Source organism: Juglans microcarpa x Juglans regia, chromosome 2D (genome assembly GCF_004785595.1).
Source record: "Juglans microcarpa x Juglans regia isolate MS1-56 chromosome 2D, Jm3101_v1.0, whole genome shotgun sequence".
Classification (NCBI taxonomy): Eukaryota; Viridiplantae; Streptophyta; class Magnoliopsida; order Fagales; family Juglandaceae; genus Juglans; species Juglans microcarpa x Juglans regia.
The window spans coordinates 27,942,178-28,014,266 of record NC_054596.1 but is presented as its reverse complement, the minus strand read 5'-3'; the positions used below and the strand labels follow the sequence as shown (position 1 = coordinate 28,014,266).

Below are 72,089 nucleotides of genomic sequence, written 5' to 3'. Positions count from 1 at the left end.
CAGTGAGGACTCAGCTTTTCATTTATTTTCTTCACACACAACACATTTTCAACTCAAGAAGCGATGGGAATCTCTAAAGGGTTCGAATATGGTGAAACACAAGTTTTCAACACTTTTTCATATGAAGCAAACTAGGGTTTCCTAGAAATGTTTGGAGTCAAAAATGGAGGGCAACAATCCTCTATGTAATCAGCCACTCTTGAGTATTTTCACAATATTTCTATGATTGGGATAAGAACACAAGGAAAACGAAGGGTTTTTTTTACTCCAAACCCTTGAAGCCGAATGGTCTAGCCCTAGTGGTAACCCTCACACACTTAAGAACATAGATTAGGGTTTTTGGAACCCTCGTTCTAACTAGTTATGTTTTGATTTCCAGCTTACTATTCGTTTTGTTACGCTAATATTTGTAAGTATACACTTAAACTAGTTTGGCTAACATACGTATATGTTTGTGTAAATCTCTCATCTTCATTCTCATATTTGAATGTTATTCTATGTCTTTGTTTGGTTGAATCTATTGTGACTTGTATAATGTCATGAGAAGATGCCATATGTTTCATATCCATGATGAAAATGACATGAATCACCTGCTTATGTTTCAATCTTGCTTCTTATTGTGTTGACATGTCATTCATCTTAAAGTTTCGGCTATTGTGAGATTGTATGTTTTCTAATTCCTATAATGTTACCATGATTTCATGTTAAATCCATCCATTCCATGATTATTGTTTAGTATGCTCCGTTTTTGTGTTTGTTGTGTTTTGCAGGCTAAATAAGGTAGAATCGCGGATATGGAATGTCCGGCGACTATAGATGAGCACGCACCTCTCCATGGCGTTGCCCAGTCTCCGATCTTCAAGCTTACCGATGGCGGTGCCCAACGGAGCAGCGAGTTGCCTGCACACACAGCCCAAAGTTTACAGTTGCATTCGGTGAGTGGCTTTCTTGCGCCGCCAGGAGACCTCTCCAAAGCCACGCTTGAATCATATGATATGATATGATACAATATGTTCTAGATCACGTGATTAACAAGATATGAAATGATGACAAAAGTATGTTTTTCTGAAAAGTCAAAGAATTCTGTTACATGTCTTTTGAAAAAGGTCAAGTGCATAAGTCAAGTTTTTGGTCACATCATATGTCAAGTACATGTTCACGCATGCATTCTACAGTTTGCCACATATATGCTTATGTTAATCATTGTATGTTCTGTGCTTACTTGTTAAGATTTCTCGAAATCTCATTGTGGTAGTTTCCACTACCATTCCCTAACCGGAATGGTAGAAGTTGTGACAGGTGCCTAGACTCCATAGAACTATGAACCTAGACAGTTCCATGATAGAGGACGAGTATACTATGCAAACTTGTCACGACTATACTGCAGATGTATTAAATTACACGACCCCGCTTCTCAGGAAAATTTTAGCTAGCATTAGTGAGACTAAGGTTGATGCTACAATCACCAGCCCATCCAAAAATTTAAAACTTTGGTGGAACAAGGACCAGTTGCCAACCTTTCTTGAGTGAGCCTCGAAGGCCTCAGTTGACGCAAAATCAATAGCAAAGGACTTAGGATTGCTATCACTCGAGCCTCACCAATCACACTGGGTCTTTTGGTGTCTTACTCTTGATGGATTCGTAATGATGAAGAGAATAGGAATGAGAGATGTTTTTGTTAAAAAGTTACGACTTGAAGAGTTTTAACTTTTGTGGAACAATATTTTGGTTGATCCCGTGTTTTGGAAAAAAGAACAAATTCATCCTTTTGGGTACTTTATGAAATGGAATCTTTTGATGATGGCAATGTTTTGGGTTATCATAGTTTACGGTACCATGTGCTAAGGCAATTTCATTAGGTGTTGCCTAGTTTCACACGAACCATTTATATTCCGTTGCATTATTTATTGCATACTGTTAGTATATCTAAGAGCACTGCATATTATCTGTCAAGTACGAGAGGTATGTAGCCATGTGTTACATGTCTCGATATTTTAGTCACCGTGCAATCCCAAGTGAGGGCTGGGGGTGACACAAAGGATGGTATCAGAGCAATTACGTCTCTCGGTAAACCTATACATTGTCCTTGGAATACATGGAACCACTCAACTAGGTTTGAGATTTGCAGTGATAGGCTTGGATCTTATAACTATAGGCTTGAATCTTGGAGGAAGAAGAAATAGAAGGAAGATACGTGTGTAGGATCGTGAATGCAAGTGAAGAAAGATAGCCCTTCTCTACAAAGAGGACTGGCCCAAGCTGGTTTTTGTATGTTTTAGGAGAAGGAATTATGGTACAAAACAGACATGAGGATACTTATCCGAGCCGTAGAGATCAAGAGGATAGAAATCCTCCACAGGAAGAAGGACAGGCTATAGCAGAAGCTACTCACCAGATGACTGAGGTAGTGCGCAACCAGATAGCTCAAGGGCAAGATTTGAGGCAAGAGCCACCCAAAGGAGGAAATCAAGGGTGTCCATATGAGAAGTTTTTGATTTATAGATATCCTATCATTATGGGAACAAAAGGGCCTTTGAAAGCTAACAAGTAGTTAGTAGACTTGGAAAGAACCTTTGACATCAATGGATGCATGGAGGAACAGAAGGTCTTGTATGTCGGGCATATGCTCCAGGAAGAAGCCGGTATATGGTGGGACACTAAGTGACAATTGCTAATTCAAGAGTTAGGAGATCTGATTGCACTCTCGTGGGATCGATTTAAGACCAAATTTGATAATCGTTTCCTTCCAGAGACTACTAAGCAGCAGAAAGCCCTAGATTTTGTGAACTTAACCTAGGGCAGCATGATGCCTGATTAGTATGCTGCTCGTTTTATGGAATTAGGGAGATTCGTGCCTCATTTAATCAGTACGGAAAAGATGCAAGCAAGAAATTTCAGGATGGTTTACAACCCCATCTTAGGAATCAAGTAGCTTGTCTGCAAATAGAAAACTTCCAAAAATTGGTTAATGTGGCTTCGATAGCAGAAGCGGAACAACAGGGACTGATCACTTAGGCTCAAGCAGATTGAAAAAAAAGGATTGTCTTATCCTCCCACAGGAAGTATGGAGAAAAGAAAGGTCCATGCTACTTTGAGCAAGGCAAAAGGCACAATGGAGAGTGTCAACTATCTATGGGAGCTTGCTTTCAATGTGGTCAGACTGGCCACATGATCCGGAATTGTCCCCAAAACACGCCCAAAAAAGCAGTGATGCCTGATGACGGAGTAAAGACCCCTATATAGGCGAAGATCTATGCCATCACATCAGGAGAGTAAATTTGGAAGCTGATGAGATGGCAAATGTGGGAGTGATTACTGGTAATATTTCCAACTTTTCCTTATTTAGTAGCTAGCGTATGTTTGAGAATCTTTGAGTAACCTTAGTTATCCTTCTAGGTAAGGTTAAATTGAAGCAACACTTGGTTTGTGATTTGTTTGATTCTGAAACATTGAGATCCTTTGTTTTTGTTAATTATGTGAAGCAATGTGAGCTAAATGCGAAACCTTTTTCTTAGAGAGCTCTGGTAGCCATTCCAAACGAAAAGATAGTTGGATGCACCCGGATAGTTAGGAATTCTCCGTTGGAAGTTGCGGGCTTAACTTTGACCGCTGATTTGATTGTTTTCCATCTAATGGAATTCGATGTAATGTTAAAAATGGACTGGTTGTCTAAGCATTATGCTAAGATAGACTGTCAAGGGAGAGAATTGGTCTTCGACTTACCCGTAAAAGATAGAATCTATTACATAGGGGAAACTGTTAGGTTAGACCTATCTGTAGTAGTAGCAAGGCAAGTCAAGAAGAGTTTGATGAACGGAGCTACAGCCTATCTGGTGATGATGTTGAATGCGACGAAGAAATCTAAGGGAGTTCTAGGAATCCAGTAGTAGAAGACTTTCCTAGAGCTTTCATCGATGATTTAACTGGATTACCCCCAAATCGAGAGATGGAATTCGTAATTGAGCTTGAACCGGCAACAACCCCTATGCATAAGGCACCATACCTTATGGCCCCAACAGAATTGGAGGAGCACAAGGTGCAAATTGAAGAATTGTTGGAAAAAGTTTGATCCGCCCCAGTTCATCGCCTTGGGGAGCACCAATTTTGTTTGTCAAGAAGAAGAACAAAACTCTAAGGATGTGTATAGATTATCGAGAGTTGAACAAAGTGATTGTCAAGAACAAATATCCCTTGCTAAGGATAGATGATTTGTTAGACCAGTTACAAGGAGTTTCGGTATTCTCAAAGATTGACCTATGGTTGGGATATCATCAACTCAGGATCAGGGATCAAGACATACCAAAGACTGCCTTTCGGACTCATTATGGACATTTCAAGTTCTTGGTCATGCCTTTCGGTTTGACAAATGCCCCAGCAGCATTCATGGATTTAATGAATCAGATCTTCAAGTAGTACTTAGAAAGTTTTGTATTAGTGTTTATAGATGGCATACTGATATATTCGAAGTGACGAGGAACATAAGAAGCATTGAAGAATTGTGTTGGAAACACTGCAAGAGAATCAACTCTATGCCAAGCTTTGTAAATGTGAGTTCTGGCTTAGGGAGGTGATATTTTTGGGACATGTCATTTCTAGCAAACGAGTGGCAATAGACCCTGCTAAGATCGACGCAGTGACAGAATGGCAAAGGCCAACTAATGCACATGAGATACATAGTTTCCTGGGATTAGTAGGATACTACGGAGGTTTGTAGAAGGGTTTTCTAGACTCTTCAACCCTTTGACAACACTTACAAGGAAAAAAATGCCAAATATGTGTGGAGCGAAGAATGTGAGAAGAGTTTTTTAGAGTTGAAGAAAAGGCTAACCCCAGCACCTGTATTGGCTTTACCTGAACCACACAAGCCTTATGCAGTTTATAGTGACGCTTTGAAGATGGGTTTAGGGTGTGTTTTGATGCAAGAGGGAAAAGTTGTCACTTATGCTTCACGGCAACTCAAGGACCACGAACAAAATTACCCTACGCACGACCTAGAATTGGTTGCAGTAGTCTTTGCTTTGAAAATTTGGCATTACCTGTATAGGGAGAAGTGCGAGGTGTACACAGATCACAAAAGTCTCAAGTATCTGTTCAGTCAGAAGAATCTAAATATAAGGCAGAGAATGTGGGTTGAGACCATTAGTGATTACCAATGCGAAATCAAGTATCACCTTGATAAAGCTAACGTCGTAGCAGATGCTCTTAGTTGTAAGACTCAAGTTGAATTGTCATCTCTACTAATGGAAATGAGAATCCTGTTGATTGGAAATCCACCTTGAGATGTTATAGTAGCAATGATTCAGGAGATCGCCTTTGACATAAGATATCTTAGAAGGCCAATGAAAGGACGACAAGCTAGAAAATCTCTGATAGAAGATTTTGAAGTCTAAAGGACACAACATTTATCATTGGGAGAGATAAGGTGTTGCGTTATAAGGAGGGAAAAGTGATTCCTAATATAACTGAGCTAAAGGAAAGAATTCTAAGGGAAGCTCATTGTACCTCTTACACAGTTCACCCCGCCAGCACTAAAATGTATCAAGACGTGAAGAAGCAGTTTTGGTAGGATGAAATCAATATAAATGTGGCAGAGTTCGTAGCAAAATGCTCTGTTTGCTAGTTGGTGAAAGCTGAACACCAAAGGCTAGTGGGTGAACTACAACCATTGCCAATTCTAGAATGGGAGGACGTATCGATGGATTTCGTGATAGGTTTGCCAAGGACATTAACAGGAAAGAATTCTATATGGGTCACAGTAGACAAACTAACAAAGAGTGCACATTTTCTGCCCATAACTAGCACGGACTCTATGGATAAGCTCTCTCATATTTATATTGAGGAGATATTATGTCTGCACGAAGTGCCAAAGACCATAGTGTCAGACCAAGATATGCATTTTACTTCACATTTTTGGCAGAGTCTGCAAAAGATATTAGGCACTCAACTAAGGTATATTAGTGCATATCATCCTTAAACTGACTGACAGACCGAGCGTACGATCCAGACTTTGGAAGACATGTTGCAAGCATGCGTGTTGGATTCAAGCAATGATTGAGAATGTCACCTGCCATTAGTGGAATTTGCCTACAATAATAGTTTGCAGGCCATAATACAGATGGCACCTTACTAGGCATTGTATGGAAGAAAGTGTAGATCACCATTGTATTGGGATTAAGTGGGAGAAAAGAAGATACTAGGACCGGAGTACCTATAAAAAGTCTGGAAGCAAGTAACCATGATTCAAGAAAGGATGAAGGCAACTTAGAATTGACTGAAGTGATATGTTGTAACAGACGAAGAAGCCTAGAATTTGAAGTAGGAGATTGGGTATATGTCAAGGTATCACCCATTAAAGGAGTCGTAAGATTTGGCTAAAAGGGAAAGTTAAGCCCCCATTATGTAGGACCCTATGAGGTATTGGGAAGAATGGGCTTTGTAGCCTACCGATTAGATTTACCAACTGAGATGTAGGGGATACATAATGTATTTCATGTGTCAACTTTGAAGATAAGCTTCGAAGAAAGACGTTCAGTGATAATGGAACCAGGAAGTATACAACTTTGGCCAAACTTGTCATATGAAGAATGGCCAATACAGACCGTCGATTGAAAAGAGCAAGAGCTAAAGAATCGGAAGATACCCTTAGTGAAAGTACTCTGGAATAACCCAGATTTTCAAGAAGAGACTTAGGAATGAAAGGATTCAATGAGGAATAAATGCCCTCATTTGTATGTATCTTATAACAAAACATTTGATGAAATATACTTGTTTGTTGGAATGTATGTCTTAATTATTGATATGAATTCTTCTTTGTTCTTTGTTGATAGCATAGTGATATTATATGCACCTACCATACCCTTGGAATAGGGAATGGAATGACCTAGGAAGACCACACGTATGTCTGTTGAGTCCGTAGCTCAAATTAGAGAGAGACAAGAACTCAGTCGCAGAAATCGACGTGCAAGGTGAGATCATATGATGGTTGCACACTGGCGATAATTGGAAAAGTTCAAGCACCATTGCACGCATATTATGGATGTGGATTCTTAGGGGAATATTTTCTCACGGAAAGCATTACTGCATGAGGAAATACAACCCCCACGAGACCTGTGGATTTGGAATGAAGATGGAAGAGCGTGCTTACTTGGATTAAACCCAAAAGCTTAAACGAGTCACTTTGCGGAAGCCCAAGCCAATAGATATACCCCATTTGAGACATCAGACACTTCTACAGATCGAGTTTGAATTCACCAGGAGGGGCAACCCATTGAGGATACTGAGCTGGCAATACAGCATAAGTTGAATGAAAAGAGAGTAAACATGTATTACGATTATGATTTGGACACAATTTTCTACTTTTCACAAGATCCTGTAATGGAAAAATAGATGAAGTACCGACTCTATCATCGTCATTAGAAGACTCAACGGCAGCAAGTAGGAGAAGTAAAAAAATCCCAACCCTGCCTATTACAAATTTTGGTTGAAGATCACGGTGCCAATTTCGAAGACGAAATATTTTTATAAGGGGGGAGGATGTGATAACCCGAAACTTGATTAGAATTACATCCATGTTTATTTTCATTGCCTGAGTAGTATTTTAGGGCCATGAAAATATGTCTAGTTGAACGTAGGCCTTGGTTTTGTAGAATAGCAACCCAAGCCCAAGAGAAGAACAACTAAGCCACGTACATTTCGGCCACCATAAGGAGCCCAAGCCCAAAAACCCTAAATACATTTGGCCCATGATCTAAACCCTTGCCATTAGTGCCATGTGTCACACATGAAAAGCACTATATACCTAGTAATGATAGTGGGCTAAGGAGGAGAGAGAAGAGTGTTTGGGAAGCCAAAGGAATGACTTGCACGCCTAACCTAGTGGGTATTCCAGTTGTCGTTCATGTTAGAAGCTTTCTAGAAGACCAAATGACAAGATCACCTAGGGAAAACCAAGGGACATTTGGCCAAGCCCCACTTACATGCCTACACCATGCCTTTTGACACAATTTCGAGTTCCAATGTTGATGCCCATGGAAAGTGGTGTCTAGGGAAGATAAAAGGGATGTTTTCAAGGGATTTGCATGGGGAAACTGATGGGACAAAGAGGGATTTTGAATTTTTGCCTACACTCAAGGTTTTCTTCAGATTTTGCCACATGTCACGCATGCAATGAACTTCTAGAAGAAAAAAGGAAGGGATTTTTGCACAAAAGACTACTCTACCGTCAAAATTTTGGCCACTACACTCACAAGCACTCTCTCACTTGCCACTTGTCATTTAGGCAACAAAATGGACCAATGGCATATGGATAGTCACCTGGGGAAGAAGCAAGGGAAGATGAAGCAACACCTTGGAAAAAATGAGAAGATAGTGGCCTGCAAGAAGCATGGCACACGCCCATGCCAAGTATCACTCACGCAAAGGCTTGCTTGTTGGGAAAAGGAAAAGGCATAAGGTGGTTTTACACTTTTACCTTAAAGGAGCTATACACTTGGTTAAGAAATGGAAGGGGCATAAGAGGGAATAGAGGGATTCGGCCAAAGGGGAGGAACCCCACACGCCACCCACATGCATGCACCTTCCCAATGCAATCCAATTATGGGAACTACAAAGGTCATTTTTTGTTAAAGAGAGGAAGGAAGAAGAAAAAGGCCACTTGTCAAACATGCAATGGTTTTCAATCAACCAATAAGAGAAAGAAAAAAATTCTAAAAAAAAGGAAGGAGTCACATGCCTAGGGCTTTTCTTCTTGGCTATTTTCGGATTCTTGCATGTAGGGGTGCAATTCGGTTCGGTCGGATCCAGTCCAAGGGGGTGAATTTTCGGTCCATAATTTTCCCCCGGACCGAACATCCCTAGGGACCAGACCGGTAGCTATCGATCCATTCGGTCCTGTCCAATTATTTTTTTATTCTTTTGTTTTTGAATAAAATAATTAAAAAAGCTATTTAAAATACTAAGTTAAAATTAAGTGAATTATTAATGTGATTATATAATTAACTTAATAAAAAAATATTTATATGGTTAATGATAATAAATTAGATTAAAATTACATTATTAACTTATATAATTACTATATAATTAGTTAATTGATTGATGGATTTTTTTTTTCTTTTGATAAGTAGTTAATTAATAGAATATTAATTTGTTAATAATATATTTAAAATTTTATATTTTTAATAGTGATAGGTTATATGAAAATTACATAATAAATTATACAATTATTATATAAATAATATATATTTTTTAATTTGATCGTGTTTGAGGTGGGAACCCCTAAACCGAGACTGGACCAGACCAACTTCAGTCCTCTATTTCTTGGACCGAGATCGGACCGACCAAACTTGGGTCCAGTATGGTCGGTTTCTCCGGTCCTGACCGACTGGCTAACACCCCTACTTGCATGTGCTCTCATCTTCTCTGCACTTTCTCACACTTTTACTTTAAGATTCCTCACTTTCTCTCATTTTCTTTCCAACCAAACAACGGAGACTTTACTCAAAGAGGATTTTCGGCACTAGCAAGGAGGAGACACAGTATGGACTCAGTTTTTCCTTTATTTTCTTTACACACAACACATTTTCAACTTAAGAAGAGATGGGAATCTCTAAAGGGTTCAAATATGGTGAAACACACACTATTTCAACATTTTTTTCATGTGAAGCAAACTACAATTTCCTAGAAATATTTGGAGCCGAAAATGGAGGGCACAAATCCTCTATGTAATTGGCCATTCTTTAGTATTTTCACAATATTTCTATGATTGGGATAAGAAAACAAGGAAAACGAAGGGTTTCCTGACTCCAACCCCTAGAAGTCGAATGGTCTAGCCCTAATGGTATCCCTAGAAACCCTCACACACCCAAGAATACGGATTAGGATTTTTGGAACCCTCATTCTAACTAATTATGTTTTGATTTACAGCTTGCTATTTGTTTCATTACGCGAAGTTTTGTAAGTTTACACTCAACCTAGTTTGGCTAACATTTGTATATGCTTGTGTAAATCTCTTATTTTCATTCTCATGTTTGAATGTTATTCGATGTCTTTGTTTGGTTGAATCTATTGCTTCAACTTGTATAATGTCATGAGAAGATCTCATATGTTTTGGATCCATGATGGAAATGCCATGAATCACCTGCTTATGTTTCGGTCTTGCTTGTTGTTGTGTTGATATGCTATTCATCTTAAAGTTTCAGCTATTGTGAGATTGTATGTTTTCATATTCTAATGATGTTTCCATGATTTCATGTTAAATCCATCCATGCCATGATTATTGTTTAGTATGCTTCAAGTATGAAATGTGTTAAGCGAGGATTTTCTATGTCACATGCCTAGAAGTTTCGGCCATGACATATTTGTTTATGTTCATGAAGTTGTTTTGGATGTTTCACATGTCCCATGTTAACATGCCATGATTTGAATATGTTATGATCAATGAGTTCATGCACCGCATCTCATGTGTCACATGTCTAGTATGAAAAGGGTTACGTCTTAAGTCTCATGTCACATGCATTTGAGTAAAAGATTTTTTTTTAAAAAAAAAAGAAAAGAGTCAAAAGTGTTTTATCATGACCCCGAAGGCTGAGACGAGGGATTGTCCTAGTGGATTCATTTGTTCATTCTAGAGTGCTTAAGAATAGAGTAGTAACCCCTAGGTCGACAAAGAACCGTCGACATGCCTCGAATGGATCTTTTTAGAAAAGATGCCAGAGCACCTAACGTTAATAGGTGCCATGACTAAGGCAAGTAACTCGGTGAAGTACAGTCGTGTTATCATGATATGAATATGTTTAAGACGTATTCACCATGATATACGGACCATTGGTGCTGCGGTAACTAGCAGGAACATGAGGTGCATAGGGGAGTCGTGATGTATCCACATGTGTTATAAGAACAAGGCAATGGGCCTACATAATTAACAAGATATGATATTATATGATACAACATGATATGTTCTGGATCACATGATTAACAATATATGAAATGATAAAAAAAGTATGTTTTCCAAAAAGTCAAAGAATTTTGTTACATGTCTTTCGAAAAATGTCAAGTGTATAAATCAAGTTTCTAGTCACGTCATATGTCAAGTACATGTTTACACATGCATTCCACGGTTTGCCACTTGTATGCTTATGTTAATCATTATATGTTGTGTGCTTGCTTGCTAAGATTTCTCGAAATCTCATTGTAGTAGTTTTCACTACCATTCCCTAACCGGAATGGTAGAAGTTGTAATTGGTGCCCTGGACTCCATAGAAATATGAACCTAGACAAATCCGTGATAGAGGACAAGTATATTGTGCAGACTCGTCACAACTATACTGCAGAAGTATTAAAGTACACGGCCTCGCTTCTCAGGAAAATTTTAGCTAGCATTAGTGAGACTGAGATTGATGCTACGATCACTTGCCCATCCAAAAATTTAAATATTTGGTGGAACCTAGACCAGTTGTCTACCTTTCTTGAGTGAGCCTCGAAGGCCTCAGCTGACACAAAAGCAACAAAGGACTTAGGCCTACTACCACCCGAGCCTCAACAATCACATGGGGTCTTTTGGTGTCTGACTCCTGATGGATCCGTAGTGATGATGAGAACGGGAACTTGAGATGTTTTTATGGAAAAGATACAACTTGAGGAATTTAAACTTTTGTGAAACATTATTTTGGTTGGTCCCTATTTTGGGAAAAAGAACATATTCATCCTTTTGGATACTTTATGAAATGAAATCTTTTGATGATGGCAATGTTATGGGTTATGCATAGTTTACGGTACCATGTGCTAAGACAATTGTTTTAGGCGTTGCCTAGTTTCATACGAACCATTTATATTCTGCTGCATTATTTATTGCATACTGCTAATATATCTAGGCGCATTGCATATTATCTCTCAAGTACGATGGGTATGCAGCCATGTGTTACATGTCTTGGTGTTTTAGCCACCGTCCAATCCCAAACGGGGGTTGGGGGCGCCACATTTTCTCACGATGATTCCTTCATAAACGTTGTTTATATTTGATTTTAGTTTCCGTGGATATCTCGTTTGTTAGATTTCATGGTCATTTGATTAGTAAAAAGTTGTTTTAATCTCGGAAAGGTTATTCTATATGATAATCTGGATAGTGTGCTGTATTTTGGAGTTTTTGACCCAGATAATGGACAAATCTTGGTCAAAAATTTTTATGGAGAATTTTCAACATGTTTATATGAATTTTTGTTGGACATTAGATGCATGATTAAAGCTTTTGATTAAATATTTTCTTAAATCTAAACGGTTAGAGACTGGAAGAGGGAAAAACACTTTCTGCTTTAAGAAAGTTTGGATATTTTGTGGTTTAATCTTACTCCAATGGTTTTGATATTTTTATTTGATGATCCTAAGCCTTTTATCTATATTTTAGGATGTTAGGTTGAAGATTTTGTGTTAGTTTCAAAGATATGAATTTTTTATGTAAGAGAATACTCAATTAGGTCAAAAGTTTGATGATCTCGGCTAGATCCATGTTTTGGTTTATTTTTAGCCATGTGATTTTAACTTTAATGCTTGGATCGACTTTAGAACACAATTTTAAGCCACTTGATGTTTTGGTTTGAAGATCTCATCATGGTATGCCTCGGATCAAGTGTTTAATCGAAACAAGTTTAGAAAAGAATTATGTTTTTGGCTAAGTGTTAGAGCCGAGTACTTCAAGTGAGTTTTATGATTTTTGGTGACTTTTATGTGCTAATTCAAAACATGTTAGTTCTTAAAAATGTGTTATGAACATGTTAGAAGAAAGTTTTAGATTTTTTGGAGTTCTTGGAATGTTTTGAAATAGGTCAAACCTTGAGATTCTAGAGTTGTATTTTAATAAAAAGGTTTGGATCTTTTTATTAAAGAGTTTTGTGATTATGTGAAGTATAATTTTATTGGATATCTTAAGCATGTTTTTAAGCTTAAGATAGGAGGATCTTTGTTGTAATATTTTGGTTTGAGCATATGTTTGAGGTTGGATAAAATTGCAACAAAAAAATAAAGAGAAATGGCCTTTGGAAGTTCCAGCCCCAGCATGTCTTGCATAGTTGTGTTTGTTTTAATTTTTTTTAATTGATATTTGAGTTTAAGACAAACTTTACATGAGGAATGTAAATTTTGGTATTTTTGGATTTAGGATGTGAAATCTTTAAATTAGCGATAAAATGATTATTTTTCCACATGTAGAGAGTTAAATTATAATTTTACTCTAAGTTAGCATTTCTTCATATTTTTAATTGTTAGTGATTAATTTTTTAACATTTAGAACTCTTACTTATAGTTTCTTGTGTTTCGTGCTTTGTCTCGTAAAACGCAACGATCACTGTAAGTTAACTCTTAATTTACTATTAAATTATTGTGTATGTGTGATGGGTAAGGGAACTACAGTTTATGTACTTATGTTATCATATGTGTCATACTATGTCATATCACTTATTACTATCACGTATTACTATATGTTACACATAAGTCATATCACGTAATATCTTTTATTACATGTTACGCTATGTTATGAAATGTCGTATGTTACATATTATGAAATGTTGTCTATTACATGTTATGTCATGCTATAAAATATTTTTTGTCTCATAGTACGTCAACTCTTCTCTCTCATGTTCATGTTCATGTTCATGTCATGTCACGTTACGTCAGAGCTTTTGTCCTTTCATTTCATGATACGTTTCATCTTGAGCACAATTTATGTATCTCGAGAACAGCGTTTCAAGTCGTGTGAAGTCTGTTTACGTCTATTACGACCCCAAGTACTATGATGGGGTAATATTTTAGTGGAACTCATTTGTTCACGCTACAGTGTCTAAACTAGTGTAAAATTCCCTAGGTTGACAAGGTAAAGATCAACGAATTGTGAATGAGGCTTAATTAATTGGTCACTGAAGCGCAACAAGCACTAATGCCGATGGTGCCACCGACATTTCACTTTCATGTTATATGCACTCGTATGAGTGCAGATACTTGACACGGGATACGTATAATATGTGCGTCCACAGTAGGTGCAGATACCTATGAACTAGCACGTACAATGCGTGTCCACGATAGGTGTAGATACTTGTGAACTAGTACGTATATTAATGCACTCATAGCTGGTGTAGATACATGTGTTGTGATGCAATAATTGGTAGGGACACATGACTTAAGGGGACCCATATAGCACCCATATGGTCAATTTTATTTATCATTCTTATTGAATAAGATTCTAAGTTCATGTATTTTAAGTTCACTTTCAGCCATGTTTCAAGTTCACGTTCAGTCATGTTTCAATTTTATGTTTAGTCAGGTTTCAAGTTCACGTTCCATCCATGTTTTAGTTCAAGTTCATGTTATTCAGATCAAGTTCATGTCATGTAAAGTGTCAAGTTCATGTTATTTAGATCAGTTCAAATCATGTAAGTTTATGCCATGTTAAATGTCAAGTTATTCTATGCTTATTTATGACTTTGATTATATATTCACATCTTTATTGCCATGCATGCATCATTAACCTATGTGAAAGTTCTCTGTTAATTTGTTGAGATTTGTACTCAAATTTCACCATGGTAGTCTCAACTACTATTTCCTCCAGAATGGTAGCTCATGTGTCAGGATCAGGAGGTGCTTCAGAAGTTGATCGACTGGAGATGGTTAATTAAACAGTGACGGCATGATGCGGAGCTCATAGTTTTGATGTTCCAATTTATAGATAGTATTATGGCATCCTTGACTAAGTTGTTCGAACTACTTGATGAATTAGCCTAGTAGATACTTTAGTTTCTGCCTGTAATTGTGGAGCTCGGTCTCCTATGCTTTTGTGATTACAATCTTCTAAGACCCGTACTGTAATCATGGATGTTTATCTTGTCAGTATGTATGGATCATGTTTTAAGTATTTGGGATATCTTTAGTTTGGTACATAGTATTGCTAAAAAGAAAAAAATTATCCGCTACAAATATTATATAATGCTAGATGCATATTAGGAACATTGCATCTTTATCTGTCATGAACGAGGGCAAGTAATCTAGTATTGTATGTCCCGATGCTTCAAATGTTCGTCCAATCCCAAGTGAAATCTAGGGGCGTCACAGTATCTATCATTTTGTTCTCGGAACCATAGATTTTGATGCAGGTCTAGACCCTGGTGTGACTCTTGAGGAAAAAAAGTCGAACCTACTTGAGTCTCAAGTACATAGACTAGTACCTGTTGTAGCTATATTGTGCTTCCTGTTAGAATGTATAATATTAAGTTGGGCGACTACTTGTAATCAATCTGTCACCTTATGCCCCTTTTGTTCTGAAGTTTAGTATTTTGGTACTTAATAGTTAACGTTGTTACTGCAATGTATTTTGCTTAAAATTTCTGATGCGATTTCATAGATAACATCTTACATGTGTACTTCCTTCTACAAAATTATACCCCTATCTCAATTCCCTCTTAGATGTTGACCATTGGCTAGCATCTTTAGTACCACAGATTCTTGTCTAAACCTTCATGAGGAACGAGATGCCACAATTGTCTTACCTTACTATTCCAAGATTGTCATGTGATTCCTTGACTCCTGTATTTCCTTTGGGGCTATCACATTTCCCACCCATGTAAGGAAGAGTTAGAAAATGCTGTGAGTGGGAATCCTGTCCAGGAGTTTGACATTGGCAATGAGGAATGAAATCTGAAAGGACTAATGCATTTTAGGATTTAAGACGATGGGATGTTGTGCTATAAAGATCGAAAGGTGATCCCAACAAATGTAGAAAGGAAGGAAATAATACTGAATGAAGCATACAATACGCCCTACATGACTCATCCTTGAAGTACGTAGATGATTCGGGATTTGAAAGAACACTTTTGGTGTGACGGAATAAAAAGAGATGTGGTAGAGTATGTTAATAAGTATTTTGAATAGGGCTGGGCTCCGACTCCGACGGAGTCAGAGTGCTCGTTTTAGCCAAATTAGAGCTCCGACTCCGATCGAAGGTCGGAGCTCCGACTTCCTATCGGAGCTCCGACCTCCTATAGGAGCTCCGACATAAGATCGGAGCTCGACGTGCGCTCGACGTGGCGCTCGAGTGAAACTCTTTCAGAGAGGTTCGCTTGACTTCCGCTCGACATGTCGCTCGAGCGAACCTCTCTGGAAGAGGTTCGCTCGACTTCCACTCGACATGTCGCTCGAGCCAATGTTCAATACAACGTGTGCTCGACTTGCGCTCGAGCGCAAGTGTACAGTAAAAAAAAATTTCAAAGTCGGAATCGGAGCTTCTTGGAGCTCCGACTCCGACTCCGACTCCGAATAGATATTCGGAGCTACTCCGAATTCCGACTCCGAATTCTGATGACTCCGACGAAGTCGGAGTCGGAGCGGAAGTCGGACGGAGTCGAAATTTTCAGAATTTTGCACACCCCTAATTTTGAATGTCAACTCGTGAAAGCAGAGTGAAGTAGTAGCACCTAACACAGTGGGCACAACACATTGTAAGTATGGTGAAGGTGAAATATGAACTGTCCTATTATGGTGAAGGCGTGTCGATTTGCCAAATGTGCATGAGAACACATGGTAAATACATGTCGATCTGCATGGGTGTCTTAGTTATAACATATATACAACTAGTAGAAGGGTCTGTGATGTAGTGTGGTAACTAGTATGTGCATAAAGTTCATAGGATAACTGTGAGGTATCCATATATTATTATATTGAATAAGAACATACGTGATTGATGTGAAATGACATTGTTATATTGCCACAATTGTATGCCAAACGTAATGGATTCCAATCAGTTTCCCCCATGTTTTATTATAGCTTCCAATCAAACTACTCAATTCAATATGGAACTAAATGCAAAAGCTTAAGGCTAGGTTTAGATGCTGAGATGATCTGAATTGATCTATAAATAATAGTATTTTGTATATTCTATTTAAATATGTTTGAATGTAAATATATTGAGATATGTTTTTAAATATATGAAATAGGTTGAGATGGATTTTTTTTTTATTTATGAAAAATTAAAAAAGTAGTGAATCTATTAATAACTTGTTTGAAATGAGTTAAACTCATTTGACAACTAAACACAACATAAATATTAATTATTTTTAAGAGAAAAGATATTTACAACCGTGAATTGTGCAACTGCCGCGCAATTGTTTTGACAAAAGTGAATAAAACATGAGATCTACATGAAAAAAATAATTTTTTAATAGTATACTCTACTCTTTTTCAAACCGATTATGTGACGGTTGCATACTTTATGGTTGTATGTAGAATTATTCTATTTTTAAATAGAAGCAAAAGTCTCGCCGATGATCAGCCAACCATTTGTTTGATTAGTTGTTTCTTTTTTTAGGACGATGCTATGTCCACCGCTCTCAGTTCCCACTAGGAGTTATCTTTAGGCATAATTGGTTTTTTTTAGTTTTGTTGTTTTTTTTTTACGTCTATTTTTTAACACTTTTAAATATTTTTTTAAAAAATAAAAAAATCACAATATTATTAAAAAAAAAACTTTCTTAATCATTAAGTAAAAAGTGAAATTAAAAAATTCTAACTATAATATCGAGTGGTAAAAATCAGTAGTGAGAGTATCATTTTCCTCAAAAGATTACATAAAAACAAGGTACTACAATCACCACTGGTAACTTCCTCGGAGCTACACTAGTTATTTTAGTGTTTTTTTTTTTTGTGTTTTTTATATGTATTTTTTTAATACTTTTAAATATGTTTTTAAAATAAAATTTACCACATTATAAAAAAACACTTCTTAAACATAGAAGAAGAAGAGGAGAAGAGCTAGCGGCAGCTCCCAGCTCCCTGGTACTAGCATTCTTATATTAAATATGAAAATGGGTGCACTAAGGAAAAGGAAAAGTAAAGAAGGAAAGCTAGCTAAGGAAAAAAGCCATAAAACAAAAATAAAGTAGCAGCACCACGCCACCACCACAAACACTTTACCTGTAATTCATTCCCCTTTGCTCTTTGCCCTTTAGTTCCTTTCTTCCGCCGAGAGCAATCCCTTGCCCCACTCTTCTCCCAAAGTATCTCTCTCTCTGCCCACTACTAAACGACGCAATGTGTCTCTTCATTCCCACTTTCCACAACTCTCTACCAAACCCAAACTCAAACCCAAGCAGCATCCACGAAATTCGTCTACTAAAGTTCTGTGATCTCATCGAGGGAATAGAAAGTGTTTGCGTTGCTGAAGATCGCCGGAGATCAGATTTTCCCAATGGCGAGCTCCAGCGGGACGAAGCCGCCTTCTCGTCGAATGACTCGGCAACAGACTCGAGCGGCCGAGATGCCGGATGAGGACGTCAGTGAGGTGGTGCCCTCTTCCCTCTCTCCCATCGTGCCCATTCTCCGCGTCGCCAAGGAGATTGAGACCGACAACCCCAGAGTTGCCTATCTCTGTGAGTCCCCATTCTCTCACTCGCTCACTTTCTTTACTTTGCTTCCTTGAGTTGATTGCGAACCTATCTTGTGTTTGTGTTACTTATGAGCTCACTTAATATATGCTTTTTTATCATGTGTTTTCATTCTTATTGGTTTGAAGTGACCACGCTAGAAATTTACTTAATGGTCAAGAATCCAGCAGACAATTTTCCCAATTTTGTTTAGCTCTTTGTACTATGATAATATGATATTGTAACTGAACTTCACAGAAGTTTGCGGGACACCTAAATTATCCAATGTATTGTTTATGCGAACCATATTAAAGCTTCTGACACATTTGAAGGCAATGATAGTGATTTATTACTACCAGTTACAGGGGAATCCACAAACTGCACTGCAGATCTCAACCCAAAAATATGATAACGTTGGAGAGACAGTATAATTTTTTTTTTTTTTTTTAGATCCAACGGGAGGCAGTAGAATTTTTAATTAACGCTAAGGGATTCTTTCCTAAACACCACAAAAAAGCATTTAAGATTACCGGGCTGAACAAAAGCAAAACAAAAGTGAAGCATTGGGCTCTATTTGTATTGAATGTAGGCGAATTCAAACGAGGGTGCTCCAGTTCGATAAAGATTTTTTTAATTAGATAATTAATGATTTCCGCTGCCGGGGATTAATATATTTAGTTGTTCAAAATCGACTCTTTTAATATTTGTTAGGTTTAAGCTCGACTCGAGCTTGAGTAAAAAAGAAAAAGTAAACTAGTCAAGGTTGAATTTGAGTAGCTCAAGCTTGAGCTCAATTTGTTTATTTTTTATTATTAGTTTATACTTCTTATTTGAATTGATTTAAATATTTTTTGTAAGAGTAATGATTTGTACAAGCACCAAATATACAAGCCTCGCGTAGGCCCTATGTAAAAAGTGGACCCCACCCCACTTTTTCTGGTGGGGCTTCTTTTTACAAAAGCTTGTGCTAGACTTTCATATTTAAGACTTGTACCTAGCATTACTCATTTCTAGGGGCCACGTTCCATTAGTGTAAAAGTCGATTATTTACATGATCTGTGTGATGGGGATGCATTACATGGGCTTGGGGTTTAACCGAGTAAAAGACATGTTGCATTTGCATGGTCTCTGGGATTTATCATCATAAAAAATTATTATTATACATATAAAACATAAGTAACTAATATGCAACTAACGAGTTATAAGTGATAGTTATAAATCATAACATACATTATCATTTGTATAGAATAATAGAAACCATATCATATATATTTTTTTGATAAGTAAAACAAAATATATTACTCCAAGAATAGGCCTAGCCCAGTAGTATATACAGTAAACAACTCTAGCTAGTAGGGTGCAATGGAAACAAGGAAATCATTAAGGGCCATGCCATTGAAATCAACAGCATTGGACCAAGTACATAGTATGCTATAAAATAAAGCTATAAGTTCCTCTAGCGATCTCTCCTTGTCCTCAAAATGTGCGCTCATTACGTTCCTTCCATAGACATCACATGATGCACATTGGAATCATCTTCCAAACTGCTGCTATTTGATGTATCCCTCCAATACCCAATACTTGGCCAGCTAGCCAAGGCTGCCACCACGGTCTCTGGCATGATCCAACCCAACTCAACTCTACCCAGAACCCCATCCCATAAAGCCCATGCTATGTCACAGTGTAACAAGAGATGATCCACCGACTCAACCCCCTCCCCTACACATACAACACCAATCTGCTATAATAATCTGCCTCTTCCTCAAGAAGTTATCAGTTGTGAGAATTTTGCCTAAAGATGCTATCCACACAAAGAAAGCTACTTTAAGGGGCGCCTTGTGTCACCATATCCTCCTCCAAGGGAACCGAATGTTGGGAACATGGGTAAGGGCCTTATAGAAAGAGTGAACTGAAAAATCACCTTTCTCGGCAAGTACCCACCACAATCCATCTTCATGAGTGTTACTAGGCTTCACAAAGTACAGAAGACTATAGAAATCAGTAAAATAGGCTTCACAGAGTACAAAAGACTATAGAAATCAGTAAAACTGTTTAACTCCTAGTCTTGCGCAACCCTACTAAAACTGATGTTTCAATGAAGTTGCTCACCCGCTATTCCCATAACCTCCGCTATTGAAGCCTCTTTGTCACATGCAATTTGGAATAATGATGGAAATGCATCTTGAAGAGTATTATCTCCGCACCAAGTATCTTTCCAAAATTTAATCCTAGATCCATTGCCCAACAAAAGATGAGTGTGACGAAGAAAGACCATCTATCCTCTTCTAATATGTTTCCACAACCCCACTCTATCAGTTCCTCTAACTTCTTTAGTGCACCATCCCCCCCATATATCGCCATATTTGCACCCGATCACCCCTCTCCATAAGGCTTCCGGTTCTTTATTGTATCTCCACAACCATTTACCGAGTAACGCCCGGTTGAAAGTCCTCACATTTCTAATACCCAAACCACCATTGGATACTGGACGACATTCCGTTTCCCACTTGACCAGGTGAAATTTAAACTCCTCCCCCAAACCACCCCACAGGAAGTCCCGTTGGAGTTTCTCAATCTGGCTTGCCACGCTTGCAGGTATAGGAAAATGTGATAAAAAATAAGTAGGTAAGTTAGAGAGTGTACTCTTTATCAAGGTAAGCCTATCACCTTGTGACAGGTACATTCTCTTCCAACACGCCAATCTCTTCTCTATCTTCTCAATCACTGATTCCCATATAGCAGACGTCCTTGCACCGACCCCCAATGGGAGACCCAAATATTTCAAAGGTAGAGAGGTGACCTTACAACCCAATGCATGAGCCAGCTGCCGTGCATTAGACACCATGCCGATTGGCACCAATTCAGACTTATCAAAATTCACTTTTAAACCAGGCATTGCTTCAAAACACAAAAGCAATGCCTTCAAAGCCCATACCTGATTCCGATCTGGACCACAAAATACAAGCGTATCATCTGCAAACAATAAATGAGATATGTTAATGATGCCCCTATCCGGGTTTCCAACCGAGAATCCTTCCACTAGGCCATGATGGGTCAAGGTCGAGATCATCCTGCCTAATCCTTTCATCACAATAACAAACAATAAAGGCGACAACGGATCTCCTTGTCTTAAGCTTCGCGTACTATGGAAGAAACTCTCAGGGCTGCCATTTATCAACACAGAGAATTTGGCCGTTGATATACACCATCGGATCCATGACTGCCACCTCTCACCAAAACCACATCTCCCAAAAAGATAGAGAAGAAAATCCTAGTTTACATGATCATACGCCTTCTCCATGTTTAACTTGCATATGATCTTTACTGAGCCTGCCTTAATTCTACTGTCCAGACATTCATTGGCAATAAGAACCGCATCGAGAATTTGTCTACCTTTAACAAATGCATTCTGGGGCTTGATGACAATCTTCCCCATCACCTCACTAAGTCGGTTGGCAAGCACTTTGGAAATGATCTTGTAAACTGCTCCCACTAAGCTAATGAGACGATACTCCATTATCTCGTTTTCCCCCACCTTTGGGATCAATGCAAGGAAAGTAGTATTTAAACTTTTCTCAAATTTTTCAGCCTCAAAGAGTTCGTGAAACACTTTCATGATATCTTCCTTTACAACATCCCAGCAGTCTTGGAAGAAACCCATAGAGAATCCATCTGGCCCCGGCACCTTATCCTTAGCCATTTTCCACACCACCTCCGCCACTTCCTCTTCCTCAAAAGCCCTCTCCAACCGAGAGACAGTCATATATAAGGTCAGTTATATGAGTCACTTGATTAACAAGAAATAGTAGCAACTTATTTCATGATACATGCTATATACTTGTACAAAAAAGGTTATGAATCATACCATATACTTATACAAAAACAGTTATGATACATACTATATATATGTATACAAGTTATAGTTAATTTATTAAGGTCAATCAATTATAATTCTATTATTAAACTGTAATAATTCCGACGAGTGATCTTCTGTTATAGTAAAGTCAATTACATTAAATATGCTTTATTTATACAGTTATTATATTAATGAACGTATTATGATATTTATAGGTGTATCATAAGCATATGACATAAATATACTTGGATCATCCTGTTAAGTCATGATATCCACAATATAAGTTAAACTTAACTAATTGGAGTAAATTGATTGCCATTAGATTATTAAATCATACTAATTATAGCATTTAACCTTAGTTTCTGAGAATGTAAATTATAGCTCTGTTCATTTATAGCACTAGTGAAGCAGTTCCCACCTTGCTGTGACTATGATAGGCCTTCCATTATGCAACCCAGATGGAATAGTTATTGTACAGGGATAGAGCAGTTGCAACATCTAATTGAACACTTTCATATATAATAAATTGTAATAATAGTAAAAATTTTGAGAGGTGATCTTTTCAAATGAATATCTCTATGTTAGGGTTATAATTTCACTTTACATTGCTGGTCCCAATCTATTGTAAAGGAAGACATTAGTGCTTGGTAAATCGCCATTGTAGAATGCAATCACAAGGTGCATCCTATGAGAGGAAAAAAGAGTGTACATTTCTCCACACAAAATGGAAAGATGTGTATGGATTAATGTAGCGGAGCCTTTGTGATATGTGATTAACGCATACCTGAGTTGCATATTTGTTCTCTACCAAACCGTTTGCCTGTATTCTTTTAGCAAATTGACTGCCAACTTTATGTTATATATTGCTGTAACACCCCTTTCCCCCAGGGTTAAGAATGCCATATCATAACGTTACATGACACTAAGCATTAAGAAATTCCATAAACTTTAAAACCTCAAACGAGTAACTGAATTTTTTTTATTAAACCCACAATATCAAGTAGGAACTCAACTAAATTGAAACGAATACAATTCCTGAATGTCACTGTGTTAACATTAATCAAATCCTCCATACCATGTGTTGACCACTTATTAAAATTTGGCTAAGCTCTACTCTCTATTACTGGTTCCAGTCTGCGGACTCATCATCATCTGTGACATTTTAAATAAACGAGTCAAATACACTCAGTTGATAAACATACAATACCTTACATAGGGTTCAAATATTCAAAGAAGTATTTGCATATATCATAAACCTTTTTTTTTTTTAATCTCTTGGATGACCAACACACATTTATGCCTGGTGTGTAAGAATTAGTTGTATGAAGTATTCTGGCTTCATTCTTATGGCTACAAGTGAAATCGTATCTAGGTTATGGACATCACTCCATTAACTAGGTGCACTTGGATGAGCCATTCCTAGCCAGATCATACAAGATGGATGTCACTGCCTCTTTAGGTGCTGTACCATTGCATATCAGTCACAAGGCCAAGAAAACGTTCCAAACAATTTCCGTGCATTCCTACAATCACTTCATTTTCGTTTTCCTTTGCTTTTCATCAAGCATCATAAAAGTATTTATAGTATTTCCATTATCTCAATAACAAAAGTATACATATAGAATCATGTATTCAAACCCTTTTTTCACATATATACCATTTTGGATGCATAAAGATGGCTCCCAAAGGAAGGCTACATCTATTATATAATTTCTGAAGCATCCTCTTTGAAATCTATTCAGCCACGCGACTGTTTGAAGATGACTTTAATGCGGGACTGAATGTTATGAGACGAGTTAATTTAAAGACTGCTAGGCTCCCTGTGAAGACTGTTATTATTCTGTGTGTACTTAAAATAATTTTCAGAAAAAAACATTGAATTGGCATTTTAAAGCAAGTAAGGGTCTGATCATATCTAATTACCTTGTTTCCTTAGCTTGCAATTTATCAGCACCTCCTTTGCAATCTAGGGAAAATGCTAATATTCATCACTAATAATCAATCCCTTTTATGCCCTTTCAAATGTTTGAGCCCTTATATACCTGCTTTGCATTGTTGACTTTATACCATCGTGCTGATAATGTTACCCACATGCTATGTGTAAGGCCGCACTTTAATGTGCTAAACTTAACATCTACTAGTCCTTGCTTCTGTGGCTGCTGAGATCCATAACAGGTCTCTTAAATTTTCTGCTTAACACTTGGAAACTTGCTGAAATCCTTTTTTCCAGAATCACAGTAAATATCAATTGCAGAATTTTCTAGCATGTATGTGCTACTGTTTAAGTGGCTTAAAAGTTATACTGTGCAAGGAGTTGCAGCAGCATGATTGAGGGTCTTTCACTGTATAACCCCTGGTCAGGTTTTGTATTGGGTCCAGAGCAAGCTTTTAGGATCTAAAAATTGCCATGTGTGTGTGGATGCGGGCTGTGTAATCAATCTTGTATCTGTAGAATTTAACTTGTAACTCCAAGGGAAACTTTTAAATGAGCCACAATAAAAGATCCCAATATTAACCCTTAGGAGCTGTCCTAGTGCGGCAACATTCTGCATTGGTTGAACCTTTACTATTCTAAGATGCATATATAAACTCTACCCTCATAACTAATGCACTATTCACGAATGATCATGTTCTCTAATGTGATCTTGCCATAAACAAATTATTAGAAATAAAGTCACAAAGAAATCAGTTCTTTTTCACTTGGACAGCATGTATAGAAAGAAGTCTATCACATAATGAGTCAAGCCAAGCCTCAAGTCACATTGGGGCTTATATTCTAAAGAACTAGTCAAGGATACAATTGGAGCTCCTTGAAAATATTATAAAGGGCAAGAACTTTTCCTTAACTGTAACGACCCAAAGAAGGCCCAAGTCACATCTGAGCACATGGTTCAAAAGGACTAGTCAATGATAAATGTAGGAATAATTATAAAGCGTTTGAACTTCTCCTTTCCGAATAGTGTGGGATCACATTCATCACATTCTCATACACAAGCCTAGGTATTACAATCTCCCTTCTTAAATCTCTGACAACCTCCTCAAGTCATTCCTTCATTAGGTGGCATAGTGTCTTACACTTTTGGTTGGGATTTGCTATGATACCATTGATAAAACCCAAGGAAAGCTCAAACATTTTGGTCTATACTTCAAAAAGACTAATAAATGTTACAGTTAGAGCCCATTGAAGTCATTATAGAGGACTACAACTCCTCCCTCCCTAGCACTGTGGATCCCATTCACCACTTGCTTATACTTAGCTTGGGGTATTACAATCTCCTCTTTTAAAATCCCCGTCATCCTTGTTGGGTCAAGTCTATCATAGGTAACAGGTCTAAAGTTCCAGTTGGGGTTAGCTCTGATACCATTTGTAACAATCAAAGGAATCTAATTTCCTTTCCAGGAAAATCTTCTATTTGCATATTATAACAAAACAGCATTAAACACAATCGTTTAAAACCCTAAATAGTCAAACAGCAGCTGAAACTTGGACAATAAAGACATGAAATTATGTCAACCAATTTCAGAAACTCAATGTCTTGTTACTATCTAAGTTCTCCATATGGCACAAGTACAAACTTAACCATTCGCATATAAGCACTTGGATTGTAACATGTCTTACTCTTGTTCTATTGAAGGTCTAGTATACGCAAATTGTATGACCATATTTGGGATCAGAGCTTCTTTCACAGTACATACCATTTTCTTTTCTTGTATATTTGCTCTTATTTGAAGGAGAAGTATAGTTCTGGAGCTTTTCTGTACAATATTTGTGTGTATCACATTATTTCTGGTTGTGGGTCACTGAGCGTTTTATAATTTAGCATATACAGACAAGTGTACAATCAGTTTCTTTGCAATAATGATAAAACATTTTTACTGTTCAAGAAAGAAAAGCACAAATAATGGTGTTAGGCATTTAAGCTGTTTATGCTTCGCATGCTAAACAGTTTAGGATGCTTTGTGTTCTTCCTTAAGTGGGACAGAGCATTTTATGCATGCATTTGTAGGCAACAATATTTATTTATTTCTGACACATCTATATATTTTTTTGATTAGGCCGCTTCCTTGCATTTGAGAAGGCACATATGATGGATCCGATATCAAGTGGACGTGGTGTTCGTCAATTCAAGACATATCTGTTGCATAAACTTGAAAGGGTAACTGACTGTTTACATATTCATGATTTCTTTCCTCATTGAATGATGATCTGGTGTACATCTCATTGGTGTTTTGTATTAAGTTTATAAATGAAGATTCCCTAAACTCATTTCTTGCATAAACTGTACGATTGGTGTTTGTGATTGTTAATCTGAGGCTGTGGGTAAGTTAAAAAATTGGGCTGTTTGATAAATAGCAAGGATTCTATTGCTGTATTGCTCCTTCTCCCATTTACTCTCTTGTAAATTTTGGTCTTGCATGAAGGCTTAGTGTTCTAGCACCGTCTTAGCTTCATTCTATCAGATCCATAATTTATTGGCTAGAAGATGTTGTGGTGAATGTTCTTCACATGAGCTCTTGAACAGTATATTATGCAATAAAACTATGGTCATAAATTTGAGCTGCTTCCCTTTTTTTTATTCAAATCTCAGGACCTTTCTGCATATTTTTCCACAAAACTATGGAACTCTTTGGGTTTGTTGTGTTCTATTCAGCTTGAATAACAACATATCTGATCCGATTCACACCATTAACTTGTATGGAAACCTGAAATCTGCACTACAAAGAAAATTGAGAAGCAATATATGCCCCGAGTTGAAAGATAGTTGTGGCCTTATGTTTTAGAGATAAATTTAGGTGCTGAAAAAATCCATATCTGTTATAGGACGAAGACGACACGAAGGGGAAGCTTGCACCTCCTGGAAATGATCCAAAAGAGGTTCGGTTGTATTACCACCAATTCTATGAGAAAAATATCAAAGGAAGCGAATATACAAAAAAACCGTGAGGATTGACTTTCAACTGTTTATGTACCTAAATGTTTCTGTGCACATTATTCATGCATCTTACCCTTTTTTTTTTTGTTCTTTTCAACTGATGAAGGGAGGAGATGTCAAAGATTTTCCAGATTGCAGGTGTATTACATGAAGTGCTGAAGACAGTTTTACCTCATGGGAAACTTGATGATGAGGTATTATAATTTATATAATTTATTTTTCCTAGCTTGTATGCGTCGGGAAAGACTCAGGTGATGTTCAATTGATCTTTTCATTACAGACAGAAAAATATGTCAAAGATGTTGAGAGGAGAAGGCAACAGTATGAACACTATCCAGATGGGGTTAACCCATCAACTATGGAACTTCCTGAGGTTGTTAAAATGCAGCTTATGTATTCTTGGTTTTTTGTGCTCATCGAATTTTTTCTATTCAAACCCGTTACCTTCATTTCTTCTTGAATGATGATTTAGATCAAAGCAGTAGTACAAGCCCTACGTAATGTGGGTAATCTGCCGAGATTCCAATCAACTCCCAGCCTCCCAAGTGGCAGTTCAGTAACGGCTACAGAGAGGGTTAAATCTAGCTTTGATATACTTGATTGGCTTTCGACTGTGTTTGGGTTTCAGGTAAACTTTTGTTTCATTTCTGCTTTCTACATGCCATAGGGCGTTAAATTACCCTAACCACACTGCATTATGTTGGCTTCCACTGCACCAAATTTGAGTTGCTAAATGGACTTTGTAAGTCTTGATTTTCTGTTACTATTATGATTTAGTGATTTTTTAAACCAATATAAAGCTATAAGGCTGCGTGAATTGGGCATTTGTGTGGTGGGGAAAAAGAATACTGAGAAGAACAACGTATATCATTTACACTACTGAGAGAACAATGCAAAGATTAAAATGTACCTTGATTTTAGGCCTGCTGTCACAGATTCGAGGATGCTAAAAGATACACTTAAGAAGTGTCTAGGCGTCAGCCTTTGCAAAACATGGCCTGCCTCCCTAAGAATCTGGTATGAATTAGGTTTAGCAGAAAAGAAAGGGGAGAAAAAGATAATTTTTCCTCCCTCTCAAGCAACATTCTATTCTGTGGGATAAAAAAATTAATATATTTGAGTTGTCATTATTAAAATTACACTTTCTTACAAACACCATTATTCTTTCCTCAACACTTCTCAAGTTGGTCATTTATGTGTGTGTGTCATATACGCCTAGCTTGGAGCATATAAAATGTCGCTAATTACAATTTAGAGGCTTCGCATTTGCTATATGCAATTTGGTCTCAAGGCTTCTTAGACAAAGTAGGTATTATTTTTTGTCATATTCCTATCTTAACCAACATGACAATCAACTTCAGTATGTTCAGTTCTCTAGTGAAAAGTGGATTTGAGGCTATATGCAAGACAAACTGATTACTACAATATAATGGAATGGAAGATGAAGTTGGAAAACTGGTCTCCTGAAGCAAATGTTGTAATTGGATTAGCTCACTAGAAGTATGAGGCATTGTTCCATGCTCAACTTTCTGCATTGTATCGAGCCACCGTTATTTTCTTCTTAGTCCTTCACATAGCCAAATTACGCTCCAAAAAAAGTACAATTTCCTATAGTAGATATCTTATTTGAAGAAACTGCCCAATGAGCATTAGTAGATCCTCCATGTGTCCATTTGGTCTGTTCTCTACCAGTATAAAAAAGTGTCCAATTGGTCTATACAGTACCGATATAAAAAAATGTCCAACTGGTCTATACAGTACCTTGAGATCAAGAGCACGCTTAAGATAGTGAATAATGCAAGTGACAACATCCAATATTGAACTCTGAGATCTTTCAACAACTGACTCACCATGTTGGCTGAATATGATGCATCTGGTCAAGTAATGGTCAAATAATTCAACTTCTCAACTAGCTGATAATATCATTTTGGTTCTTCAAATAATTCTACATCATCCTTTTCAGAGGTTGTGATATGGATCCATAGGAACAACAATGGTTTGTTAATCTAATAGACTTTGTCCTCTAACAAATTAAGAACATATTTCCTTTGAGATAATACATAGCTTTTTGATGTAGAAACTTTAACTTTTTTTTTTGATAAGTAGAAACTTTAATCCCATGAAAGTATCGAAGTTTACCTAGGCGAAGAGCTGAGCTGAACCAGAATATGCTTGCGGGGCCTGCTTAAGTTAAGGCCATAGATGGCAAGCCTTGTGGAGTCAACAGACATAGTGTGGTCGTACTGGATCAATGAAACGCATCAGTAGGTAAATGAAATAGAGAATGATCTGTTTAGAATCTGTGAAGACCAAACAAACTCTGATATTGTTTCAGAAATTTTCAAACCATGCTTTCAATGATGGTTTTAAGTCATATAAAACCTTCCTTTTAAAACATGTAGTTTGACTTTTAGTTGAGGGTAAGAGACATGGTAGTGAATTTTTAATTAGAGTAACTGTGGATGGAGAAGTGATCTGCTTATGAATTTAGCCGTTGTAGAGGCAATGCAGTGCAGTGGCAGGTAAGAACTGAGCATTTGCAGTGTTTGAATTGTCTCAAGTCAGGTGTTGGACCGGAGTTAGAGCTAGGTCTTGATGATGATGGGTACTTATTCAAAGAGGAAGAGACATGATATTGCAACCCAGATGGCTTCCATGTCGATCCTAGCAATATTTCAGCAAACAATTAGAACCACCACAGTGGGTGTGGTTGTATTTTCTGGTTCACAACCGCTAGCATGATCGACACCCCAGAGCTGGCTACCACATGAACCATCATTGCTTAGTGTAGCACGTTGGACTCTAGAGAATATATGAGGAAGTGATGGGATGTTAGAACGTAGAAACATCAGATGGGAGTGGCTGATATATGTGTCATTCTTCATACACTTTCACGACCTGGAGTATGATTTAGTTTAAATCAGAGTAATATTGTAGAGCCAAAATACATTTGTTGGAGATGCTCTCATACAAATAAGATCTAGCGAAATAGAACTGATGTGGGTTCCATGCTAGGCAAGATGAGCGAAATGTTTTAGGCATCTTCCTGATCCCAGAAACTTGAGTCAGCGTCTTTGAGCTAGTTGGAGATCATGTGTTGATAAAGACCCTTGCCCTACAAAAGACTTCTTCAGATCTTGCCTATGGTACATAATTTTATGCATTGAGCTTGCTATGAGTTTTGGAGCATTGAATAAGGAAGCTGAGATGGCTGATTCAGACATGGCAGCCATGATACTTGTTCAGGATATACGTGGATATTAATAGTTAGTATAGATAGTGGTAACTTCAGAAATGGAGAGAAAATCAAAATTAAGACCATAGCCAATCTGAGGTTAACTGAAATTGTCTAGGATGGCTGAAAGTAGCAAAATTGATGCCGCACAACTAAAAAACAAGGTGGACATGGCCCATGCAGCAGGATTTGCATGATCAAAAACTGAATTGGTCAAAATGTACCTAAATTGGCCTGAAAACAACCTGAACGGGACAAAAAGCCCCCTGTACCTATTGAAATCTACTTGTAGGAAAAGTGGTAGTGGTGTTGCATGTGTAGGAAAAGTGGTGAAACTGTGGATCACTTGCTGTTGCATTGTGAGGTCGCTAGAACGTTATGGAATGAAGTGTTCAGCAGGTTAGATCTTGCTTGGGTGATGCCTGCCACAGTGATTGAGCTCATGGCCAGTTGGACAAATCTACGAGGTCTCCCACAAATCTCAGCGATGTGGAAAATGGTTCCGATATGTATTCTATGGTGCCTATGGAAGGAGCAAATGACCGGACGTTTGAAGATAAGGAGCGCTCATTAGAAGAACTTAAATTATTTTTTGTCTGCACTCTTTTTCTATGGGCCACAACTGTAGATTTTCGCAGCCTCGATTTTCATGAATTTCTTGTTTCTATTTCCTCTTCCTAAATAGGTGTTACTTTTTGTATACCATCTTGTGTACTTGGGCCTATTAATATCAATATAATCGTTTACTTATAAAAAAAAAAACAAATCCACTGGTAACCGATTAAAACAGCTAGAACCTTTCAAAACATGACTATCCTAGCAAAAACATACTGAAATTGGTCAAAACACGTGTTATCTGTGGAAACTCAATGTGAATTGGCTGATGCATGCCAGAGCTGGCTGGTATCGAAAAAATTGACCCAAATGTGGAGGTGGGCTGACTCAGTTTGGGGTTATGGGTGTGGGTTGATATGGTTTTGCTGATGCCTACTGACTTAGGCTCGACTTAACTTGGATGGGCTGGAATTCGGTGACCCAAGTCTTAATCCTGGAATTGGAGCGCCTTATAATTATTATAAAGGGCAAGAACTTGTCCCTCCTAAACATTCCATTTGCCACATTCCTATACTCAATTTAAAATATTACAATCTCCCCATCTTAAATCCCCGATGTCCTCTTCGGGCCATTCTATCATAGGTGGCATGGCTCAAGGTCTACACTTTTTGTTTGGATTAGCTTTGATACCATAACGACCCAAGGAAGGCCCTAGCGACATCTTGGACCATACTCTATAGACCGGTCAATGTTAGAATTGGAGCTCCTTAAAATTATATAAAGGGCAAAAACTTCTCCCTCCCAAACGTGATATTGCATTCACCACTTTCCTATACTGAATTAGGGGTATTACATGTGCATCTATACGGGTAGTTAAAATATTATTTTTCTGGAAATCTAATCAATGCAAAGGAATTTTCAAATGAATGTCGGTGTGAATATGGACACATCAATGAAGTTTTTTTTTGTTTAGTTTAATGTCTTCTTTCATGTAAATTCTGATAGATTGTTTCATATTATTTACATTGTATCATTTTATCATTTTTGGGTACAAAGAAAGGGAATGTAGCAAATCAGAGGGAGCACCTAGTATTGCTACTTGCCAATATTGACATAAGGAATCAGGAAACTGAAAATACTACTGAGGTATATCATTATTGCTGTCCTCTGCTTCATATATCTTACTATCATTTGAGTTTCATTTTTCTATTTTTGCTCAGTAATTCCTTAAGTTGGATGTTATGTGATTATAAATTGAAGATTGATAAGGAATTTATTGCAGCTGGGTAGTGCCACTGTAATGGAGTTAAAGGGTAAACTTTTTAAGAATTATATCTCATGGTGTAACTATCTGCATCGTAAACCAAAGTTTGGGTAAGTAGTTTTGTTGCTGCCCCATTGTACGTCTTAAAGGTTTTTAGCTTAATGTTTCTAACAATACGGAGACTCATATATTTCATTTTCGTTGCCTCTTACAGGTCTTCTCAAGGTTTTGGCAGACAACAGTTAGAGCTTATTTACATTGGACTTTATCTTCTTATATGGGGTGAAGCTTCAAATATCCGATTCATGCCTGAATGCCTTTGCTACATTTTCCATAATGTATGTTTCTTTTGTTAACATTCAAGTATACCTGCTGAGGATTGTTTCTTATTGCCAGGTCATGCTAGTGTCTTGAATATCTGTTATGCTAACATAAAGTTGCTATAATTGCATTAGCAAACTACATTCAACATGTCAAGGTGGCTTCCTACTTACCATTAGGTTTTCTCATCAATCCTTGGGAGAAAAGGGTTCTATCATCAATCCTTACTTTTTTCATTATTTTTTATGAGACTTATCATCTTTCTTGCGTTTGCTCGTCTTTACATCAATCAAACTTCAAGTAAGGAAGAATAATCTAATTGTGATTCTTCTGCCTACAGTCCATACCACGCACATCAGGCAATAGGAAAAGGTTGGTAGGGACGGGTTTCAAATCTGAACAAGGGTGGAAGATTCATAAGTAGAGATTTGAGAAAGAAAACAAATGCCAATTAAATGCTGGAAAGTTTAGAGGGAGGGAGTTGTGTTAAAATTGGGCAAAAGATTGATGCAAAGCACAAGAGCTGCATTTTTGTTGAAATAAATCCAATTCTAAGACATAATTATAGGCCCATTTTGCGTGAAAATATTGCAAGAATTAACATAGTCATTCAAAAAGTACTCCAAAAGACAAGTAACACTGACCGGTTAAATGGAAGTGGAGAGTCTTGGAAATAAATGTTTGGTTGGGGCACCAAATAACTAGATGTCCATTAATTGCTAAAGTATTAATGAAACTTGTTTCTTTTTATCATTAAAATAATATCTAAATAAGAATTTTTTTTAAAATAGATTATGATCTGATCACATTTAGTGAAAGGCTGTGGTCTTTGGATTTTAGTGCAGGTGAGTCCTAGATAGTGTGTACTAAGTGGGTCATTTATTTGGACTTTCCCAATTGTGATTAGTCTTGGGTATCATATAGATGTGTCCAGTCGGTCTCTTGGTTGTGAAAATAAAAGCAACCTGATAATGCTTTTTGGCTTGGAGGAATTGTATTGCAGCACAGGTTTCCTGATGAGAACATCAAAGATCTGTGGTGGGAGAAATCATGGTGGTCATGTCAAAGATCTGTGACAGCATTGCTTGGAGCATTAAGCTGATTTAGGGTCTGTCAACTGTTAAGGGATCTGATTGTGTTGAGTAGTTTTAGGGTATCACATCTTTTTTAGTGCCCATTGGTCCAACAAGAAAATGAGAGTGCAGAAGGTGAATTGTGAGGAATATTTTTTCGTATCCCTAGGGGTTGGCTTAAGTGGTAAAGGCCTTGGTCTTGGTGGTATGCTCCTTCCAGGTCATTCCCCTTGAATTACCTGAGGTGCACTTGTGGGAAACTTCTTGCTAAGAGCCTATGCACCATTGGGATTAGTCGAGGCTTTGTTCTTGGACGCCCGGTGCCAATAAAAAGAAAAAATATTTTCGAATCCTCACTTATCTAGCAAATGAAATTTAAGCTAATGTGATAAATCATGGGAATTTTGAGCCCTACAATTAGATGGGTTTATGTGAACCATAGGGCCTCAAATTATTTTGCTTTTGATTTGGTTTGATAAATAGCATAATATTGTCTCCTAACCAATTTATTTTCATCAATTGTATACTCAGTAGAGCCAAAGAACATTTCTTTGTTTTCCTCTTTCAGATATTGGCTCTAATAATGTTACTGGGTTAATCAATAATTGACTTATTACTTGACGTTATGGAATATAAAGTAAATATAAAAGAACTGTGATTTAAGCGTGCTGGTGTTTTATGTGTAACTTATTTTCTTAGTGTAAGTTTTATATGCTTCAAAAACTTATGACATCTGAAACAACCCTTGTTTCCTGAATCCTGATTGTTCAAGATGGCCAATGAACTCAATGAGATCTTGCATATAAGCGTCAGTGCTGTCAGTGGAGCCACATACCAAAGAACAGCACGTGATGAAGAATATTTTTTGAGGGAAATCATAAGCCCTATCTACCAAGTCCTGCTTAAGGTATTCATAAGATTGTACGGATTGTACTCCTTTCATTAGTAAATGCTACTTATATATGAGTTTCAGCCTGAAATTTAATTTCTATTGATGCAAAAGGAAGTTATGAGAAACAAAGGAGGCACGGAAAGCCATTCAGCATGGAGAAATTATGATGATCTAAACGAGTACTTCTGGTGAGTTTCTTGACTTCTAAATTCCCTTCTATATTCAAATCAAATATCTACTGGCTTGAAAATTATCTTCCTTGTCTCTAGGTCCGACAGATGTTTCAGACTTGGGTGGCCAATGGACCTCAAAGCAGAATTTTTTCGGCATTCCGATATAATGAAACCTGCAAACATGGTACTTATCTTCTTTACGTAAACCACTTCAGTTCTTGGCTCTTTTATTTTTACTTTTTACACTGTCCAAGTTCCCTCAGTTGGAAGGAAAGAAGCTGAGCGAGTGAGCTTATTTATATAGTACTGGCGAGGGGTTCTTTCTTTAAAAAGAGTCAAATTAATCCTATGGGCCTGCCCCTTTGCTACCTTTTTTTAATGTTGTTTAAAGTTTCAACCACTCCTGCTGGCAAGATTGTAGGAAGTGGGCAATGCATTCTTGTATTTCTATGAAAACCTCTACATCACACAGGATTCCCAGGAGGAAGTTGTTGGCATGTTATGTGTAACAAATCCTTACACTAATGAATCTTCAATGGAGCCAGCCTACTGGCCAGGCATCTCTTTGACCTACTAACTAGTCTTGCCTCCCCCGCCCAGCTCTATTGACAGGCCTTGTCTTTTGCAATGCTTAATAAATCTCGTTTAACCTTTGGTGAATGTTAAACGTAACAGCATTTCTCTACTGGTTAAGTATTTGTCCATCCAATAGAAAACAAAAGCACTTATCCATCCCACTGATGGACTATATGTTTTTCACCATACATTTATGCTCATCAAAGACAAAAGATGATCAGAGATTAAAAACCATCTTGTTACAAATTATTTGAGATTTAATCTTTTTTTTTTTTATGGTTTAAGAAATATACTAAATATACAAGTATATGGATTTGATAGTAAATAACATCTGATTGATGTCAAATTTGTTTGCTTGTTTAATATGGGGAGGACACGTCATATGGTGGGAGTGAAAAAATATTAATCTAATGTAAAGCCATGGAGGGATGTAACTTGAACTTATATATATATATATATATATATATATATATTATGTAAACACACAAGCTTTGTGATGTGTATGTATATGGAGTAAACGTTTTCTAAAAGATTGCTGTGGAATTTCATTTGCTTTTGGCAGAGATTTAAACAAACTGTCGATGGAAAGAGGAAGCCTAAAACAAATTTTGTGGAAGTCCGTACATTTTTGCACCTTTACAGAAGTTTTGATCGAATGTGGATATTTCTTATTTTGGCTTTCCAGGTAGCCTTAACATTTAAAAATGTGTTCTTACTCTTTTATCTTTCTTTGTGTGGAACTTTATCTGCGTAAGTTATTGTTTTCAGGTGATGGTAATTGTTGGCTGGAGTTCTTCTGGATCTCTTGCTGCTCTATTTGATGCAGAAGTCTTCAGAAGTGTTTTGAGCATATTCATTACTTCTGCTTTTCTTAATCTTCTGCAAGGTATATCTGCTATCTTGAGGTAGTTGATTTATTTTAAAATCCTTTTTTCTATGTCTTGGTGGGAGTTTCTGTGGATTTTAGCAGAATAAAATACAATCTTACATTTGTATTGTTCTCAGTTACTGTTGTATTGGTTATTGGTGCAGCTGTAAGAATTATAATAGCGTATATACTGTTCTTTTATGGGGTTGAGTGGCTTTTATGATGCTATCTTAAATTCTCTGTCACCTGCTCTTCAGCCACTCTGGATATAATTTTTAGTTGGAATGCTTGGAAGAGTTTGAAATTCAGCCAAATAATACGGTATCTTCTGAAGTTTGCAATAGCGGCTGTGTGGGCTGTGGTTCTGCCAATTGGTTATTCCAGTTCAGTGCAGAACCCAACAGGATTGGTGAAGTTCTTCAGTAGCTGGGCTGGGGATTGGAGGAATCAGTCATTTTATAATTATGCTGTTGCACTTTATTTGGTACCCAATATACTTGCTGCTATACTGTTTTTACTTCCACCTTTACGAAGAACCATGGAACGTTCAAACTGGGCAATTATCACTCTTCTTATGTGGTGGGCTCAGGTAAGCATGTCTGACCTTTGTTCCTTTTGACTTATTTATCTAGTTGTTATACATTTCTCTCTCCCCCCCCCCCCCCCCCCCCCCCCCCCCCCCCCCCCCCCCCCCCCCCCCCCCGGTTAAATTTGAATGTTCTTTGTCTATTGACCGCCTTGCAGCCCAAACTTTATGTGGGAAGAGGCATGCACGAGGACATGTTTTCACTGCTTAAGTAAGGAAATGAATTTTATTGGTTTGTTTTTCTTTTTCTGTTTCCTTTCCTCTGTAGTCTTAGAGAGAGGGCTTAAGTAAGTGAGCAGTGGGATTAGTTCAGAGGAAGTTTTCTATACCATTTTGGACTTCCTTTAAGGTCTCGTCTATTTGTTTCCTACATGCAATTTGGAGGTTGTTTTTTTTTTTCAATTAACGAATTTACATTTTCCTGTGCTTAGATATACACTGTTTTGGATTCTGTTGCTAATCAGCAAGCTAGCATTTAGCTACTATGTCGAGGTGAGTACTCCTATGATTTGTTGTTATTCCAGTGTCTTTAAGAGTATATTTCATTTTACCCAAAGTTGGATGCTTTATATACACATATATGCATGCATGTGTTCCGCCCTGCATGTATAATACACACCCAATCATGAATGTGAATTTATGTGTGTGTGTGTGTGTGTGTGTGTGTGTAATAGTTGTTTGAAGACACTTTGAGGATCATGAACGCTCCTTGGAAGAGTTTAGGAGTTTTATGTGGAAGACTTTATTTATGTGGGCCATTGCTTTAGAGTTGAATGGTCTCAGCTTCCATGACTTTCTTGTAACTGCTTTTAATTCCTAAATAGGTGTATTCACATGTATACTTCCAGTGTACCTGGGCTATGCCTACTTTTTGATAAATAAAATATCTTATTACTTATCAAAAAAAAAAAAAAAAAATAGTTGGTTGAAATTTCAAGATTTCAATTATTCACCTTTGCTCAGGCAAAAGATGGTTTGAAAAATTATGTGAAACTGAGGTATGTCACCCATTTAAAGATCGATATTTTATGCTACATGGATTTCCGGTTGATCATATGCCTTATTCGTGGATTTGGAATTTGATTCCTCAAGAAGAGCAAATATATTGACCAATTTAAAGTTGTGGATTCAGAACCCGATGTGGTGCCAATTTGGACTTTCTGTGGTCTTAGTCCAGTTACCATGGAGATTCATTTTGATTGCTAAATAAACTATAGGAGTTGGTGATACTTCTTAAATTTTAAGAATTTTTTAGCATCAGAATTATTGTTTTGGGTTTTAATTTGGTTTTGAATTTTTTTTTATAAGTAAAAAGAAATTTTATTAATCCATGTAATTTGGTTTTGGATTTTAACCCCTAGGGGTTGGCTCAACAGGTGTATTGATTTGTGTGCATGTTAAATTCAGTAATAAAAAGTAGTTTAGGTGTATTGATTTGCATTTTATGTGGTCCGTACTGACTGTTTTTTTTTTTTTTTAGAAGTGTTTTACTTGTAAAAAAAAAAAAAATTCTTATGGGAAAATATTTTGTTGTCTCGATGAAATCAGAAGATTCCAGCAGACTATATGTATTTTAAAAATCTTCCAATCAGTCAATAGCAGTTTTTAATGAAATTCTTCCTGCAAACATGCTCTTTGACAACTTTGTAATGCATTCTATCTAAACCTTGGTGTAAGGCTGTCAAGAATCTTATGATAAGGTGTAGATTTTTTCTTCTTTTCTTCATCTTTCCTTCTTTGACTTATTTAAGCTTTTGATGCATCAAGTATTGCATAACCTTAACCCTGTATTATCTTTATCCTGATAACCCAAATCCCATCCTCCAAAAAGAAAAGAAGCAAAGCAAAGAACAAAATAGTTGTTGTCCTGAAAGTCTTGATTGAACTTCTTCTCTATCCAGACTGTCTAACTGACTCTAACTCACATGAGAGGCCTAATAAGCCTCTTGCGCATATGAAAGTTCTAACATCCTAAGCCAACGGAAGAATGCTTGTGGACAGCATTGAACCATTTTGTCGGGGTTCCTACATTACCTATGGTTATGCAACATAGTATATACTACTACTAACTTATAGACTCATGGGAGAGCCTGTAATGGGGGATGACAGATTGAAGGTTGAAGTTCCTAATTAGAATAACATAGCTATCGGTTGGACCATCTCTGCTGTTAGAATACTAATAACTCAGGATGTTTAAGCTCTCTTTACATTCTCAGGTTGCTTAAGCTGTATTTTAACTATCACTTGGAATAATATCATGGTGTTTAAGCTCTATTTACATGCTCTGTTACAGATACTGCCACTAGTTGGACCAACAAAGTTAATTATGGAGATTCCAATCAGTAACTATCAGTGGCATGAGTTCTTTCCAAATGGTAACATAACAGTCTTCCTACTTTTTTTCTATCTGTGGTTATTGCCGATACTAACTTGCAATCTGAAACTGCTCTAGTAACACATAATATCGGCATTGTTATTGCGATATGGGCTCCAATTGTCCTTGTAAGTGAAAATTAGATGACTCTCTTTGAAAGAAATTTAAAGCCATTTCCTTATTTTGCATTCGTTAGAAAAGAACGCTGTATATGCCCTTTACGCTTTGCTTTATGGTGCCTAGGTCTATTTTATGGATGCGCAAATATGGTATGCCATATTTTCTACTTTATTTGGTGGGATTCATGGAGCCTTCAGCCATTTGGGCGAGGTTAGTCGCAAAATTTTGAACACCATCCATATATGATTCCTTGGGGTGGGAAGGGGAGGGGAGAGAAAACTATAATTTTTAATGCTATTTATGTGGTTTCAGATTTGTCATGGCTAATAATAATGGTTCTCTGCCTGATGTTTGTCAGATACGGACACTTGGAATGTTACGATCCAGATTTGCAGCTGTACCTTCAGCTTTCTGTGAACGTCTTGTGCCATTACTAGATAAGGAAAACAAAAGGAATCACTTGGTAATTTCATTTTTTATCACCTTGCAACGCTTTCAAAGTGCTCCTTAGTGTATGAAGTTTCATTTGAACTCATTACATTTTCATAACAAATGCAAATAAATTTCATATCTTATACTTGAGCAGGAAATTTATATAGGCGTTTTTATCATTTCTGCTTACTTGGAGTTTTTCATCTTCGTTGTCTTTGACCATGTTCTATACTTTTCCATGGCAGGATCCATTGCAAGAACGGAAGAACATTGCCAGTTTTTCTCAGGTGTGGAATGAGTTCATAAATTCCATGCGCTCGGAAGACCTGATTAGCAATAGGTCCTGATTGCTGTTTGGCCGAATAATTAAATATATATGAAATGCATTTTTTTTATCTCTGTAGTTATCCCATTTCGCTTTTGATCATTCAGGGACAGAAACCTGTTGTTTGTTCCATATTCATCAAATGACATCACTGTTGTCCAGTGGCCTCCTTTTCTGCTTGCTAGTAAGGTACATCCCTTTTTCTTGCTCTAATTAGTAATTTTTAGACTAAACATTAGTTTTGTTTTTTATGCACCGTTTGTTCCATGTGGTAGATTCCCATAGCCTTAGACATGGCAAAAGATTTCAAAGGAAGTGATGATGATTTGTTTAAGAAGATCAGGAGTGATGCTTACATGCATTCAGCAGTTATTGAATGCTATGAGACACTCAAAGATATTATATTTGACCTTCTGGAAGATGAAAGAGATAAGATGTAAGTCAAGCATTCATATTACCAGCTTGAATTATATAAATCATCTTTTAGAAGACTTGGCTATATATAAAATTCATTGACAATTCCAGCCCCCCTTTTTCATTCCCTTGTCCAGCCTATTATTTTAAGACTCACGTCCATTTTATTTTTCTTGTTTATCAGGATTCTGATGCAGATATGTCAAGATATAGATAATAGCATACATGGCAAGAAACTTTTATACAATTTTAAAATGAGCGAGCTGCCTCAACTAAGTGAGAAGTTGGAGAAATTTCTAAAGCTATTGGTATTATTCTCCGTTTATGTACATATAATTTTTCCCTGTTGTAAATTTATGGTCGCTTCAAAACTAATTGATAGTCTCAATTCTTACTCTTGTACTACTTTTGTTGGCAAATTGACAGCAAGCTGAGGAGGACAAAATTTCTGAAGCTCAAATAATCAATGTTCTACAGGATATTATGGAGATAATCACACGGGATATTATGGTCGCTGACAATCAGTAAGTAGTGAGAGACATTTATGCATGCAGATGTAGAAGGATTTTTTTTTTTTTTTTAATTCAAAATAAATGCTCATGAATCTTATATGCTATTGGTCTTGTCATTTCCTTATAGAATCCTGGAAAATGTTCACCATGGTTCAAATGGCAACAAAGAGCAGAGGTTTGAAAGACTTGACATCGACAAGATGCTGCAAAAATCTTGGAAGGACAAGGTTTGCTCTCACATTTTTCACGAAAAATGCTAAACTATTTTATTTGAGATCTTCAGACTTATCAGATCTTATGTTTCACCATAGGTTGTTAGGCTCTATTTGCTATTGACTGTCAAGGAATCTGCCATAAATGTGCCTCAGAACTTGGAGGCTCGCCGCCGCATAACTTTCTTTGCAAACTCCTTGTTTATGACTATGCCAAGTGCTCCAAAAATCCGGAAGATGCTGCCCTTTAGGTTAGTCACTGGCAAGATGATTTCTCTATGAAATCAAGATGGACTTAGAAATTTTAAGAATGAAAATAATAATTTTACAGATTGGTTTTCATCAATTTGGAAAGAATAAGCTCACGCCAAGAACTAGTTTCAAAGCCATTTGTGACTAACTGAAGTTTTGTTTAAAGCAAAGAATTGATATGGTTCTTGTGGTAATGAATTTCTCATATGCTTCTCTTTAGTATCTTAAGAATGCTTGCTTGCCTGTACCTATGAATTATTGTGTGGTCAGCTGGTAAATTACTATTTACTCTTTACTTATATAAAATAATTACTATTTGCTATCAACACTTACTAAAAGGAAATTTGAACGATATTTTGTGGAATAGTGTTTTAACTCCATATTACAAAGAAGACGTCCTTTATTCTGTGGACGAACTAAAGAAGGAAAATGAGGATGGGATATCAGTTTTGTTCTACCTACAAAAAATATATCCTGGTGAGTTCCAATGTCATTACTGCATGCCTTTTCATTGTATGAAACATAGCACTTACAATGGTCACAAATTAGATGAATGGACAAATCTCCAAGAACGCATGGCAGAAACTATAGATACTAAAAAAGATTGTGAACCTGGAGATCGTGAGAAAGCAAAGATGGAGTTAATTTGTGAGTGGGTATCTTACAGAGGGCAGACACTTGCTAGAACAGGTTTGATAGTGATGAATTTATGGTATGTCGGGTATGTGCATTTGTGGATTTCAACTGAATTTATGTCTGCTATCAATGTGGTTGTCAGTGAGAGGGATGATGTACTACAAAAAAGCTCTGGAACTTCAATGCTTCCTGGATTTTGCAGGAGATAATGGTCAGTGGATTCTGTCATAAATCAGTTTGATTCTTTATTCATATTTCAACTTTCCATTCCAACATATTTAGGATTTGAACATTTGGCAAATGGGATTTTTAACTATCTGCTCAGTGTTTTCTTTGCAGCTATTTACAGTGGCTACCAAAGCTTGGTTTTAAATGAGATGGAGAAGAAGGCTTTCAATGATCGTGCACAAGCCCTGGCTGATTTGAAGTTCACCTATGTTGTCTCTTGTCAGGTTTACGGGAATCAGAAAAAATCTGATGATCCTAGGGATAAAAGCTGTTACAGTAATATTCTTAATCTAATGTTAAAGTGAGTCATTATTTCAAATTGAAATTTCTCTCTTCAAAGAGTCCAATGGGTTGGTAGATCATTAAATATTTAAAAATGGTGTAGGTATCCATCTCTACGCGTTGCTTACATAGATGAAGGAGAAGAGAAAGTAAATGGAAAAACTGAAAAGCTGTATTTCTCTGTTCTTGTCAAGGGAGGGGAAAAGTATGATGAGGTATGCAAGAATAACCTATTGATTTCAGGTGCATTTATATTCTGTTTGTTGGCTGAATGTATAGTGTTTAACAGGCTGCACCTATTATGAAAATCAACCTTTCAAAACTGCTCATGATATTGAGCTTACATTCAAAATACATCTCTAATGAAGTCTGTATGTGTTGAACTATCGATCAAATCGAATGAACCAATGCTAAGAGAGTTTACTTTTGAACCCCAATTAGACGGTAACTAGCACAGGTCCATTTAGTATTGGCTAATTCATCTCTCTCATTCCTTAGGCACAGCCTGGCCTATTAAAACATACAGCAAGCATCTGTTTAGATTTTGTTTCATTTCATTCGGCTGCTACCATTATATTTTTGTTTTACTAGTGGATGTATGTATCATTTTATGAGAACAATAAGGTTTTTATTTGGACTCCAACCACTGCAATCTGTTTTGAGTACATTGTTTTGAGTAATGTACTAATGTGCATAATGCAAATACATTTATTCATACCTTAATAGGAAGTATATCGCATCAAGCTTCCAGGGCGCCCAGTAGATATTGGTGAAGGGAAACCTGAAAATCAAAATCATGCCATTATCTTTACTCGTGGAGAAGCGCTGCAAACAATAGACATGAATCAGGTAATTTGCCTTCACTCTTTGATTGATGATACATTATGAAGTGACTTGCTGTGTTTCCTTAGACCTTACTCTATTGTTCCCTGCCCCTCTTTGAAGGATAATTACTTTGAAGAAGCTTTCAAAATGAGGAATGTATTGGAGGAATTCCTGAAACGTCGCCGAAGCCGGCGGAAGCCGACAATACTAGGTCTAAGGGAGCATATATTCACTGGAAGGTCAAACTTAATTATAATTAGATCTCAATGAATGCTGATGATGATAAAGCAAGTCATCCAAAAGAGAAAAATTGTGCTGTGTTTATTACTAGATTATGTGCTTACCTGATTCCAATGTATTTCACAGTGTGTCATCACTAGCATGGTTCATGTCCAATCAGGAGACGAGTTTTGTAACTATTGGGCAACGAATCTTGGCAAATCCTCTTAGGTAAGCCTGAAGTTTGATCTAAATTGAAGGAATGGTTATTTCATTTCATTTGTACCTTTTGGTTGTTATTTTCATTTTACTTAGTGTTTAAGTTTTCTCCTTAACTCTGCTTTGTGATTTTTTCTCTCTTCCCCACCCCCTTGCCTGCCCAATTGCGGATAGCAGTTTTTCTATTTTGAAAAGAAAAGGCAGCATTCATAGTAACTAAGTGTAATACTCCATTCCATTAGGGTTCGAGATGTTATTAATGTTAACATTCCATGAGCCTAGTATAAGGTAATTCCATAAATAACTAAACATGACTTAGATTTTATCAATAAAACTTAATATGGTAGCAAATATAGCAAGCCCCATATGATGAAAGGTTTAATAAAGTTCTTTTTATAAAAATAAACCAACAGGGAAACAAAACTAAACATTAGTATGACTCTTATGGCAAGGTTATGGTCTCCAATTCTAAGTCTGATCTGCTGATTCGTCTTCAATCTCCTCAATACCTGGGACAGTTAAAAACCGAAAAATCACATGGAGTCGAATACTCAGTAATTAAATACATGATGCAGTAAACGTAATTCTAAATAGATTTTTCACTAACATGCATACTGTTTAATAATGTTCACACATATCACATATAGTTCTTTTAATCTCCTTAAATGGCCAACACATGATTATGCCTTGTGTGTAAGGGTTGGCAATCTTAGAGATCTCAGTTCTAGTACGAGATTTCAGGTGTAACCCAGTAAAAAAGAAATTGACATCATTTGATAAACTAGGTGCCCTAGAGTGACCTATTCCTGGCGTTGCCATCCACCTGTCAACCTCTGGTACCATAATTTCTCAACAGTCAATGACCAGTAAAAAGCATTAACACATTCATTCATTCATAGTCACTTTCATTTTCCTTTTCTTTCATTTATTTCTTTCGTCATTTAACATAATATTTACTATAAATGCATCATCTAACAGAAGCAACTATAAACGCATCACGTAGTGGAAGCACATTCATAAAACCTGTACGTCTTTCATAATATTGGGTGCATAAATGTGGCTACTGAAGAACAGGCATTACTATATCATAATACCTAAACACAATTTTACAAAAGGAACAATCCATTGATATTGATAACAATTGTATGAGCATATCTACTTACCTTAGTTTCCCTCTCTCTTCCCTCAACTTCCTCTCTTCTTTTCATTTTTGTATTTCTTTCTTTGGCTGGCTAAGCCATCCTTTATATAGACCCCCAAGACATGAACCTTTCCCTTCAATGATGTCATGAATTTTGTGGAAAGAGAGACGTGTATCTTTGCTTTCTACATTCCTTTTCTTTTCAAATATAGGTTTAACTGCATAATCAATACCTCGGTTTTTGCAATTTTGCAAAAAGCGTTTAGTTTTCACTTTTACTACAATTGATACTTTGGTGTGGAAAAACTTGCATTTAAATACCTCCAACCTACTTCTTAACAGTATAATAGGTCATGTGGCAAATATGATTCATGTCAGCTAATAAAAAACTGACATGTCATTTTAATCACAAATAAGCTAATTTATAAAAATAAAATAAAATATGATATATTATAAAATATCCAAGCTACTTAAGAAATCCAAAAGTAATAATAAAAACTTTAAAACCCAAAATCAAACCTTAAATTAAAAAAAAAAAGTCTCCTCCCCATGGGTGGTTGCTAAGTGGATATCTTGATTAGTGAGGACTTGATAATAGGGACGAACAATGAACCGCCCTTTTTCAGAAGGAAACCAAAGGGCCTTGTATACTTCTCCAACTCATAGTCTAATGAAGTTTATTAGATCAAAAATCTATACCAAGGCATCAACTTCCCCCATCATGGGCAGCTATAAGTTGCTAAGAGATTTCTGAGCAACCCTGCAAAAATTGACATTCCATTTTTTTTTTTTTTTTTTTTTTTATTGGCATTGGGTGTCCCGACTAATCTTGGGGGTGCACAGGCCCTCGGCAAAGACTTTTCCGCAAGTGTATCTTGGGTAATTCAAGGAAAAAATCCCCTAGTCCGATGGCCCCTAGAGATTGTTTGCACTCAAGGGGATTTGAACCTTAGACCTGAGGGGAGCATACCCCAAAGCCCAAGGCTTTTGCCACTTGAGCCTACCCCTAGGGGTTAAAAATTGACATTCCATTGAGGGAAATTGTAGAAGATTGGCTATTAAGCATTAGGCACTTGTGCAATCCCATGCGCTTTTAGAAAGGCTTCCTTGAGGACTCTATCACCACAACATAATCATGCCAAAATTTGATTCTGGACCCATCACCGACTTCAAATCAAGAGTCTCTAGAAAAGGCCCCCATCCTCTTATATGTTTCCACAATCCCACCTTGTATGGTCCATTCATCTCGTTCGGGCACTCATCCCAAATCCCTCAAAATTTGAGTCATGTCTCCCTTTGTTGTTGATCATTACAGCCATTTCTCCCGAAGAACTTGTTGAAAATTGACAAATTTTAAACTCTCACCCTCCCCCAAAGGTCAGAGTGCATACCTTTATCCAATTTACTAGATGAAATTTAAACTCTTCACCTCTCCCACTCAATAAAAATGTCATGGTGTAGCTTCTCTACTTTAAGGAGTCACCTTTGTGGTGACGAGAAATAGGATTAGACATAGTGGGCAAGTTGGCGAGCACTTTTGATGAAATTGAACCTACTACTTTTGGACAACCACATCCTTTTCCAACTAGCCAATCTGCACTCTTACCATTTCAATCACACCATCCCAAATAGCCTTTGTCTTTAAAGAGGCACCCAAAGGGAGTCCAACCTGTTTCATAGACAAAGAGGATACTTTACATCCCAATATGTGAGTTATGCTCTCTTCATTTTAAACATTCACTGGAACCAATTTTGGCATGCTACATTCACTTTTAGGCCAAAAATAGCTTCGAAACATTAAAAGAAAAAGCTCCCCCAATGATTGAATATTACCTTGGTTTTCCCCACAAAATGTAAAGGTATCATCTACAAATAAGAGATGGGAAATGCTGAGTGTATCATGGCTGCAATCCCTTACTAAGAATCCAAGTAGAAAAGCTCAATCCACAGGACCTAAGATCATTTCCTGAGAACTTCCACAGCAATAACAAAGATTAGCAAAGACAATGGATCACCCTGTCTCAAAACCACAAGAGCTATTAAAGAAAATCACTGGAGTTCCATTTAACAATATAGAGAAGCAGACTGTAAATTACAATGCGCTATCCAGAACATCGAAATAAGAGGCAAGACTCCCCAGTCTTGATTATTTTGCATACATTGACATTCTTTTAAAAGTTCTATATTTTGTATAAAAGGTTAAGGTATGGTATTGTAGTTACCCATAGTATTTTTTATTTAATAAATAAGTCCACGACTAGTATGATATGAGAACTAAACAATCACATACAAGAATAACCTTAGAGGCTGAAATTTAGGTTCTATTTTTTATATATTTTCCCTATATGCAAATATAGGAAATCCATTACAATTATAATCCAGATGCCATCATTTTATCTGCTTTCACATCTGTTTAGAGTGGTCTACAGTCAGTGCAGGCACACATAATTTTTAAGGAAATATCTAAGATTATGATCGATTTCTGAGTGTTGAAAGGAGGACTTTAGGGTTTATTTATTAGATATGATTAGCAAAGATAAAATCCTGGTGGTTAATTATATGCCAAGAAACTAGAATTAATGTTAGCATGTGCTTGAATTACATTGATGGTGCACTTCCTGACAAGGTAAAATTTTTGAACTGCCATGAGTTTATTAATGACCTTAAACACACTAACTTGGAACTTTTAATATAAATTTATGGTTTAGGATTTTCTAGAATGATTGTGGCGGTTTGTTGAGGGGTTGAATGAGATCTGATTGTGGCTCAAGATTAGAGAGACATTGTACACTCACCATTGTGTTCTTGTGGTCTCACATTGAGGAATTGGAAGTCTTACAGAGAAAAACATTTATAATATGCTGAAATTTCTATAATCAATCTTTTACAATGGGAATATATATGCTTGTTTGTTTGTTTGTATGGATGATAACCTGAGATGTCAATAGAGTACGAAAAGGATGAAATAGGGTGCATCGTTCTGTTAAATGGGGGTGTAAACAAGGGTAGCACAAAAAAAGTAAAACAGCTTAACCTAACATCTAAAATTTAGCAACTCAAATAAAAAAAAAATTTAAAGCAAAACTTTATAAAAACTGGAATGGCCTGCATAGTTCTTTAATAGGTCTCATTTCAAAATTAAACCATAATTTCAAATTTCTTTAATTTTTAAGCATGCTTTGTCACGAGTGTCTTGTATCAACTTACTGAGAATCATAATGGACATAATCAACTTACATCTCGAAAATACATAATGGTCGAATATATTTGTCTTTGTGATACTTTGCTCTCAGTGACAATTATGTGCTTCTGTAACATATAAAGCCTCGCTCTTTGTAGGTATATCTGATCACTTCTCTAATTTTGTTACAAGTTTGAATTATGTCAGTAAGGGTTCTAAGTCCACAAATCATGGCTTTGTTTTAGTGACAACTGATTTATTTCTGTGATATTTCAGGGTGAGGTTCCACTATGGTCATCCTGATATATTTGACAGAATCTTTCACATAACAAGAGGTGGAATAAGCAAGGCTTCAAGAGTAATTAACTTAAGTGAAGATATATTTGCAGGTAGTTTTTGGCTCCAGAAAAGATAACTGACTAAGTGGTATTACATGTTCACTTATATTGGATTAATCTTTTCAGGATATAATTCAACTCTGCGTGGGGGATTTATAACCCATCATGAGTACATCCAAGTTGGTAAGGGACGTGATGTGGGAATGAATCAAATATCTCTTTTTGAGGCAAAGGTTGCAAATGGAAATGGAGAGCAGACACTTAGCCGTGATGTTTATCGTCTCGGGCGACGATTTGACTTCTATAGGATGTTGTCATTCTACTTTACAACAGTGGGTTTCTATTTTAGTAGTATGGTAAGTTAACCAAACTAATTTTATTTACATAATTTCTTTCTAGTATGCTCATGTAGTTCAAAATATGGTAACTACACATGACTACAATGAGCTTGCATATTTTGTCACCAGTTTACTTCGGGTCGATGGGTTCTCTTTATTGGTACTACATTTGTTAAAGATGTTGATGGCTGTGTACGTAAAATGAACCCTTGGTCGTAATGTGGTAAAACTCTTTCCAAAGATGCTAATAAACATTAATATTTCAAAAGAACTGGGGCTCATATGTAGGTTTCAACTGTTTTTTTTTTTCCTTGTGTTTAATGAGTTGTTATAGTAAAATTTGAGCCAAAAAGGGAATTTAAAACCACCAACTGAATATGGATGTTATTAGGTGCTTTAGTAATGATGCCTTTAGGGTAGCAGAGAGATTATCCAGATGGTAGGTGCCACTATAGTGCTTTTCCACAAACCCACCATGTTTTCTAGAAATATACCTTCATGGCTTGATTTGGACATTTTGTTGTTTCAGGTGACCGTGCTTACTGTATATGTGTTTTTATATGGACGTTTGTACATGGTCATGAGTGGTGTGGAAAGAGAGATTCTCGAGAACACAAGCATACGACATAGCAAGGCTCTTGAAGAGGCTTTGGCTACCCAATCTGTTTTTCAATTGGGCTTACTGCTAGTTCTGCCCATGGTTATGGAAATTGGCCTGGAAAAAGGATTTCGTACTGCCCTTGGTGATTTTGTCATCATGCAGCTACAGCTGGCATCTGTATTCTTTACATTTCAGCTTGGGACAAAAGCACATTATTATGGAAGAACAATCTTGCATGGAGGTTCCAAGTATCGTGCTACAGGCCGTGGATTTGTTGTTTTTCATGCAAAGTTTGCTGACAACTACAGGATGTATTCCCGAAGTCACTTTGTGAAGGGGTTGGAGCTTTTTATTCTATTGGTCGTCTATGAAGTTTATGGGGAATCATATCGAAGTTCAAATCTTTATTTGTTTGTCACTATCTCTATGTGGTTTCTTGTGGCTTCTTGGTTGTTTGCTCCTTTCCTGTTCAATCCATCTGGTTTTGACTGGCAAAAGACAGTAGATGATTGGACAGACTGGAAGAGATGGATGGGAAATCGTGGCGGTATTGGGATTGCACCTGATAAAAGTTGGGAATCATGGTGGAATGAAGAACAGGAACACCTCAAACACACAAATATCAGGGGGAGAGTGCTGGAGATAATACTTTCATTTCGCTTCTTTGTTTACCAGTATGGAATTGTCTACCACCTTGATATAACTCATCACAGCAAGAGCATACTGGTAAATTTCCCTAGGTTTCTCTTGTTGGACTTCTAATTTAGGTTTAAATACCAGCTTACAACCTTCTGATTTTTACATAAATTTTCATTGTAGGTCTACGCACTTTCTTGGTTGGTTATGGTGACTGCTCTTCTTGTCTTAAAGGTACACGTAAATTGAACTGACTGATATGCAGTCAAAGTAAAAGCTTCAATAAAACTGTTCTAGCTGAAATAATTCATTAAAAAAATTAACAATTTGTGAATTAAATGCATCTCAAAGTGCTTTAAAAGGATTTGTTTAGCTAGCTTGCCCATAAAAGTAAAGTTGTTTATATTTCTTTCTTAACCAGGTTATGGTTAGAAACAGAGTTAAAGATAAAAGGAACAAAAAAATGGGTTACAGATGCAATGTGTGCAATTTTTTCCTTATACTATTTCCTAGTTTTACCTTCATTTTGGATATATGTTTACATTATTAGTGTGGAAGCAGAAGTGATCATTTAGTAATTCGCTGTGTTCTTCCAATGCTCTGCTATCAGATGGTATCAATGGGTAGGCGAAGATTTGGAACCGACTTTCAGCTCATGTTCAGGATTCTCAAAGCCCTTCTTTTCCTTGGCTTCATATCAGTCATGACTGTCTTATTTGTTGTATGTGGACTCACCGTGTCAGATTTGTTTGCTGCTATCCTTGCCTTCACGCCCACAGGATGGGCCCTTGTTCTTGTAAGTTTAAAGTTCTGCATGATCTTAAAGTAGAAAGAATAAAATATATTCCTATATAAAAAGGGGAGAATAAAATATATAGTGAGTTTTAATATCTACTAAGCCTTTGTCTTCAAAAGATCCGACTTTGTTCAATCTCTTAATTATTCTTTTGAGAATCTTACAAATAATCTTTCAATGACAACATATGCTGCTTTTTCTTTCATGTACTTCCCCTGGTCATGAAAATTGTCTTATTTTTACTCATTCCCTTCTGGCCCTAGAATCTTTTTGAATGAACTTGTTTAAGTATTTGAACTGTGGTTATGTGTTATCCAGCCACATTTTTTGAAAGCTTTGCTTCCAAAACCTACATGACCATATGTTATATCAGCCCATGAGCGTTAGTGGTTTTCTCTTGGAAAGATATTTATTTTGGACACAGACATTTTTACTTACTTGATGCTTTGTTTTGTTTTGTTCTTCCAAGATTGGGCAAGCATGCAGGACACTATTGAACCGAGTTGGATTCTGGGAATCAATAAAGGAGCTAGCGAGAGGATACGAATATATAATGGGGCTGATAATTTTCATGCCCACAGCCATTTTGTCTTGGTTCCCATTTGTATCTGAATTCCAAACACGCCTGCTCTTCAATCAAGCATTTAGTAGAGGCCTCCAGATTTCAATGATTCTTGCGGGAAAGAAGGAAAAAACTCCTTGAAGTCTTTCGCATGTTACATTTGCCTTCACTCATCAAAATGTTATTATGTTCTTCACATAGTGTTACAGTTATCACTTCTATAGCACTTGATGACTTTTGTAACCTCATCTTTCTGAAACTTTTGGTGGCATTTTTCAAGAAAAAAGTTACATCTTTTTCATCACTTTTACCTTCTGAGGAATTTTTGATAAGGTGGGCTACAAACTATGTGAAACTGTGACACCTTGGTAGGGGCGTCAGATCGAGGCTGTGAGGTTGGTTGTTGTATGCGTGCTTGGAGTAGGTGGTTGATGCCGGATCACAATAGAAGATTATTCTAACGGCTAGTTAAACAACAAAAGTTAGAGATTGGGATTAAGAAAAATTGCAAACAGAGAAATTCTGAGATAAACTCTGAGATTAAGGTTTTACTATATAAAAAAAATCAATCCTCCTCTTTGAAGCCCACAAGCTGGGTTTAAATAACTAACGGAAAATGACAAATCTGTAATTAAGGTCAAACAATAGAATACGGAATAAGATAATTATGACTAAGATCTAGCCTAAGAATCCGAAATAAAATCATTACTAAAGATAAACATTATCATAAAGGATAATTAATCAAAAATCAAAGAGTTGACTAAAATTGATGCTTAGGAGGTAAAAACGGTTGATTTTGGGGTTGACAAGGGGCCCACTAGGCGAAGCATAGTAAGCACGATGTGTGTGCTGAAGAGAGCCTTTCGGATTGGGGTTATATGCACGATTTTGACACATGTAGTTAATGTTATAGTTAAAATATGAAGTGTAAAGGCCAACATTGGTGAGGGTTCCCTTCGCTCTCTGCTACACGAAACATCTCGCCACGTATCGTGCCACGTCACTGGTCAACTTGGGCTAGTAGTAATCTGTGGCGAGAAAAGACCTTGCGATTAAAGCCAAAGTCTTTTCTTGCCCAAAGTGTCCCTCGCCATGAAATTTTTGTATAATGTGCTCTCTCAAGGAATAGTCTGGGATACACAACTGGAGGCGACGAAATAAAAATCTGTTGTGCAAGAGAAAATCACTTTGCCTTCCCTTTGTTACTTCCTTAAGAATCTTTTCAAAGGACGAATCTCCGGTGTACAAATCCTTAAAAGTGTCAAAGCCCTCTCTACTTTAGTACTAATGGTGGTGAGGAGTGCCACTTGTCGGCTTAACGTGTCTGCAACCCGGTTCAAGCTTCCCGATTGGTGCCTTAGCAAAAATGTGAACTCTTGCAAGTATGCTACCCACTTAGCATGCTGCCTGCTCAACTTGTGCTGGTCATTAATGTACTTTAGGGCCTCGTGGTCAGTGATAAGGATGAACTCCCTCCGTACCAGATAGTGATGCCAATGCTTCAGGGACTGAACTATGGCATAGAACACTAGATCTTAAGTGGAATAATTCTTCTTCGACCTTGACAGCTTCTCACTAAAAAAAGCTATTGGCCGCCCCTCCTAACTCAAAACACCACCAATGCCAACCCTAGGTGCATCACAATTGACTTCGAACACCTTATCAAAATCTGGAAGTGCTAAGACTGGTGCCTCTCTCATCTTCAACTTGACCAGTTGAAAAATGGTCTCTTCCTCCTTAGACCACTGGAAGTCACGCCTATTGAGGCACTCTGTGATAGGGGCAATCAAAGTGCTAAAGTTTCTTATGAACTAGCGGTAGAAGGACGCCAATCCATGGAAACTCCTAACATTGTGCAAGGTCTTAGGTTTGGGCCATTCCAAGACATTGTCTATCTTTGACTGATCTGCATAGGTATGACCATCCATTCATACAACCCATGTTGTGTCTTAAACGCTATCTTTCACTCATCTTTAGGCCTTATCTTGATATGGTGGTATCCACTTTTAAGCTCAATCTTTTAGAAGACCTTAGAATCAGATAGTTGATCCAATATATCATCTAGGCGTGGAATGGGATACCTGTACTTCACTGTGATTATGTTGATTGCTCTACTGTCAACACACGTATGCCAGGAAACATCTTTCTTCAATACTAGTAGGGCAAGGACTGCACATGGGCTTATGCTCTCACAGATGTAGCCCCTCTCTAATAACTCCACCACCTGACGCTACAACTATTCAGATTCTTTAGGACTAAGGCAATACGTAGGTCGATTTGGCAAACTTGATCTCGGAACAAGGTCGATCTGATGCAATCATCGCATCCTGTACGTTATGATCACAGGGAGGAATTTCCTCATTCGAAACCTGTCCACGTCGACCATGACCTCTACCACCAGCCATGCAAACTGATGATAATTCACCTCAGGAAAACGCTACAACTCTGATGCCAACTGACGCCAAATCAGAATAGAGGATAATTCTGATGGCTAGTTAAACAATAGAAGCTAGAGATTGAGAATGAGAAAAATCGTAAACAGAGAGAAACTTTGAAATTAAGGTTTTACTATAAAAAAAAACACCAATCATCCCCTTTGAAGCCCACAAGCCGGGCTTAAATAGCTAACGGAAAATGACAAATCTATAATTAAGGCCAAACAATAGAATACAGAATAAGATAATTATAGCTAAGATATAGCCTAAGAATTCGAAATAAAATCATTACTAAAGATAAACATTACCATAAAAGAGAATTAACCAAAAATAAAAGGGTTGACTAAAATTGACACTTTGGATGTAAAAACGACTAATTTTGGGGTTGACAAGGCACCCACCTGGCGAAGCATGTAACCACAACATGCATGCTGAAGATAGCTTTCTGGATTGAGGTCATATGCGTAATTCTGACACCTATAGCCAAAGTTATAGTTAAAATATAGATGTCTTCACTTCTCCTCGCCCAACCAAGAGATAAGTCTCATTGCCCAACTAATGAATAAATCTCCTCGCCCGTCTGAGGAATAAGTCTCCTCGCCCATCTGAGAGATAACTCTCCTCGCCCACATCTTTATCTCTTCTCGCCTACTTAAGTCTCCTCGCCCAAATATGCCACTTCTTGCCCAAATCTTTATCTCTTCCTGCCTACTTTGCGCTGGTCTACCTTCTCTAAGTAGTCCAATGCTTTTAACGTCGCATTTGTTAGCTGAGCGTCATTGGTCTCAGATTCGAACTCGGATCCCCCTACATCAGTAGCCAAAAGACAGTCGACTTAAGATACAGTACCTGAAGTCAAGCAAAAGAGGGAACAACAAATAAAAGGAAGACATGGATAGGAAGATAAGAAGAAAAGGAGGTGGAGGGAAGGGAGGATTGTGAACTCCCAAGGGGAGGAGGGGTTCTCATGAAGTGGGAGATGGACAATTGTTTAGGTGGTGCTCTCGTTCCCCCATATGGTAATAAATCTTACTATTTTGGAAGTATCTAAATTAATATATAGTCGACAACCCACGCAAAGTGTGAGAATAATTATCTGACTATTATGCATGAATTATCTAAAGTTTTTGTTAAAAAGAGTCTAAAATGCAAGAAAATAGAGAATTTCTATTACCTGATTGACAAACCAACTCACACGGATAAACATATCATATTGTCTATGTTTCATTATCGATTGACTCCACGACCCATCTTCTTTTTGTCTTCACCAGTATGTAACACACCCCAAATACTTGCTATAATTCTTCTAGTAACAAAATCCTTTGAGGGGAACAACTTCCAGATAAGATGAAGATGAGAGAAAGAAAATGAAAGTAGCTTTCTTATTAAGGATTTTGCATGCTAGTCAAACCTTTACTAACTAACGGGCCAAAGCCCAGCACACGGAAACGACAAGTATAACAAAAGGCCAAACACACGGCTAATCACACAGCCAGTCCAACCAACAAAAGGCCAAAAGGCTAAACATAAAGTAGATAAATGGACCATGGGCCTACAAATAACCAACGGGGTTGGAACCCAAACCTCTAGCCCTTTATTACCCCAAAACAAAGTCCACAATGACTCCATTCCACTCCTGTAGAGGTACAGGATTGTGACAAATCCTACCCCTTCAAAGCACCCTACCCACAAGGTGTGGTTATGCTTCAAGCTTTCCTTTGTAGCTAAGCTAAGCTTCTTGCCTTCAATTTCTTTGAGTTGTCCAACAATATATTTGTCGTTGGCCTCTACCATATGGAGAAACTCATACCATTCTTCATTTCCTCCACGGTCTTCTTACTTTTTCCTGTAAGGTAATAGCTATTGCTCTGGCCTGCCTCCATCTTGGTCACATAATCTTTCAAACTTGTCATCTCTAGTGCTATCTGTGGCATGCTAAACTAACCTCTACTAACTAATGGGCCCTAGGCCAACTTAACAAAACTCAAAAAATAAAGACAGTTCAATCAAGGCTAACAATAGTAAATGGGTCATGGCCCGACTCAAGACTATCTTGAAAATAAAAGAAATGGCCACATGCCAATACAACTAACGGGAGGAACCAAAGCCCACAATAACTTCACTCGACCACTGTTCATGTATTGGAGTGTGACAAACCCACCCCCACCCCACCCAAAGCACCATGTCCTCAAGGTGCAGTTGAGTTGACCAACAACATAATCATCACTGCCTTTAGATTCCTCTAATTCAGCCAAGCTGATAGAATCTTGAAAGTTGCTCTGATTTGCCTCCTGGTCCCTTTTCAAGTGCTTTATGACATTATGACCAATTGTGCTATTGTTTAGCAGGTACTTAATTATTTCCAGATTTTCCCATGCAATAAGCCACTCAACATGAACTAAGACAAATTTGTAGCTCGATATTCCAGTGATGAAAGCTTGGCTTCTTACCACTGCAGCAAGTATGTCTATTACCAGAACAAGCCATTTGAAGTCCTCCAATACATACACAAAAAATCCAACAATTTCAAGTCTTTATTCTTGGATAGATAGGGCACCTTAGTTGCTTTTTCCTAGGATGGTACAAAGAATAAAAGAAAGGGACCTGTAATTGATAGACCTTCTTTCTTCTTTCTTGCAAGGGTATTAGCAGCAATGGGAATCATGTAAGCATTTTGCTCTACTGTTGTAACACCCCGCTTAAAAAGCTCCTTAGGCCTTGACCTTAGTAGCCTTAATCCTAGTTAATTAAGAGTTGACCTATTCTAGAATAAGATCAATTTTGGATACTTGAGTTGGCAAAAAGGCCATATACTTTGGCTTTAGAAGAATTAGTAGAAGATTCTAGTGCAATATTGATTTTGATGAAAATGAAATTTTTGGAACTTGATTGGTTAGTAATATTATTTTGGAGAATTTTTAGTGCTTTATTAATTTTGAGGATAAGAAGCTAAGAGACCCATAAGGGGATAACACATGGCATATTGGATGGTTGCCACATTAATGGGATAAGCAATTTGGGCTAAATATTTGATGGAATTGGAGAAGGCCCAAAGAATGGTTTACAAAGGGTCCAAGCTTTTTTAGTATAGAGGCTTAGGAGAGGCAATAAGACTTTAGGGCCCTAATGCAATAAGGATGTGATGAGCTAAGGTTAAGATGTTAAAAAGTCTTATGCTCAACTTGGGAGATATAAAGTTTGAAGCCTTCCAATGAAAATGACATAAGGCCATCAGGCCTAACTTAGTAAGAGTGAAGGCCTTAGGCCCAACTTGGAAGATAGTAAAATTTTAGGTCTTACTTTTTGGACACAAGACTATGGGCCTAACTATTTAGACCCAAGGTATTACACTCAACTTAGTAAGCATAAGGCCTTTTGGGCCAAGTATGGTATAGGTTTGATCCATAGCCCAATTATGTTAAGGTAAGCCTTTCAAGCCCCATCTTTGTGGATTTTATGGCCTCTCTTAATCCCTCAAAATCTAGAAACAAGGCCCCTATCCACTCAAACCCAAAAGCCCATGAACCATTCACATGCTCTCGTCCTCTCCCACTCTCTTACATGACCACTTGGAGATTTCTTCACTTTCTCACACTTTGTTTCCAAACAAACAAGAAACCATTCTTCTCTACATTCAAGGAAGGATCATGATACCTGATAAGTGTTATTTTTATATCATTTTTATTACTCTTTTATATATGAAAAGTGTCATTTTCCCTTCAATACTATTGATTTTATTTTATTTCTACATATTTTTATTTATTTTCTTGGATTTGAAGGAATGAGAAGATTTAGTGTGAAAGTAGAGCATTTTGGTAAAAAAGAAGAAACTACAGATCCAGATCTATGAAAGGCAGTGAGATATGAAAGAGAGCCGATTAGATTTGGGCAATGAGCGTTGTCCTGTGGGTAGCAAAGAGATTTCTCTCGCCCACGGTAGTCGAGAAGACTCACCTCTTGGTAGGCGAGGAGACTTGCGACCATAAGGCATGAAGACTTGGTGACAAGGCTCTAGGCAGTTAGATTGGACGATTAGTCTAAACGACCAACTTAAAAGACCAATCTAAATGACATCGTGGGCACAAATAGAAAATGCGAGAGGAGTCTTTCATCTCGGTCGGGAGTCTTTTCACTTTGTAGGCGAGGAGAGGGTTGTGTGGCCTTTGTGATCTTCATGCCCGTTCATTAGTGACTTCCACACCCATTCATTTGTGACCTCTACACCCATTCATCTGTGACCTACACTCCAATTATATTCAGTGCACATGGCATCTACTCGATTGAACAATTCCTCCTCAACTCCGTAATTCAAGCCACATATTACAGAATCTTCCATTTTAGTTAATTCTGATATTCTTGGGATAATTTCTTTATATGTTAACATCTATCTTTAGAAACAATTTTCCTGATTTTCAAGCTAGATTGTTGTAACACTCCCTTCCTAGGCTAGGAGTGTCATGTGTTTTTCATAAAATAAACTCGACAAGAGATCTCATATTTAATAAATGAAATAAGGATTTATTTTGTAGAAAAATATCTAATAAAATGACTTCCAAAAATATTAAATGAATAAACTGAATAAAATTTATATCATAAAAATAATTTTTATTCTAGAAGGTCTGAAACTAAATCAACTGCTCCTTCTATTCCCGGCCTGTTTGCTTGTGTTCATCATCCTCACCTGGGTAGTTTAAAAACATGAAATAAACTAAAATGAGTCGAAGACTCAGTAAGAAATTCATCACAACATAAACGTAATGAACATAAGGTTTTCATAGAAGTTTTCATGCTGAGAGTTTAAAATTCATGATTGTTCATACTGATGTTTATGGTATGCATGATTCATTTATCTGAATTAACTGACTGATTTGACTTAACTGACTGATCTGACTAGCCAACACACTTAACCCTATGTGCGAGGTTGTGCACCGGCCCCACGTCCCACGTTCGGGAGGGGAGCCGCTGATAGTATTCTGGCATACTATGGTGGACCATGCTTGAGTCCGTGGCTTGCACATCCACCCTGAAACTGAACTGCATTAGTACCATGCATCTGAATGGCCATCTGATTAACTGATCTGATCTTATCTTGCACTTGAACTTAAGATTATTTACGTGTCTTATGCACATGAGATGCATGACATAATACATACATAATTATAATTTCTAAATTTGAACATGATGCGGAATGATATGATCGTATGCTATGCTGGATGACATGTTTGCATATGACATGAGTGGTGCATAAATAATGGCTGTCAACAAATTGACTTGAATAATACTTATATATAAGCTAAATTGTGATGATCCTAATTTGTGATCAAATTACTTATCTCGCTGCACCTCCTTTTGAATCTCACTTTGTAGCTCGTCACCTATATGGAATATTAACTATCACTAAATTTGTCTAGAATCAACATGTACTAATATCCTACTTAATTAAATTCATAATCTAGAAGATAGTCAAGTAAATCTTTTGTTTAACAACATAATCAATAAATCCTGATGTTTTAAATTACTTAAATACTAATAACATATTATAATTTAGTAGAATACTTGGGCTATTTTAAATAAGTCATAAAACTTCAATTCTTGAAATAGGTTTCATTTCTTAACATAATTATTCAATCTTATAAGAAATCTGATAAATATTAATATCATTTAAATATTCTTAACATATTTCTTAATTTCTATTTAAAATATAACTTAATAATTTTATTAAAAATCTGGCTAAATAGACAAAGGGAATATTAACTAAAATAATGGGTTCAATAGTATACTTTAAAATACATTTCAAATTCTATAAGCATGGTCTTATAAAAAATAAGCTTATGAGTAATATATTTATTTAACAAAAATATACTCAACTTTGAAATATTAAGCCCAATAAAATCAAGCCCAATTTTAAAATACAAATTTATCACAATGGTGCATTTCTAATTCAGTCCACAAGGAAATTAGCCCACCAAATTTAAGCACCAAACAAGTTAAGACTAAGCCCAATTTACTTTTTAAAACACAAGTTTATCTAACAAGCCCAACATACACAAGGCCCAAGGGCCCGTTGTGAATCAATGCTTCTTGGAGGTTTAAGGCACACGGACAGAACCAGAAGGAGAAGTCGTGCAAGAGAAAAATAGAGGGCTCACCGAGGGCAGCAACATGGTTCAGCGATTCTGGGTAGCCGGAAGTGGTCGATGGCACGAATAGATCTTCTGGTAGGGTGGTGTGGCGCTAAGAGAGGGAGAGAGAAAGGTTAGATTGAGAACTAAATTTTACGGGGAGAGAGAGAAGGGTGGTAATGGAGAAAAACTTACCGAGAGAGAGGAGAGATGCATGGCGGCTCTAGGTGGCTGGAGGTGGTTGGCAATGTTGCTAGTTTCTATGGGAAGGGTAGTGTGACACTGAGAGAGAGAACGAGATTCGGAGGGAGGCTGTGGTGCTTACCAAGGGGTGTAAAGGGAGGTGAGGGTGGCGAACAACAGTGGGCTTACCGGAAGGGAGTGGGTGAGACAAGACTAGGATGGCCGACAGTTTCTGGCACCGTGGGTGGTGCTGACACCTTGGGGTGATCGACAGTGGTTAGGGGTGGTTTGATGATGTTGGCCGTTGATTCCATACGTTGGGTGGTGGTTATCCGAGCTTCGACTTCATGGCTCCCTAACGCGAGCTGTCGTGCATGTGGTCTGTTGATTCAGCGACGTGGTGCTTCGGCTGGTGGTGCGGAGTGAGGTCACGGTGGTGGAACTTTCTTTTTAGTGGCATGCATGGTTGTGCATGGTCTAGACGGCTGAAGTGACTACGGTGGTTTCAACGTGAAGCAGTGGCTCACGGTGGTGTTTTAAGCGCAGTATGAGCTCTATTTTCGTATTTAATACAGAAGTTTCATGGGATTTTATAGAGGGAAAGTGAGGATTGATGATAGGATTTCTGAGTTGATTTTTCACTAGAATTTGGATTTACCAATTAGGGGATAAAGATGAGTATGAGGTTAGGATTATAAAATCAAGAGATGAGGTTTACGGGTGGAGATAGGAAGAAATAAGATTTAAATTCAAAACAAAATTCTAGGGGCTATTGTAAAAATTGGGTCATAGTAAAATACCAATAACAAAATGATAATAATCCTATTAAAATTAATAAATGTAAAATCTGATAAAATAATAATAATAATAGAATATTTATTGTTATATGAAAAATACATAAAACTTATCGTATGGCCTAATCTTAGGATTGGGTGGTTACAATTTTAGCCGCATTTATTTTGTTTCTGGATTTGAGTTTTGACATCTATTTAATCTTGTCTCGTGGGATGAATATGGAGTCTTGCTTCTTAATCTTAGTTTTTTGTTTTAGAGTCTGAGTCTGAGTTTAGAGTTTCTAGATTTATTCTTTAAGTGTTCTTTCAAGAAGGTGGAACTGGAAGACATAGACAAGAGCCGCATGCTTCATCAACCAACTTCAACGAAGAACACCAGTTTTATTCTTTTTCTTTTTAATTTCGTTATGAATTAATTCTATTTTCTAGAACTTTGATGTAGCCTAGCATTGAACACACAATTTATATTCCAAATTATTTTATTTTCAATATTTTCATGATTGAGTGTTTATTTTTTGTTATAAATGCTTAAAATTTTCTAACTAATTATTGTTCGATCTTTTGGATTGCAATGAGACCGAGAGGTGATTTTTGTTTAAAGCTCTAGGATTAAATACTATTAGTTGAGTGAAAGCAGAGATGCTTTACCGTGACTAGTGTGATTTTCAAGAAAAATCTAAAGAACTTAATGAGTCTCCAATTAGTTAAATTTACATGGAGATATGAAATTATTAGTTGGAGATATTTTTGGTAGTGTTCAAGAGAAAATATTGAATAGTTAAAGAATTTTTATCATCAACTTGGGATAATTGGGATTCTATAACAAGGAAGAATAAATTGTGTGGGATTTGATAGATGAAGTCAAACGCTCTAGATTTATTCTTATTACTTTTAAAATCTTAATTTTAATGTTCTTTTCTTCAATTTAATAAACCATTCTTCAAATTTTGGTTTTCCAAATAGTAATTAATTTAGTTAATTTCAATACTTAATAGCATAATTATTCCATGTGGGTTCGATATCCATTTTCTTTAAAACACTTTGTTATAATTCTGAGCACTTGCAGATATATTTTTATGCGAACAACGCCGAGCAAGAAGAAATCCAGGGTGAAGACCTCGTTTTCTTATCTTTTCTTCACACTACTCATACCTCACTCAAGGAGATGATAGAATCTCCAAAGAGTTTGAGATTTTCAAAGGACACACATGATTTCAAGGTTATTTCATCTTGGAATAATCTAGGATTTTCCAAGGAGAGGAGAAGCTGAAACTTTGAGGTCTTATATCCTCTAGAAAATCGGCCAAACACACACACTGTTCATGGCCTAGCCATGGTTGCATGAACTTGAATTGTTTTCATATTCAGAAAACCCTAGAGCTGAAAGGTTGAGGCATTTCCAACAGCAAGTGATGAACCCCAGAAACCTCACACACTCATGTACACAGATTAGGGTTCAAAACCCTTGTTCTAAGAAGTTTTACTTCCATTTACAGCCTGCTAGTGATTTCTTGAAGGATTTTAGTAAGTAATCACTCAACTTAGTTTGGTTAACATGTGTATATATTTGTGCAAATATTTTCTTTGTTATTATTACTTTTGATTGTTATTCTATGCTTTACTTGGTGGAATACTCTATTGTGATTTTGTATAAGATCTTGAAAAAGGTTATATGTTTTGGCTCCATATTGAAAATGATCCACATGCACATGTTTCGGTTTTGCTTGAGGTTATGTTGGTATTTCAGGTGCCATGAAGATTCGGTTATTGCAGGGTTAAGTGTTTCAGATTCATGTGATGTTGTCATAATTTTATGCTTTGATTCACCCTTGCCATGATTTTTATCTATTATGCTTCAAGTTTGGAACATGTTAAAGTGAAATTTCTCCATGTTAATAGGCCTTTGATGTTTCGGCCAAGGCATGTTCTTCTATGTTCGAGAAGTTGTTTTGATATTTCATGTGTTCTATGTTATCATGCCATGATTTGAATATGTTACGCTTGATTATTTCGTGCATAGCATTTCATGTGTCACGTGTCAAGTGTAAGGAGTATGTCTTAAGTCTCATGTCGCATGCATTTGAAAAAAAAGTTTTTCAAAGAAAAGTATGTAAATATTTTATCACGATCCCAAATACTTGGATGGGGGAATATCCTAGTAGAACTCCTCTGTCCACTATGGAGTGCTTAAGAATGGAGTGATAACCCCTGGTCGACAAAGAACCGTGGGCATATCTTAGATCTATCTTTTTAGAAAGGATGCCAGAGCGAGGTAGCACCTAACGCTAATGGGTGACATGATGTCTCTTCAATTAAAATACCTCCCAAGTGCAGAAGGTGTGCAATTATTATCTAGGGAGAGTCCCAAGATCGAATTCACAAGTATTAAAGCATTTGAGAAGTGTGATACCCTTGCAACTAGAATGAGGATGTTCTTATTTACTAAAAAGAACTTGGAACAAAATAATAGTGACAAGGATCAAAGAATGACTCCAAACTCTTGGCTATTGAGTTTGAACCATATTGCACAGGTTTTTAAAACAAGAAAATAGATTTTTGATTTTTGAGAAATAATTCTTTTAAAACAATGTATCTAACTTTGATGAATTTTTTTGAATTACTTTCAACAATAATGAAAACTCAATTGATTAAAGAATGGGATTAAAACAACTTTCAAATGTCTAAGAAGAATTTTTTCTAACACCTAAGCGAGAGGTTTCCCTTTCATGGGTTGGTTTCAAAAGAGGACTTGAGACTTCTCTAATTCCTTCAAACACAATTACAATCAAGATAAAAGTGTCCGGATAGTGTTTATAATTCATGCATTCATAGAGTAGCTTCTGAAATAACCTCCATCAAATTAATACCATACTGACATTAAGAGTGCTACTAAAGATCAGAGTCCTACACAACCTAAGAATCCACCGTGCTCTTCAGTCGATGATGAACCAAGGGTTGGTAAGAGAAGCCTAAAAACGGCATCATGCAATAGATGGTAGAAATTCTCTAAATACAACTTTACTAAACAGAATGGAAGCCAAACATCCCATAAACGCAACCCATTCAAAGGATTCCTGAGCTTAGGTTTAGGAAATTACTTACACATAGTGTATATGAAATTAACCATGCGAAACTCAAACATATCAAGCTTGAATTGAAAAGGAAGGAAAAATAAAAGATGGAATCTCCAAAAACTGCTCTGCTAAAAACCCTTCTTTGATTTTCTACCTCCCGAATGCTCCTTGTTTTCCCCTTCTTATCCTCCAGTCATCCCTCCCCCATGCTCCCTCAGATCCCCCGTTCAAATATTCCATGTGTAGGTTGGTTATCCTCTACTGTTCCGTGCAGTGCATGATTTGGAAGGCTAGAGTTGTGAGGGATGAAGAGGGAAAAGCAGAGAGAGAGGAGAGTCAGTCGAGATTTTACTCAAAATATAAGTGTGACGTGTGTGGTCGTGCCCCATAAGTGGGAATAATTTAATAAAAAGCATGTTTTGCTTGGTCATGAATCAATTACTCTTTTATTCTAATGTAAGCATGTAACATATATTTTTAATCTGATATTCCTCAACTTCATGTTTATTTAATACATTATTTTTACTCCATCACACCCCCCAACTAACTTTTTGCTAGCCTCTAGCAAATGAAGCGACGTACAATAGGAAGTTACTATTTTAGCTATTTGAACTAACACTCAAAAGTTTTGCCAACTAAGGACTTGTCAAAAGCATGGGTTATCTAACCTTCACAACTCAGGGTGTAACTTATCTCAAAAGTTTGTACAATACACAGACACTTACTCAAAGGAAACAGATAATGTAGATGCATTCCCCAAGCTCTGATCACTGTGTGACTAGGCTACCAGAGTTGCATGTCTTCTTCTATCAGGCTACTCCAGCATTACATCTGTCTCATAGAGGATTCTCATTACTTTTAATTCAAAACCACTACTGTTTGTTGGCTTTTTCGCTATCACACTTTAAAAGTTTCTTTTTTTAAACAATCCCGGTGATAGGCAGCCTTTTCCAAAAGCACTTTTTCTCTTTTTCATTGATCTCTGGTTTGTCCCTTTCCTCCATTATTCTCTTCTTCTTTTTTTTCAAGCAATAATTGCTTTAGTGGAGACTTTAGCCTCTCTTTCATTTATGTTTCTTTTTAAACCATTAAGATGTGGTTCATTAAAGCCTAGTTAGTTGCAACATTAAGTAGTCTTAGTAGAAAATAAAGCTTCTCAAATGTCCTAGGTTGCAGAGGTGACAGTGTGCCAGTCAACAAAGTATTGACTATTTCCTTTGCTCGAGTATCAATTTATTAAAGGAATTTCTCAGTAAAGCTACTCCTAAACCATTTAAGATCAATATACTCATGATCAATTCCCTTCTAGGCTAAAACTTCTAAAATGTGTTCAAATCTTTGAAAAACAATTTGCCACCATATAGACCATGTATTTTTCTGTAGTTTGCACCCTTCACCCCCAACTAAAATTAAACATTGTCCTCAATGTGTGCAATCGATAGGAAAGGGAAAAACAGAAGTTGGAAGATATTACCTGAGCTTCAAAACTTAAAAGATTGAGTAATAATGGACTTAGAGGGAAGAGAGAAGAAAATAAATAGACCTAATAGAACAATTTAGTGAGAGCAGAAAAGGAAAAAAATGAAAGGATAGATTAGAAAAGAAGAAAAACTTTAAACTAAATAAGAAAAACTAAACTATTAGACTACAACTAAGTTGAACAATCTGCATTATCAGTGGGATCCTACAGTGGAATGGTTGAGGTGTCTAGTAAAAAATTTCCCAAGAATGGCTTAAGTCTTTGGCCATTTACCTTGAAGGTATTTCCATTTTGTGGGTTCATGATTTCAATTGCACCATGATGGAAAACTGTTTTGACTAAGTAAGGCCCATTCCAACGAGATCTCAGTTTACCAGGGAATAAATGAAGCCTAGAGTTGTACAGCAAGACTTGCTGATTTGGCTCAAAGGTTTTTCTGAGTATGCTTCTATCATGTAGTGCTTTCATATGTTCTTTGGTCAACTTGGAATTCTCATAAGCATGTCTTCTCAGTTCTTCTAGTTCAGACAGTTGTAGCCTTCTCAAGGATCCATCTTTTTCCATGTCAAAGTTGAATTTTTTTACTGCCCAATAAACCTTGTGCTCTAGCTCCACAGGGAGGTGGCATGCCTTACCATAGACTAACCTATAGGGAGACATACCAAGTATAGTCTTATAGGCAGTCCTATATGCCCACAAAGCATCAATCAACCTTAATGACCAATCCGTCCTAGTTGGGTTTTCATGTCAAAGTTGAATTTTTTTACTACCCAGTAAACCTTGTGCTCTAGCTCCATAGGGAGGTGGCATGCCTTACCATAGACTAACCTATAGGGAGACATACTAAGTATAGTCTTATAGGCAGTCCTATATGCCCACAAAGCATCAATCAACCTTAATGACCAATCTGTCCTAGTTGGGTTCACAGTTTTTTCAAGGATATGCTTGATCTCCCTATTTGCTAATTAAGCTTGGCCATTTGTTTGTGGGTGATAAGGGGTAGACACCTTATGATGAATCCCATACTTTTGCAAGAGGGATTCCATTGGTTTATTGTAGAAATGTGTCCCATTGTCACTAATTATAGCACTAGGCATGCCAAACCTAGACACAATGTTGTCCTTTATAAACTTAAGCACCACTTGGTGATCATTCCTTTTGCATGGAATGGCCTCTACCCACTTAGAGACATCGTCCACTGCCATTAGGATGTAAACATGCCCAAAGAATGAGGGAAATGGCCCCATAAAGTCAAGACCCCAGCAATAAAAAATTTCTAAAACTAAAACTGGTTGTAGGAGCAACATGTTCTTTCTAGTTATTCCTCCAAATTTTTGTCATGGTTCACACTTTTTACAGAATTCAAAGGCATCTTTAAACATTTGTGGCCAGTACAACCCAGATTGTAAAATTTTGGCAACTGTTTTCTTTGTAGAGAAATGTCCACCACAAGCCTTAGTGTGAAAAACAGTAAGAACAGAGGGTATGTCAATATTTGGGACACACCTATGAATTATTTGATCAAAACAATATTCAAGAACAGAGGGTATGTCGTTATTTGTGATGTTGAACTCCTGTAGGAGTAGCACCCATCTTATCAGTCTTGGTTTGGCATCTTTTTTTACCAACAAATATTTTAAAGCTGCACGGTCAGTGAAAATAATCACAGGTGATCCAATAATGTAAGCTCTAAATTTATCTAAAGCAAAAACAATTGCAAGTAGTTCTTTCTCTATGGTGGAGTAATTTTTTTGGGCTCCATTCAAGGTTTTGCTAGCATAATAAATGGCATAAGGAAGCTTATTCCTACGTTGACCTAGCACAACACCTACGACAAAATCACTAGCATCACACATTATTTCAAAGGGGAGGGACCAATCATGGGGTTGCATGATAGGAGCTGTGATGAGTAAGTTTTTGAGTTGGTCAAATGCACTTTGATGTTCTGTGGTCCACTGAAAAATAGTGTCATGCATGAGCAGTTTACATAAAGGTTTAAAAATGGAACTGAAACCCTAAATAAACCTCCTATAAAACCCAGCATGCCCTAAGAATGACCTAATGCCCTTCCCAATTATAGGTGTGAAGCCCTCAGCCCCCGCTTGGGATTTGACGGAGACTGAAGCATCAGAACATGTAACACAAGGCTATATACCCCTCGTACATGACAATTAAGATGCAATGCACCTAATGATAACTAGCAGTATGCAATATATCATAGTAGAAAGTCAACTTAGGTCAATAAATAAAACAGATATCATGGTACTGAAGCACATAAATCTCAAAACAGAAATTTCATAAATGTCATCAAAGACTTAATTGTTTCAAGAGAGACTCCCAAAATGAGGGACTAATACATCAAGTGTTTTCAAAATAAGTCATTCCTCAAAGAGGTCCCATAACATGTCTTTTCATGAGGCCGATCCTACTTGGTCTTGTCCTGATTTAGAATCCACCTTAGTTGCTCAAAAAGCTACAACACCTTAGTGATGAATTGGTCGGCAAGTTCCAACCTTTCTAAAAGCGACGACTCCTGAGAGACCTCGCGTCTCTCCAGAGACTCCTTAGGCATCTGGGGAGCTGGTTTCTTGCTTTCCCCATTTCTATCCTCTTGGATTCCTGTCACAACTTCTACCATTCCAAGTAGGGGAATGGTAGTGGAAATTACAACAGTGAGATTTCAAGAAATCTCAGTTAAGTAAACAAATAACATGTAATAGATATTGTAAGCATATGTAAGCAAACTTAAACATGAATTCATGGACATGAGACTTTACTTATGCATTTGACTCTTCAAAAAGATACCATGTGCATCAAAACTTTCATAACCCTTTTCTTTCATAAACATCTTTTCGTCATTTTCATACTTGTTCATTGACATACTTGTGAGCTAGGGTTCCTTGTGATGACCTGAGCTTGCTTAAGCATGGACCATGGAATTTATTCTTAGTTGCCATAGTATTTTAAGAGCCTTAGTTATTTTTGGAAGGCCTTAGAATCTTTGATTTAACAACTTGAGCCCAAGAGGGAATGGCCCTAGAATGCCTTATAATTTCCAGCCCTATTTAGAAACCCAAGCCCAATGGCTTTAGGTCCATGACCCAAACCCTAGTCACTAGTGCCGTGTGTCATGCATGTATTGCACTATGAATCTAGACTTGATAGTTGGCTAAGGGGAGAGAGAATTGTAGGGAAACACCAAGAGGTGGCTTGCACGTCCACCTTAGAGGATTTGCCACTTGTCAATATGCTAGAAACCTTCTAGAAGAATCAAGAGACAAAAGGACCTAGGAAGACTAAAGGATTTTCGGCCAACCAATTTCCACATGCCTAGACCCATAGTTTTGGCCTAATTTCTAGTTCCAAGGTAGATTTTCTTGGAATGGGAAGCCTAGGAAGAGGAAGAAAGTTTTTCTAGAAAAGTTTCATGGGAAACCGAAGGGGGCACATGGGATTTCGGATTTGTCAGACTTTTGCCAAGTGTCAAACATGCATTAAGCTTCTAGAAGATTAGATGAAGGGACTCTTATATCAAGGGATTAATATGTCCCTAGGATTTATGCTACCACATTCCCAATGCACCTTATCACTTGCCACTTGTAACTTTAGTTACCTTTAGACTAATGGCACATGAGGAGTCACCTAGGGAAGTAGCACTAGGAGATGAAGCATCAACTTGGGAAGTGGAAAAGAGAGTGGACAACTAGGGCATGGCACACACCTATGCCATGTGTCACTCATGAAAAGTTTCTCTCTTGGGAAAAGGAAGAGACTTGGAGTTGTTTTACCTCTTTGCCCTAATGTACAATGCACTTAGTTGAGAATGTGAAGGGGCATAGATGGAAGACAAGGATTCAGCTAAGGAAGGACCCACACACAACCCACAAGCCTTTTACCTTCCCAATGCAATCCAAAGGTGGGGAAAACCAAGGGTCATTTTTGGCTAAAGAGAAGAAGGAAGAAAGGTCACTTGTCTTACATGCAATGGGCTTCAAGTAACCAATGAGGGATTGGGGAAAGTTCTATAAATGTAATACCCTGTATTTTAGTGTATTTTTTTTAGTGAAGGATTATTTTTATTAATTTAAATATTGTTTTTCTTGTTTTAAAATTTATTAGATTTCTCGTTGGATTTATTTTATAATTCTTAAGTTGTGAAATTTACTTTGATGTGCTTTCTTGAAATTAATTAGTATTTGCATTTAAATTACTCTTTGCTTTAATGTATAATTTTATGGTTGCACTATAATTAGTATTATTTTATTTTATTATTTATTTTTTTTTCCAGTTTTTTTTCCCCCACGCATGACACTACCCATGCACGTCTTTCTTTTTTTCAATCTTTAGGGTTTACTTATCACCCATATAAAGATACACTTTCATCTTATACCTTGGAGAATTGCCATGTGCCGTCGCTGCAACCAGTCGCAAGAACCACCCAGTCCTCCTAGTTCGACGCCAACCTCCATCTCCACGTAAAAACCGACGCCCATCCTTCCACCGTAAACGGCCATCACCTAGGCTCAAAACCTCACCGCGCGCCACCACCTCCTTCACAGCCTCAGCTGCTGCCACCAGTGTCCACCCAATCAACAATAAACCGAGCACATCTCCTCCTTTCCACAACCCAGCCGTGGAGGGTGCACCCTTGCAGAAACCGTAAGTCAAGTCACCGTGTGATAGCCCCACCGCCTAGCTCGTTGGCAAACTGTGAACCCCACGTAGCCCCGCCGCTGCCTCTGCGTTACGACCCCCTTAGCGCCGTCCCTGCACCACCACCGTTGCACCCCTTCTCAGCCACTGTGGTACAACTCCCACTGCCCAGCTACCCTGCCTCCTCCACGGTCAAACAAACACCAAAGAAACCTCTGTTTTAGTCCCCGAAAACAGAGCAAATTTCCTTTCTGCTTGACACCGTTCGACGCAAACCAGCCTAGCGACGCTGCCGCCAACCTCTTCCACGTCATCGCCACCGCACAGAGAGTATCCTTGGGCGCTGCACTCCATCTAAGCTCGTCGCTCTCCTCTCGGTAAGCTACCCCCGAACTCAACTCTCCTCTCCGAGACTCTCTCTTTCTCTCTCTCTCTCTCATCTCTCTCTCTCTCTCTCAATCTCAGTGCTTTGCCGCTGCGTGGACCACCTTCGACCTCCGCCCAGCACTACCGTTGCGTCTCTCGTTCTCTTCTCGGTGAGTATCTCGCACCCCTGCCTCACCGATTGTTGCACCGTAAACGCATTCAACGTTTTCTCAAGAATCTATGTAAAGTTAGTTTTTCATATTGTTGGATATGAAATTACAATATTGCCCTTATTATTGGGTGGTTTCAATTTGGTATTATGTTTATATTAAATCTGTTTTTACGTGGTCTTTGTGGGAAGTATAAGAAATTTTTACAGAAAATAAATAGGATGTTTATTTTGTACTATTGGTAGCAAATTATTTTTATAGTGTGTAATTTTATTTTTGAACATTTAAATTATGATTAAGGCTATTTTTTTTATTTATTATTTAATGAAATTTTTACTAGTACTTATCTTAAATGTTGATTGATATCAAGAAAATTTAGAGAATGAGGATATTTTAAGGTTATGGAATTTTTAGGTATTGAAGAATTAAAATATATATAGTAAAAGCTTATGCTTAAATGGTGTAAATTTGTGATTGATTGAAAATTTATGGAATTACGTGATTATTTTATAGGTGATGATTTATAGTTGACTCGACATTGATTTGAGCAAAATTTTGATAAGCTAAGAAGTCCAGGTAAGCGGGGTTCCTATGCTAGACTTTGCATAAAATAAAATGAACTGAGGTCTTTTTTGGAAAATGTGCATGTTGCGTTATGAAAAGAAATCTGAAAACAACCTCAGATATTTGTTCTACATATGCATGAAAATTCTGTATAAGAATAAGGTATTTTTCTGGCATGACTGATGTAAACATGAGCTTATTTTTTATATTCTGTTTATGAACTTTGAAAAAGAGAGTGAATATGAAAATTTGTGCATAAATTATGTTTTGTGATATGATTCTGTTTTGTTCTGAAGATATTTTGTACTTTGATATGATGTGATTTCTGAAAAACTTTTGGCATGACCTTCTGATTCTGTTCTGACTCTGATTCTGATTCTGTTTTGCTCTGATGTCTGGCCCTATCACGGGATACAATAGTGACCTCTGGCCCTATCACGAGAGATAATAGTGACCTTTGGCCCACCACGGGATATAATAGTGGTTTTCTGTTCTGAGTGCAATCACTTTGACAATATGGTGATTTATGTTCTGTTTGGCTTTCCCTAGGATGCACAACCCTACCACGGGAGTTAAACATGATCTTTGTTCTGATATGATGTTCTGATATGTTATGATAAGATGAAGAAGTTCAGTCACGTTGTGCCAAAGGAATCTTTGAATATGAAAAGTTGGTTTCTAAATAAAATGTTTGAAAAGTCGCTCAGACTTTCTGATAATATGTATTTTTGAGATTTGCATATTGATACTGAAATGTTTTGTTTCTACATTCTGAACTCTGTGAAAATGCTCATGTTTATACACTAGTATATGTCCTTTGCTTACTGAGTTGTTGATAACTCACCCCTTATCTCCATAATTTTTTTTAGATAATTTTGAT

The 72,089-nt window shown here is 37.1% G+C and overlaps 1 protein-coding gene across 1 annotated transcript; it reads left to right on the top strand.

Moving 5' to 3' along the window:
• Nucleotides 1–17,916: 17,916 nt before the first annotated feature.
• Nucleotides 17,917–51,671, top strand: LOC121249838 (callose synthase 7). Its single transcript, XM_041148651.1, has 42 exons — nt 17,917–18,398; nt 26,305–26,405; nt 27,071–27,189; nt 27,289–27,376; nt 27,463–27,555; nt 27,655–27,810; nt 32,029–32,118; nt 32,255–32,346; nt 32,451–32,574; nt 34,403–34,537; nt 34,634–34,710; nt 34,792–34,879; nt 35,834–35,956; nt 36,040–36,157; nt 36,397–36,728; nt 36,884–36,936; nt 37,157–37,217; nt 39,019–39,100; nt 39,178–39,227; nt 39,343–39,429; nt 39,578–39,682; nt 39,897–39,991; nt 40,084–40,165; nt 40,252–40,412; nt 40,575–40,698; nt 40,817–40,914; nt 41,030–41,129; nt 41,214–41,365; nt 41,734–41,843; nt 41,916–42,056; nt 42,145–42,213; nt 42,342–42,531; nt 42,616–42,727; nt 43,239–43,361; nt 43,458–43,576; nt 43,704–43,787; nt 48,374–48,486; nt 48,562–48,791; nt 49,303–50,100; nt 50,194–50,244; nt 50,621–50,806; nt 51,276–51,671. The coding sequence occupies exons 1-42, from the start codon at nt 18,218–18,220 to the stop codon at nt 51,507–51,509; spliced, it is 5,727 nt and encodes a 1,908-aa protein (XP_041004585.1). The 5' UTR covers nt 17,917–18,217; the 3' UTR covers nt 51,510–51,671.
• The last annotated feature ends 20,418 nt before the right edge of the window (nt 51,672–72,089 follow it).

Bases quoted from the DNA above. Each gene is read 5' to 3' on its own strand.
- LOC121249838 (XM_041148651.1), top strand. From the start codon at position 18,218: ATGGCGAGCTCCAGCGGGACGAAGCCGCCTTCTCGTCGAATGACTCGG. The intron at 27,556-27,654 runs GTTGTTAAAATG...ATGATGATTTAG, and splicing joins CAACTATGGAACTTCCTGAG to ATCAAAGCAGTAGTACAAGC. The intron at 39,101-39,177 runs GTAACATAACAG...AAACTGCTCTAG, and splicing joins GCATGAGTTCTTTCCAAATG to TAACACATAATATCGGCATT.